This window comes from Periophthalmus magnuspinnatus, chromosome 4 (genome assembly GCF_009829125.3).
Source record: "Periophthalmus magnuspinnatus isolate fPerMag1 chromosome 4, fPerMag1.2.pri, whole genome shotgun sequence".
Lineage (NCBI taxonomy): Eukaryota > Metazoa > Chordata > Actinopteri > Gobiiformes > Gobiidae > Periophthalmus > Periophthalmus magnuspinnatus.
Window position 1 is genome coordinate 6540856 of NC_047129.1, and position 72089 is coordinate 6612944.

General features: G+C 40.3%; 2 protein-coding genes across 2 annotated transcripts; both read left to right on the plus strand.

The window, feature by feature from the left end:
- The first annotated feature begins 25509 nt into the window (after positions 1 to 25509).
- gsx2 (GS homeobox 2) lies at positions 25510 to 26585 on the plus strand. The gene is made up of 2 exons (XM_033965512.2): positions 25510 to 26011; positions 26233 to 26585. Exons 1-2 carry the CDS (start codon positions 25585 to 25587, stop codon positions 26583 to 26585), a joined length of 780 nt encoding a protein of 259 aa, XP_033821403.2. The 5' UTR covers positions 25510 to 25584.
- Positions 26586 to 31382: 4797 nt separating this feature from the next.
- Positions 31383 to 50756, plus strand: pdgfra (platelet-derived growth factor receptor, alpha polypeptide). Its single transcript, XM_033992027.2, is given in 32 exon segments — positions 31383 to 31570; positions 33249 to 33312; positions 33404 to 33679; positions 34034 to 34294; positions 35053 to 35192; positions 36050 to 36212; positions 36866 to 37058; positions 37328 to 37443; positions 37528 to 37824; positions 38159 to 38437; positions 38649 to 38779; positions 39509 to 39677; positions 40033 to 40222; positions 40362 to 40477; positions 40814 to 40940; positions 41020 to 41216; positions 42094 to 42188; positions 42660 to 42792; positions 43048 to 43083; positions 43086 to 43151; positions 43470 to 43580; positions 43699 to 43852; positions 44575 to 44735; positions 45166 to 45284; positions 46092 to 46175; positions 46177 to 46215; positions 46330 to 46441; positions 46817 to 46916; positions 47142 to 47247; positions 48503 to 48735; positions 49287 to 49333; positions 49336 to 50756. Coding segments are annotated over 31 exon segments (4395 nt in total). The 5' UTR covers positions 31383 to 31570; positions 33249 to 33266; the 3' UTR covers positions 49434 to 50756.
- Positions 50757 to 72089: the final 21333 nt, after the last annotated feature.

Here is a 72089-nt window from a genome sequence, read left to right on the forward strand (position 1 = left end):
GGGTTCATGTGAGCCTGACGTGTGCCATGTGTGAGCTGGGATTCCTGATGAGTTCTGCTTTGGGAGAGGTGCTCTCTGTGTCAGCTTATGCAATAAAACGGACCTCACTTCACTGGATGGGTAAAAGAGTTTAGAGGGAAAATACTTTAAATGCCGTACATCAGCTCTTAAAATGATTAGAATGACCCTCAAGGAAAATGTACTTAAAGTAATAGCAGTGGTTGTTGTTATTCATGGTTTATAGGAGCCATTTTGAGTACATTTCACCTTTTTAAACAATATAATATTTTGTTAATTAATACGGCAATGGAGTATTTTTAGTTTAAATAGAGGAGTGGTAAGAGAAGTATAGTATGTAAGGGTAGAAAGGACATTATCAGGAAGCAAATGTTTTCCTTTTGCTTTTTCCGGTAACAATAGTGAGTATCAGATGTGTTAAGTTCTCATACTGTAATGTCAAACAGGACAGATTAAAATAACTTTAACAAGCTTTTAACCACATTAGTTTGAATTGCATTGTTCAGTTCATTCATGCATGTTTGAGTAATCCTGTATGATCCTTTGAGAGCTCCCCCATATCCCTGCCCGAAAAAATCAGACTCTGGACTATGCAAATACCTGCTACAGTGGAAAAAAAAAACTGTAAGAGAGTCAGGGGCTTTAAGTTTTGCAGTTTTGAACCTGTAGCCAATGGATCTGTTTCAATTATGAATGCTTTTTGGATCAGTATTGTAATTTGCAATGAACAAAATGTAAAGTGATGATCTATGTATGCTACAGGTTAATACTGTACCATAATATATCTTCTTCAAGTTCACATTTTGAGTAGCTTCCGTATGCGCAATGAGTGGGATGGGGGGGGGGGGTCAGATCTGGTTGAGGGCATGCCCCGTCTTCAGCAGTAAACCATTTCAGAGTGTGTCCGTCAAATGCTCTGATGACTTCTGCAGACCTCCCCCTGTCGCCAACGGCAACAGCCATAAAACGCTGCATGTTTGGGATTCAGGCCTTCCAGATCTGTAACATGGATATCAGAAACAATACAAAAAAAACAAGGCCATAGGACATAACTCATTTACAGCATAGACGTCGTACTTGCACTTTCACATCTGTACAGGACATTACATTGGATTTATCTGACTGAGTTTGAAACTTCAACATTAAGACACACTTCTACATTTTAGTTGTTGGCATTAATATAAGTAATACTTTGAAACAACTGCATATTACAGTAGAACAAATAAACACTTTACTATATGCTTAGATAGCTTTAAAGAGTACAGTCCTAGTACCGTTTAAGTTCTTCCCACAGTAATTTCTGAACAGAAGTAGCAAATGTTAAAATGGTAAAAGGTCACAATTTTATACAGCGCTTTTCCACCTTTAAATCCCTCAAAACGCTTTACATCAAGGAACCACTCATCCATTCACGCACACATTCACACACCAGTGTACACAGACACTGAGGACGAGGTGGGTTAAGTGTCTTGCCCAAGTACACGATGACAGTAATCATCAGTAGGAGCTGGAATTGCACCGCCAACCTGTGGGGCAGTGTATCTGACCGCTCTATCAATGATGGGTTTTTTTTGTTTTTTTTTAGGTCAAGAGCGGGATCCGAACCAGCAACTTTCGGATCAGTGGACAAACACTCAACAAGCATCAACTGAGCTACTGACACTAATAGTAGCGGTTGCTGTAGAAGGTGGAGTAGTATAGTGATGGTTTTAGTAGTAATAATGTAGCTTCTGTGGTAGTAGTAGTAGTGATACTTGTTTGGATATAAGCAGTAATTATAATAGTAGCATCAGCAAAGTAGTTGTAGTAGTCGTTGTTATGGTAGTAGAATAGTAATAGTCGAATAAAGTTGGCACTAGTGAGGATAGTTCATACAGCAGAGACAGTGACAGTGTTGTTTACAGCAGGTCACATCAACAGACCCGTCCTCCTGACCTTTGAACTACGACCCCTGCAGGCTAAAGGAGGGGTTAGTTTACCGGGTCAGGACGTTCGAAGGTCTGTCCATCAGCAGCGGCTCATTTAACACGTGAGAACAAACAGTGAAAGTCATCAGGCACCAGCACGCCGCATGGGCCACACGCTTACATGTTTACAAGAGATCACATTTATTTATTTTTACCAACAACACAGTGATTCTTTCTTTTTTTTAAGACCAAAGAGGTAGATTTGAGTTGGGGAGAAGAACACTGGGTCTTAATGTACAGGATGTGCCCAAAGAAAATATTGAAAGCACTGAAAATGACATAAAGAAGCTTTTATTGTGCCATGGAGGAATTGTAACAGCAAAGAAAACACGGCATTAGAATAATAAAAGAAACAAGTGGCCATAATATAAAGATTTGAAGTACTATGAATCCATGCAGACTACAACAACAAAACAAAAACAAAAAAGTCATCTGAGCACCATAAAACTAATAAAGTATGGAATCTGTGAGAACTTTAATAACGACACCTTCATTTGCCTTAATTAAGCATGCAGAAAGTTACTGTCTTTCTAGCATGCTAACGTGCACTTCCTGATGATTGGACAATAATATGCTTTCCAATTAAATGCGGACAGCAAACAGTGGATTTATTTTTGCGTCAAGGGCTGCTTATGCAATATATGTGTACTGGGGAGAGATTCATTTTGCATAAAAACATGGGAAAAAATGGGAACAGGAGCTTTGACTGTCTCTGGACCTTCAAAACTAAGCCTAACCTTCTGATCTATATTATAATTCTTCATCAAAAGCATATCTGGAGTTGTGTTTTGTTTCATTCATGCATGCTGAATGCACAAAGCCTGCTGAGTTCACTCTGTTTCACCTTGTGATGTCATCATGTGGTAATACAGGAAGTGCTCCCCTGTGCTTTAAACTTCATACAGTTTCACTAGAATCATTTAGATTAAAATCTGTTTAACTAAAGATGAAAGAGTTTTAAAGATGTAGACAGACAAATAAAGTGTTACTCAAACATGTGTGAATGAAACAAAACTCAACTCCAGGTCTGTTTAAGTGGAGGGAATAACTTTATAATCTCACAAGAAGGACTTTTGTGTAATATAGGACCTTTAAGTAACTAACAATAAGTTATTTTTATTTTTTTTATTTTTTTTACTAAGGCTAATTAAGGTGTAGTTATTATGAAGTGCAGCTATATATTTTAACAGTTTACATTTTTCCCTATGCAAAATAATGACTCAAGTTGCACAAATTATTTCACAATTTCCTGGAAAACTCCCACAGTAAAGGGATAAAAAAGAATTTTACAGTTGACTTCTCTAATATTAAGTGGGCACTGTGCACTCCCCTGAAATTGCTCGTATAAATCAGGCAATTACAAGAAAATACCGTATTTAAAAAGGATAATGCAAATCAAATGGGAATAGTGGTAATCCTTTGTCAAAGCATTCCCTAGCATGAGTCCAGTAAAGTCTCTTATCTGGGCCAGCCCTCCCTCACACAGGGCTAAGCAGAGGAGAGGGGTTACCATAAACCCACCTCCCACCTGGGACCTGTGCACATGACTGTAACTGGCCAGAAATAACTTCAATCTATCCTGTCCAAACCTGTCATCGCAGGCCCACAACAGAAGGTGAAAAGTCATTACCTGGGCAGGATGGGGTTGTGGTGAAAGTCGTGTTTTTAATCTGAGGCCTCGTCAGCTTCATTGACAGAAACACGGGCCCGCGGGTCATTGAGATGTGTGGAGGTCCAGGTCCACTGTAAAGGTCACCCCTCTCCCCAGACGCTTCAGGCTGCACAGATGAGGATGGGATAAGACATGATGGGCTGTCACATGTTCAAATGAATATAATGGTTTAAGGAAAGAGGAGAGTCGGAGATAAACAAATGAAGGGACAGATGTGTGTGGTATGAAAATACACCTGAAAACTGCTTTTAAATTGACTATTTTTACTGCTCTCACTTCCTCTGATACTAGTATGCTGTTGGTATGGCTACTGTAGCGTACTGTAAGTATAAATACAATAACCTACCAGTACTACTACTACTACTCACCCCTTCTCAACATCTTTTAACAGCTTTTAAGTTGATTTCCATTCATTTTCTTCTGCTTATCTGGGGCCAGGTCGTGGGGGCAGGGACTCACAGACTACCCTCACCCCAGACACGTCCTCCAGCTCCTCCGGTGGGACCCCAAGTGTTTCCCTGGCCGTCCAAGAGACACAGTCCCTCCAACTAAGTTGATGTCATTTGATTTTTGACCGGGCAACTGTATGCCAGATGCCTTTCCTGGTAAAATGTGTTATTTATGATGTGTTCCATTCTGATATTATTTTGAAAGTCAGATCATCAGAAGTGTTGTGGCTAAAGCTAAATTTAAGCCCACTTCAAACCATCCAGATGTCAGTATGAAATTCCCACGGTGAATGTTTCAGACAAGATTTTGGAGGGGGAAGTTTGTCAACATGAATAAAGTTCTGCTCAGTCAGTCTGTAGCACATCCTCTTCTCACATCTGCTGGATTTGCTCCTCTTCCTCTGTCTGCTCGCTGGACATGTCAGATGGATTGTTTCCACAGAAATAAGCCCAAATATTTGTTTAGCTTAAGCCTAACTAATAAACCACAGTGTATGCAAGAGCGCACACGGCTGACACTGTTACTATGGACCTGTTTGTTTTGCATCAGCCCTGAGGTGGACCTGGTTTAAAATAATAACACTCACTCTGCATTGTCTTGACACCAGGATGTTATATTATCAGTGAGGGATAATTTTACGAATCAGTGATCACTCTCAAAAACACATATTTAAAATTTCAGGTCAGAAAATGGCAAAATAAAATTGAATGTGAAGTTTAAACAACACAAAAATCAGTCACTTTAGGCAAAAAAGATCACTGAATTTAAGTGAAATTTGAGCAGAATAGTAGGTGAATATGATGGGGGCTGCAATACCTGTGGTTCTAGATAGAGGGCAGTGTTTGTCTGACATTCCTACTCTGCTGTGACATGGGATTCAGAGGGATGGTAGCCACAGAGATTGACAATTCAAAACAAATGATTATATCTTTTGAATGGGCAAAAGTCCTCAAAATATCACCTATAAACATAAAACAATAATTTAAAAAAATCACTGAATTTGTTACAATTTATGCATCTATTCTACACAGTCAGTTAAATTCAGTTCAAGTGTATTTATATATCATATTTAAAAACAACTTCAACTGCCCAAAGTGCTTCACATAAAAGTCAACAAAAACAAAAATACAGAAAAGAAAAGAACAATACAGTAAAGCACCAAGATTTCCTGTGTAGTTAGTATTAAATGCCAAGAAGAAGAGGTGGGTTTTTAGTCTAGTCTTACACTGCATTAAAGACTGAGAGGATCTGACAGGCAGAGTCAGGCTGTCCCATAGTCTGGGCGCTGCCACAGAAAAGGCTATGTCACCTCTGGTCATGAGCCTGGCTTTGGGCACAGCAACAGGGGCTGACCTCAGGCCTCTGGGTGGAATATAGAGCTGCAGTAACTCAAATGGTCAAATAAAGAGAACCCATAGAGCGCCGGACATTCTGTAAGTGCTGCAGGGAGTCCTGGACGCGATTAACAAGATTGTTTTTTCTTTCATTTTTACTTAATAAATCACGTACATAATTTAGCCTACAGATTGTGCTAGCCCTAAGCACATCCAATTTGTCTGAGTATTTTGGGTCCAACAATCCCGCCAGTTGACAAGCACTCTGCAAAGTAAACTTTAAATTAAACAGTTCATGTATTAAGTTGAGCCTGTCAAACCCTGTCTGTCTAAACAGTGTCTCTGAGTGTATCCTCTCTCTCTCCATCTATCTTTATTGCACCACAGCACTTTGTTCACTTCACAATAAGACTTAGGCTAATGACAGCTCCTCCGCACTTTCGTCTGCAGTGAAGGATCCAGGAGGGTCTTAAGAACTCACTCTAGTCTCGTTTTTTTTTTTTTTTGTGTCCTCACTCGCCCCAGTTGGAGTGCGTCTCTAGTCTAGTCCATTGAAAACAGCCCTCCGTCTATACACTTTGATCTCCAAGTAACATAGGAAAACATAGGAAACAGCGGACTGGGACAAAGGTGGATGGTCCCACTTCAGAGGCAGGGACACTGACACTGTTGACATTAGCAGCTCCAAAATCAGACCAAGAGCGTTCATTTTGTGGAGACACTATTTACATAGTGGCCTCTACAAACAGTGCGTGTAATTATTGACATGCAGTGTTGACAATGGGGTGAGCAGCGTTTGTTTGTATGCACTGGTGAGGTAAAACTTTTGTCTCCAAGTTTCCATAGTTTGTTTCGTGCAACCAGTGACATCAGATAATGAGTTCGCCCCAAAAAAATGACCTCAAGTGTGTCCGAATAATGCTAACTGGACCTGGTTCAGACTGATATTTGAGAGTTTGGAGAGCGGGTGAAAATTGCCTCATGCCCCAGGACAGGAAGTGAAAATATTTTGTGAAAACATTGTGCGTGTGGTTGGAATAGTGAAATTTGGTGCAGAGATTTTCGAGTTTTTTATTCAGGGCCTTGCGTTTTTGTTACCGGTGCTCAAGTAGAAGTACAAAGCAGTGGTTCAGGAAATTACTCAAGTAAAAGTAAAAGTATATTTGGGAATCAGAATCAGAAGACTTTTGGTGATGAAGTGCAACATAAAAACACTGAATAAGTACAAATAAGGGCATGCATAAAGTTAAAAAGGAGCTTAAGCTTAAAAATAAAATAAAATACTTAGAGGTAGACCACTACTCAAGTAAGAGTAACTTAAAGAGTAACTTTCGGGACGTTACATAATATAATATGATTTGAAGAACAAAATATTAAGCACAAAATCTGGTATTTAAAAAAAGATGCAACATAAAAAGAAGAAAAACTTAATTATATCTGAAGGAGCTTTTGTCATTTGTACACTTGGAAAGAGTAACCAACTGCAATACTGCAATATGAGTACTGTTACTTTATCATTTTTTCTAGTAAATACAAGCATGCTGTTAGAAAAATAGTCTGTATGTAACATTTAGTATTCACTAAGTAAATGTAAGTGAGTCCGACACACCACTGGTTATATACATTTAATTTGGCAAGACAAATTTGGCTATAAAGTTGCTGACGTGTGGTGAAAGTGTGTACGTGCTGCTGCATTTTGTCATATATTTGAGCCGTGGTATGCTGGTTAAGTTGTTTAATGAATGTGAATGGGACACTCCCTGCATGGTGTCCTCAGCAGTGGACAGGGCGCTGTGCTGCTGGAGCTGCAGACTAAACAGTACACACACCTCCATCTAAACAAATACAGGCTCAGATTACCTCACTGTAAAAACACACTGACAAAAATCTGTATCTTGCATAAAAACAGAACTGAAAAACTTGGCTTGTTTCATTTTAGTTTGCTTTAAAAGTGCATACATTTGTCACTTAATTTTATTTACAAATTTCTTTACTGATAAATACTTCCTGAAGTCTATCCTCTCAAGTTAAAAATACAACACACTATATAATTACGCACAAATTCTTAGGGTAAAGTGCAACCTTTTGTGGTTGTTTTTGTGGGGGGAAAAAAAATATAACATTACTCAAGTCCTCAAATCCACTCCTTTCTTGAGAGCTTGGAGTAATTATAATTTGACTTCACATTTCATGCTTTTCTCTGTTATAAGTGCATGTAATTGTCTTTGTAGATCAATAGTTTGTCCTTTGAATAGATTTTTAAATATGCAAAAACACTCATAAAACATGTGGATGAAAATAATATAAATGAACGCGTCGTATTTCCATCTGAGAGTAAGTTTTGCGTGTCTCTTCTGCCAGCGTCTGTTATGGAGGCTGTGGTTTTGCCTGGAGCGCAGCAGCAGCCCACATGTTTGACTGGAGCTGTTGGTTTAGCCCTGTTCCCTGGAAGTCACACAGAGGGTAGAGCCTGACTGTTCTTTGTGTAGAGAGAAACGGAAATAGTTTGGTTTTCACTGTGGTGACTTCACAAAAGGATAAGATGCACTGCTTTATACCAGGGTTAAGATTAAAATGCAAAAGATATGTGAACCAGACGATAGTGGGATCCTCATGATATGTAGTTGATTAAATACATTTCTTATGCATCTGATATCTAATATAGGAGATGTTTATTTAAGATCTGCAAGGGACCCGGAGACTTAACACACTGTGGTGCTTCCATTGTAGGGAGTATTATACTAACCACAACAGTGTAATTTCGCTCTCAGTTAAATAATGAATTAAGGATCAGGATTTTTTTTTTACTCCACAAAAAAAACTTTCATTAACATATTTTTTGCTTATATCAGTGACAGTTTTGACATTTAAGCTCACACCGAAGAGTGAATCCTCCATGAATGTGTAACGAGACTTTATTAGCTCACTTCCAAACCATCATTTACATTAAAATACATTTTAGCCACATCCCAAAGATCACCAAGTTTCACTTTTGTCCCACAGACAGACAGACGTGTTGAATCAGGTGTCATCAGCTTATCCGCTCGTCCCGCTCGTCCCGCTCGGTCACGGTGTGGGGTGCCTCCCGCTGCACCCAAAGTGTTATGAATGTATGTGTCTTCATTCTGTCCCATGAAGTCTGTGGGTGGCAGCGTTAGGGTGGGCCCGACTTAAATGGAAACCGTGTCCTGTTAAACTGAGCTGCTCTAAGCCGATTTTTTAAGGTCATGTTGGCACCAATGGAGGATTAGCTTGGTTCAGATCAATGTCTGATTGGGATCTTTCTCTGTGCCATTGCCTCCCTGTGTCTCTCCAGAATACGGCCAAAGTCTTGCGATTTGTACTTGGGGAGAAGAAAGGCGCTCCCCTCCCAAAGTAGACAAAGACGCACATTAACTCAGTTTTGCTGTTTTTTTCGGCTGCTCCCGTCCCAAAGGATCAAACGTATGAAGAAGACATGAGCGTGGAGGACACCCAGTGCAGCTGCTGCCTCTGCTGGACCCTGCGGGCACACACTTGTCTAACAGGTGTCATGTATGCACTGGGGGCTGTAGACACCTTCACTTTAAAATGAAATACTGCGGCGCATTGGTGAGATGTTTCAGATGGTTCCCACAGGACTCAGACTATAACCTTCAGATTAACAAGTGTGACAGTCGGGACGAGACTGTCGATGAGAGTTTTATGAAATGAGGGAGCCAATAAATGATTCTTGTAGAACTCAAAACAAAACCAGAGATCAGATGTTCATTGAATTGATCATTTTTGTATATCTTCTAAAATAAAACTGTTGACTTGAACCTTGCACAAAGTTCACGGGGCACAACACATGTTTGGACACATGAAGGGAACCCCGCATTAAACAATAAAATAAAAAATAAATAAATAAATAAACATGTCTATTGTATTTTGAACTGATACAGATTTAAAAGATTTCATAATTTAATAAAAACATGGCCATTTTTTTACTCCATAATAAATTATACAATGCATCAGAGGCCAGTAATATGTAGCAAATGGAAATAAAATGTAGAAAAAAAATATATAGCAAAGCAGCACTGTGGTATGTCTCCATGACATGATTTAACAGCCCATAGAAACCCATACAGACTAGACATTGAATGATGATATATCTGCTCAAAGCCTTTTTGTTGAAGTGGGAGGTCACATCCTATCACAGTGAGCATAAGCATGCAGAGATAATCACTAGTGTACTCCAACATTAAAATGTTCCTTTGTTTCCCAAGTGTCTCTGCTGTGTTATCGTCCAATCAGCTCTGACCACTAAACAAACATGGATGCCCATAATTGATGATAAGGCTTTATGACAATCTACAATCATCCAGGACACACACCAACCCTTTAAACTCATCAAACAAACACTTTATAGACATTGAGAGCATCACATAATAGCACTGGGATACATAAAACTAGTTCCCAGATTTGACTAAAAATAGACTTTTGGAGAGGCCTATGATATAAAAGCCAATTGTGCGTGGAGATGGGGTAATTATTTGAGGACACAACGGTCTGGAGAGCGCCCCTTTAAGAGTGCAGTGCTCTGAGATAGAATGGGTCTCCTCCCCTTTAAGGCCGAGTCTATTGTTGAGCAGTGCAGCTGGGTTGTTTGTCTCCATGTATGTGGGAAGAGAAGCCATTCAAAAGTATTTACTCATGTGCAAAAAGTTTGTACGTGACTTAATGTTGTTACAAGTTTAATATTTTGATTGGTCTGTGGCATAATGCACAAACCTCCAGCTATGCATGAGGACTTTTGACATGATCCTCAGGGAGATCTGATCCGCACATAGATGATGCATTCAGGGCCTACCTAAAGCTGGGAGATTGAGCTTTTCAACTGGGAAAACCTCCACTGTTGTGAAGCTGCGTATTATAAAATATAAACAGTACGAATAATGTTATACAGAAAACAAAGAAGACTAAAAAATACTAAATATAAAAATACAAGCCCTGAATGCATAAGCGTAGATCAAATCTCTGTGAGGATTGTGTTACAAGTCCTTGTGTGTAGCTGGAGGTTTGTGCATGCATACCAATCTATGTGTGAAACCAGTGTTGTGTGTAAAAAAGTGTTGTGCATCTGTTATATAATTTTTTTTGCATACATTTTGAGTAGTTCACATGTATTTGATATTGATCATGTAATGGCTCTCTTGGTTTGTGCTTGACTACACTTAGTCACACACACATCAGGAATTTACGCATACAAATACTTAAAGTCACAGGCGAATAAAAAACAAAAAAAACGGATATGACTAATTATGTCACAGACAAATCAAAATATTACACAACTATTACACAATTATATTAGGTCACGCACAAAATGTTTTGCACAAGTGTAAATACTTCTCATACATGTATTGCACTGTGGAGGGTTACTTAAAATAGGCTCAAAGGTCAACCCCACCAGTTGTATTGAGTCAGGACTGGTGACGACTCAATTCAGATTATGGCATATTGCATCCAATGCACTATAAATGATTGTGTTTGCATTTGTTAAATCTATTTGTATGACCCATGTCATCAAACCTCGAACAATGAGACCTGCATTTATATAAAAATGTAAAGATGTAAAGATTATGTAAAGGTTTGTTTTTCCCATTACAAAATTCATGATTCAAACCTAGTAAAAGTATAACATTTCAACAATATCATAATAGATGAACAGATGACAACAAAAAACAAAGGATAAAACAAACACAGAGTTGTAATTGTGGAGCTGATGAGAAAACCATTAGTCTAAATTGTTCTTGAAATGAAGCCCAATCATACCTGTCTCTGCTGTGTAATAGTCCATGGACTCTTAGCACTTACTGTAATGAGCCAATCAGAGCAGAGCCTGTGCTACAAGCTACTAGACCAAGCAATACCTGACCCAATTATAGCATGTAGCTCAGCTGGGATGCAGTCAATTCTTTACTCAGGTACATTTACTTGTGTAATAAAATTGTCATTCCCTGAGTATTTTTAGAAACCCCAATTTGAGTTGAGTAATTCTACAATAACAGTGCTCTTACTTAGCTAAAATGTGTGGTTACTCCTCCCATTGTGCTCTAATGCAAGATTATAATATATTTTTACCTGTTATTTTCCTCTTTTTAGGATTGAAACGTGATAACACATATGGTTTTGAAACAGGTCCACTGACAACTTTTAAAAATGCCGAGAAGTGATTGACAAAAGGCTCTTGAGTGTAATAGACCAGGGTAACTTTGGTCTTAGTGTCATGAAATACAGCATCATGTAATTATTTGTATTAAATAATACTCTAAACCTTTAGACTGTATTTCTATACAATCTCACTGTACACGGAGCAGGACTGACAGCGGAATAACAAGCATCAGGCCACGTTTGACGACCTCATCATCATGAGACAGACTCCTACTTCACAGCCCCTCCCAACACCACTATCCCGGGACCACACTCAGGCCTAAGAACTCTTCATATGAACTCAATAAGAGCAGTTATCTCCTTATACCAGCTTTACGACGAGAGGGGCCTATGAGTACCCCGACTGGCCACTTAGTTTGGGACAGGTTTAACAGCACTCAAATGAAGGCTTTTCAGACAGAGGAAGATTAGGGAAGGAGTATAAGAACAAGGCTCATGTCCACGAGAGGGCTGGCTCCAGGAGGACTGGCACCAGCTCACTGCCACTCAAACCTGTGTTTTTACAGCTACATCAGCTGCCCCATGAACACCAAGTATTCACTGGAGTAATCGCTCACATTACGCTCATTCTATCTATTAGGGTTTCCATTCCAAACAATTCTTTCATATAAATGAAACAACATGTAAGTGTATATTTTTAATATTTGTTTCATTTATTTGTGAGTAATTGGTCCTTCAGTTTTCGGTGTGTTGTGAGTAATAAATTATCAGCAAGAGCAAATAATCATAAATATCAAAAGCTTCTTAAAGATATGAGAGATTTCCAAGGACAAACCAGGAGTGAGGGATTACAGATAAAGCCCATGTTTGTCAGAGTACAGCAGTAAAAGAGAGATGCTACTAACACTTTAAGTGTCCTCATTGAACCACTCACATGGCAGCTGTAATAACATAATCAGTCATTTAGATTGATCAATATTATCCACTTTACATTTTCTGAATTCCTTGAGAATTTGAAAATATTCACTGGTATATTTTTGGTTAGCAGTATTTCACTCTGCCTTTCAGTTGAAAATGACTATAATTTACAATGGAGCTCTGGTGTAGTCTGTACTCACTGTTTGTGGCACTAACCATTGTCCAGTAAGAAAACTGGTGTGGTTCTCCACTAGACCAGTGCTTTAGGTCATGACACGGTTCGTGAACAGAGATGCAAAGTGGACACATTTTAAATGAATACATCTGCCCAGAGCTCTAAAAATACAAGGCCAAAACCACAGACTTATAAGCCCAGCCTTGAATGTGTCGTTTCCAATGTTCCTCTGGCAGCAGAGCATGATTTGATTCATTTATGGAAAGAAAAACTATGTTTGTTTTACTCATGGCTCGGTGTTGATGAGTGAAAGGGAGAGATTGACAGTGCACCTGTGGACTGTTAGTGAAGGAGCGACCCACGAACCAACAAGGAGGCCAAGGAGGGAGGAGAAACCACTTCAGCTCTCACTTGAGTGCCTCTCTTTAGCCCCCCCCCCCCCCCCCCCCCCCACACACACACACACACACACTATCCCATCTTAAGACTGACATTCCTCCACTGCCCCCTCCTCTCCCCAGGCACACACCGAGCGGCATTCAAAACGTATTAACACCAAATCAATGGGAAACAGTGAAAAAGCAAAGAAAAAGAATAGAAAGGGGGTAAAAAAAATCTCCTTAGCAACATAATCTAGCCTGGTTAAAAGAGGAAGGGGCGAGAGGAGGTGCACATAAAGGCAGTGCACACGGACAGCAGCAAAATTGAGAATTAACACACAAGCAACTGTTCCTTTTTCACAGCAGCACAATCAGCGACATAAACCGTTAAAGCAGGCTCCACCTCTGAGGCCGCACTGAAATGTCCCCAACACAACATGACATTTATATGGTTTATCAACAAGAGAAATAAAAATACACTATAGGCCACGAATATACACGTTTAAAGGACATTCTAAGTAGAAGTAAGATTTGTCTTTATTTAAATTTTTTTTTTCTGCACATTAATGTTCTGGAATTTGTGTACATTACCCAGAAACTTACGAAATGTCCAGTAGTTTGTCTAAAGCCAAGATGTACCTGTTATGAACACAATTATACTGCACTTTTCTATCTCCATTGAGCAAATGATGAGGATTGCCCCCCTTTCATTATTTAGTTGTTCAGTTGTGGTGAGGATTGTTGTCAACTAATTTGTGTCCTATACTTGGTGACACAGTGCAGTATCTAGTGTTGAGTGTGTCAGTTGAACTCACAATAGCTTGACTTGACTGTTCTATTGAAGTTGTGGCAACCTCCTGTTCCGCTCACAGTCTGCTGGTAGTGAAGAGAAAAGTCAGAATACTTGTGTAAATCCTCTTACACATCGGCATGGGTTTAAGTCATGTCCTCAGCCTTTAGACAAACACTCAGAGAGACTTAGTGACCTGTGGGCCTGCTCTGGACAAAGACCTTGGACTGCACCAGGCCTGGAGCAAGTCTGGACCAAGTCTGGACAGTATGGCTCTGGTCATACTCCTGCACAGTTTCACAAGCTGTGGGAGCACTCTGCTTATGTCCTGTTAATTTGTGGATATTGAAAAGCAATTAGCGTAGAGCTGGAGCACGGTCACCAGCCCTGTAAATGACCCCTGACCCCTTCTACATGATCAGTCCATTCAGAGGAGACCTGCTTTAATTAGGAGGTCATTAAGAGCAGTTCGACAACCACGGGACAGCCCACTCCCACAGGCTTACAACTCCCACCACTCAAATACTTGCGGACTTTATAGGACCATAATGTCATAGGGTCAACTTTTATCACACTTTCAGTGGTCGCTTTCCACACTTGCGCACAATGGCTCTATTTGAAGAGTGCAGTATTAGACAATAATTACATTTAAACTGTTTATTGTTTGTAGGTTAGCTTTGGTGGAACTGACCTAAGGTAGCAGAGTTCAGGCTCTCCCCATGCTGCCTGATGAAATATAGTGAAGTGAAATGATTTGAGAGAGCAAAGTCCCACGCAGGATAAAGGTGCGCTGATGACAGGACGGAACGGTCCCAGGGCCTTTGATTCAAGCCCTGATTTCACACCCAGCTTTGGGACGTTTTCTCTTTCACTCGTCTTTCTTCTGACTTTATTCAGTCTTATTCTGAGACCGCAGCTCCTCTGCAGCAGAGAGGGAGAAGAGTCAGGCCTATTCACTACTTTATAAATCACCTCAGCATGTGCAGACCGTGGCCAATCGGCCAATTACACCCCCTGACACACGGGGCCGATAAAGACGGCCTGGGACAATGGGATCACAGGACAGATAAACGACCCTTTAATGAAGTAGCCCACAGAACAGGCCCAAACCGCGCGCCCCACTTACGTAGTCCATCACAGCACTGCCCTCACATTTCCTGTTGCTCCGCAGCTCACTGAGGCACTGGCAAAGTAGGAGAAAAATGACTCCTGTGCACCCCCCGCTCCGGCCCCTTTCAGACTTTTGGCCCAACAAAAGCATCTGTTGCCATACTGTGGCGCTCAGCCCCCCTCTCTCCTCTTTCTCCTCTCTCTTCTCTCCTCTCTCTCTCCTCTGCAGAGAAGAGCTCAGGCCGGACGGGCGGGACGGGTGCAGCTGAGGCGCTCACCTTGGGCCATGGCTCAATGAAACCTCCGCCCGAGCTGCTCCATCCATCTTTGTGTCCCACACAAACACTGAACGTTACTGTGACAGAGCTCTGCAGCTGCAGCCTCAATAGCAGCAGGACGAGGTGAGAGAGAGAGGGCCACTGCAGGGTGGTCCCACCTCCCAGACAAACAAGAGACAGTTCAAAATCACAAGCACTGTACCAGTACTCCGTCCACACAGATGGAGCTTCACATCTGTATATACGGAAGAAGTTAGTAATAGTTCCTTTAGATAATCTTTTTATGTGTTGTGTTATATCTGACATGTTTGATGTTGCCTTAGGCAGAATAATTATAAATGAACTCTTTTAAACCCATGAAAATGTCATTATTTAAGATTAAGATATGAAAAGAATGGACCCACCATGTACAGAACTGACTCTACCATAATTGGAATTCTCCTCACTTTTGTTGTGTGAACACAAAGAAATAGAATGAAAATCAGCAAATTGTCTATCAGCATCTGTCAATAATCACTTAATGCTGAAAATGGAAACACACAAGAAACAGACAAGTGTCCCCCTCAAGATTACATTTTGAAAGTGCTCTTTAGTTATGACCCGCTTATTTGTGAGGCTTTGTGACCTGAACATTTATGCCTAATTTGTACAAATAGCCCCAAAAATGACGTTTATCCAAAACTAGATGTAAACATGTAAATGAAGTTAATAACCTCACTTCTGTCTGCTGGCCTGTAGTGGCCTTTGGTGTAATTGCTGTGGCTGCAGGTGCAGTGTGTGTCACATGTGCAGGCCTCACCCCTCCCCTCTGTGTCAGACACACACACATTTGATTAACCAGAGAGTATCTAAAGTGCTCAACAGATTAAGTTTTCATTTTAATTGAGAATTTACAGATGCATTTCCAGTGACAACCCCCTGTCTTCAGTCGCCATAACTGGCTCTGGCCTTACCTTGTCATTCTTAGTAAACCTTCAGTATGTAGTCCTAGTCTTGCATTGAGCACTGAATACTGTGCCGTCTCTTATTTTTTTTAAGCTGACATTAGATTTGCCTGTTCTCACTCGGCACAAACACTACTCCTACACTTCAAGCACATTTACTCTGTGGGCCTTTGTCTGTGCTTTTCCATGGGACGTTTTTACGAGTGTGTTTAGCATTCAGCTTTAGTTATTCATTCCCCCTGTCCCGGCCAAGAAATCTTTGTCGGGGCGCTCCTCTTCAAACCCTGGAGTGTCAGGCAGGGTGGGGGCATCGATTTGATTCTAATCGGAGCATGAAAAGAACATGATCTAACTGCTTTGAGCCCAGAGTATATTTAGTCCCACCACGGCCCCCCTCCCCTCCATTTAAAATGCTTTGAAAGTGTCGTCAATGACTTTGTGAATACTGAAGGGAGCTGCAGATTTGGAGAGGGATGAGGTAAAAAAGGGGCTAAATTGAGGGAAAAAGAGGCCAGACATAAAAATTCCTGAAGTAGTTAAAAAGCGTGGGTGGGTGGGTGCATTTGCATGACAGGGGCGAGTGAAAGCGGGTGACCCTGAGGACCGCCCCAGCGCTCGCCTGGGACATTGGCTGAGGCTGAGGTGACCGTGCTCATTGACTCTGAATGGATACTGTGTCAAAGGGATGGGCATCTGTAGACAGGCTGGGCCGCGCAGGCACTTAGCGTGGTGTTAGCATGGTTTTAGCAACATTAACACGTATAGCACATCCACAAATACTGAGATAAACAAGGCACTGGGTTCATATGGCTCAGAGCAGCACAATACATGTTAAATGAACTGTTGATTTTGATTTTATTTTTAACCCCAGAGATTCCAGGATTAGGCTTGTTAAATATATTTTTACATTCTCCTTTTTAGTTATTTATAGGATTCAATTTTTCACATTTCCTTCAGAGTTTGCTTGAAATGTGAAATATTTATCCTCTCTGTGTCTTTTAATTGCCCGTCTGAGCCTGTGTTTCAGCTTTAAATAATTTGACAGTGCTCATTTCTTCTCGTATATTATCTGAGGTTCAATTTATTTATTTTTTTTTTTATCAATGTGGCAATTATGGGTCATGGCTACATTACATTTGTTTTTGTTTGTGAGCGAAATAGATTGTGGTTTATGTAGATGTGTCAATAATATAGAAATAGATATCATTTCAGTGTAATCTTTTATGAATTTAACTTGTTTTTGTAAATACTTTTGGATGCATATTAGTATCTCTGTGTTTTTAAACTGCAGTGGGGGAGTCAGACCTTGCACCCGTCTCTTATCAGTGAACCCCAGAGCAGAGAATGGACTAGACATGTATAGAAAGCACTTCATTATTCCTTCTTTAGCACTGTGTCCACACTCCCACATTGACTACGGCAGGTGCTCGGACACCCCGCGCACGTGCACCCGTCCACACGCTTCACTTATCCCACCATGATTTAGTGCAGCAGGCAGGTGAGCCTTATAGAGGGCTTTGGGAGGGGGTCCGGGCAGCGATGGACCGTGCATACAAATCTGACTGACCCCCCAGACTAAGTTGTGACTCTGAGCAAACACAATGAATAAACACACTCCGCTGTGGTTGGGGTTGTCCAGGATGGCCCACACACACACACACAAGCTCTTGGCCCTGACCCTCCCTGTCTGGCCGGACTCAAAAGGAGCGCACTTGGAGTTGCAGCGTTGGAGTAAACACTTGTGGAGTTTAAACAAATTCACTAAAAACAAAAGAGAGAGACAAGTAGGATGCTCCAGACAAAGAGCGCTTCATTTGGGATGCAGGCAGCGGGACGGTCCAGTGTGGAGAGGACACCCCAAACACTCCAACAAAACAGTTTACAAGTGAAAAATGCTCTTGGGAACTATCCAGCATTTTGGACAAATAGTGGCTATAATTCATTCAGTAAAAATCTAATAATCTAATAATAATAAAAGCATAATCTATTGATAATAAAAGCATCATTTTCATAAGGTATAATAAACTCAAATACAAAAATTGTGTTTTATTGTTTTTTTTGTTTGTTTTTTTTGTTTATTATTTTTATTTTATTTATTTTTCTTTGTTTTTTTTCATTATTAATTATACATGAAATATGATATATATAAAGGAATACAATTACAGTTTTGAACTTTTAGTGTATATAAATGTAATTAAATATTTTTCAACACAAATACAAATTACATGTTATGAGACAAAAGTAATTACACACACATTTTTAGATAATAATTGTAATACTGTTTTAAAAAAGTACATTGTTGAGCCACAAATAGCACATTCTGATCCCTATAATTTAACTCAGAATTCAGTTTTTGTCTCATGTTTTCCAGACCCCACTCACTCCATGTTATCCAGTAGCAGAGATATTTTTCTCTAATCGTCCTGTTAGCGACGAGGTTGAGCCCATTAAGGCGTATAAATCTGATAATCCGCACTAAGTGACAAAATGAGAGTCGTGCCCCAAGCCTCATCACGTCCTGCTCCTTCATGTGGACAACACCAGAGGGATTTCACTGAAAACACAGGAGCAGGCAGAAATACAACAGCGCCAGAGACAACATCGCCCAAATGAGTTCGCACAAACTTCACATGTTTTATAATAGAGGCCATTAAAGGGACAAGATGTGGGATAAACAGGACAGTGGAATTATTAGGAAATGTGGCTCAGAAAATAGTCCCACAGACCCAGAGCGGGACGGCAACCAAACTCACTGTGACACGAGGCAACAGCCAACTAAATAAGGATAATGATTCAACATGACAAAAAGATACTGCTAAAACTGTACTGGCAAAAAGAGGAATAAAATAGAGTCTAGAAGCAAGAGTGTGATGGAGGTGAAAAAGTTCTAGCTATGACCTTGTAATGAGCAGCGCTGATCCACTGTATAATCCAGTTTCCCAATAAAACTTGTTGCCTTATATGATGCTAAATTTGTGCTTATAGTGTAACTGTGAGTAATGCGCTACTTTGCTCAATAGCGTCTTTAGTAATACACTACCTAATACAATTGTGCTGCAGCGTTATACATTTAAATGTGTGGCTCCATAGGTTTACACACTAAAGCCCTTCATTAGCTGAACCAAAAGCTGCTGATTACAATGGATCCGATGCAGGTGCTTGTGATAGAGCTGATTGGATTAGAGGGACTCAGTGGCCAGTGGCATCGTTCATACAGGATGATTGACAGGCTGAAAGTGCTGCGAACATGTAAAAGAAAAAGTGGGTTTGTTTGCTCCTTCACAGAACTCAGGTCTATTCAGCCCTGGGACAGTGACAATGGGCCGGGCACAGACGCATTCCTGGGCTCTTCCGCTCCAGCTCACAGGCTCAATCCCAGCTCGGAGCTTTTTCACACAGGAGCAGGCCTACACTGTCCCCTCTGTCACATAAGAGCAGGCCTACACTGTCCCCTCTGTCACACAGGAGCAGGCCTACACTGTCCCCTCTGTCACGCAGGAGCAGGCCTACACTGTCCCCTCTGTCACATAAGAGCAGGCCTACACTGTCCCCTCTGTCACACAGGAGCAGGCCTACACTGTCCCCTCTGTCACACAGGAGCAGGCCTACACTGTCCCCTATGTCACACAGGAGCAGGCCTACACTGTCCCCTATGTCACAGAGAAGCAGGTCTACACTGTCCTCTCTGTCACATAGGAACAGGTCTACATTGTCCTCTCTCTCATGTAGGAGCAGGCATACACTGACCCCTCTGCCACACAGGAGCAGACCTACACTGTCCCCTCTATCACACAGGAGCAGGTCTACACTGTCCCCTATGTCACACAGGAGCAGGCCTACACTGTCCACTCTGTCACACAGGATCAGGCCTACACTGTCCCCTCTGTCACACAGGAGCAGGCCTACACTGTCCCCTCTGTCATACAGGAGCAGGCCTACACTGTCCCCTCTGTCGCACAGGAGCAGGTCTACACTGTCTCGTCTATCATACAGGAGCAGGCCTACACTGTCTCCTCTATCATACAGGAGCAGACCTACATTGTCTCCTTTATCATACAGGAGCAGGCCTACACTGTCTCCTCTAACATACAGGAGCAGGCCTACACTGTCCTCTCTATCATACAGGAGGCCTACATTTTCTCCTCTATCATACAGGAGCAGGCCTACATTTTCTCCTCTATCATACAGGAGCAGGCCTACACTGTCTCCTCTATCATACAGGAGCAAGCCTACACTGTCCCCTCTATCATACAGGAGCAGGCCTACACTGTCTCCTCTATCATACAGGAGCAGGCCTACACTGTCCCCCCGTCACACAGGAGCAGGCCTACACTGTCCCCTCTGTCACACAGGAGCAGGTCTACACTGTCCCCTCTGTCACACAGGAGCAGGTTTACACTGTCCACTCTGTCACACAAGACCAGGCCTACATTGTCCCCTATGTCACACAGGAGCAGGCCTACACTGTCCACTCTGCCAGACTGAGCTGCACAGGGAGACACTCATTCTTTCTTCAGACAGTGCATTTGTGTTTCCTCATTTAAAGCAAAGAGGAAGCGTGGAAGGAGGGGTCGGGGTCGTCAGCTGATTAGGGCGAGAACCTTAGTGTGTCTTTTGTTATAAGTTTTCGCACTCAGCACTTTGCACATTTTTAGGTGGACATTCTGAAGCCTTTTATTTTCCATGATGTTATTGTATTTCCTGGAAAGTTACACGAAATATGTATAAAACGTAGCAATTAAACTATACCTATAATTGAAAAAGAAGTAAAATAGATAGGGAGAGATCTGGAGTATATTTGGTAAACGCCTGATCATTAAAAGAGACACTGCAGCATCTTGATCCTCAGATTCACCAGTGGGACCCCGGTAATGAGTCGTCTTCCAAACCAAGACAGAAAAATCACCACTATTTGACAACTCAAGCAAGAAGTGATTGAAATAAGGGCTTTGCTGTGTTAGTCCTTAGTTAGCCTCTGTAATGGCATTTGTTCATTCTGTCGGAAACAACAGAGGAGGAGAGTTACACTGTCCCGTGAACAATGAGCGCCAACAAAGCACCCTTTTCTGGGACCCATAACCAGCATCACTATGTAGACCCTTAAATGTGTATTTTCCTTTTTTTTTTTTTTTTTTTTTTTTTTTTTTTTTGATATAAAGCGAAATTGTGATAGCTACTTAACATTTTTATCAAGGTAAAAGCCAGATTTTTTTGGTTTTACAGGAGAAATTTACAGAAACGCTAACCCCACACTATGTAATCTACAAATATATTACATACTTTACTACAAATTATACTGTGTGTGACATAAAAACAGGCATATATATGTTTTTTCATCATTGTTAATAGCAATAAACACGCAAAAAAAAAAAAAGCAATAGCACAGTTGCATTATAGCTGTATGTTTAGTTCATGTAGGATGTTGTAGCGTGGCCCGCTGTTGGACTCGAGGGCATGTGAGTGTTGGGGAGGGTACAAACAGGGCACAGACAGGGCACACTCCAGCCTGAGTGTGTGAGAAAGCTTTTGGCGTGTAATTAGAGCTGCGCAGTGCTGGAGGTGTGTACAGGCCACGCACAGAGCTCTCGGGGCTTTGTGCAGGAAAAATACTTCTCCTCTCAGACATCACTTCAGCCTCTATAGGACTGTGGCCACGCTGCCTCTTTGTCTGCCCACAATAACTCTTTGTACACCTAAAAAGTCGGTTTGATTTGGGCGTAATATTCTTTTAAGCAGCAGAAAATATCGACACTAAATATTGTTAACTGCTGCTACTTCATTAGCAGTAATAACACATTAGTAATTAGTAATTCAATTTAAATCAACTTTATACCAATTAAGTTTCGGTCAAGTTTTTTTTTTCTAGTGGATTTTCTTATGTATGCGTTTCAGAATGATGAGAAATTAGGACTGTTGCCATAGTATAACAAAATATTACATCATTTGAATGGGAAAAGTCCTTAAAATGTTGCATATAAGAGAAAGATGAAACCATGAATAGTCAGGCTTGTCTCAAAGAAAATCCCAACGATAAATACATTGTTTTTGTTCAGATTATTTTGCACAGATTACACAGATTTATCTACTTTAGTCAGTGGTTTGAACATATAATTTGTACAGGCCTATCAATTGTATTCATTTTATTAATCTGCACCATAGTCTGTTCGTTGTCCCATTGTAGAAAATAATTTTTACATTACATGCACTGAAATAATCTCTTAAATCTGTTAGAACAAAAGAAAAACATAGATATAAATATTAACAAAGTGCTGGTCAAATAATCTGATCTAATCTAGGTGCATTCTATAGATCTGGTAGTTCCTCATGCCCTTTTTATTCATTAAATAAGGATTTTTAGGTTTATTACACATTTGATAAGACTGCTGTGTTTGAAACAGATCAGTCCTGACAGATTTTCCGACTCACAAACAAAATAAAAATGACAATACATGTGGAGTAAATGCATGATGTGAAGAATGTTAAAGTTAGCAGAGGGCCTTCTCTCAGCGGTGAACACTGCCTTTGTTATTGATCTGGAGCAGTGACTTGGAAGAGCTTCTAAACTCCTGTTGCGCCACATTAGAAAGGCCTGCTTTTCTTTGTCTATGCCGCTAACTTGTCATGGTGTCTTAAGATGCAATTATTTCCAACTCATTTTTGCATAGAAACCTAATTATTCACTGTGATATAAATTAGATTCCACATTCAGAGTCCTCTCTCCTGCCGGCAGCTTTTCTGTGAGGTGGAGAGGAGCCGCTGCAGCTGCTATTCACTGCACACAGATAATTGTAAATGGGAAGTCAGTGCGTGGCATTATGTTGTCCACACATCATTGTTCATTTCCCCCATGGCCCATTGAAACCTGTGTGGACAACCAGAGAGTTTCCTTTGAGTTTTGGTATTCACAATGTGTTGCCTGGAGACTGATAAAGGCCCAAATCATGCACTGTATTGGCCAAGATGGGCCGCAGACTGGCCCACGGCAACAATGGACGGTTTGTAAAAAGGCGTTGATACAAGTTAATGACGCTTGTTCAACAAAACCTTAATGGACTTCTTCACGGTATAATATGGCATGGGATGCGCTCTGAATGAGGAGGGGGCTCCACTTTTACAACTTTGTGTGTGTTTTACCAATGGGAGGAGCTCACTACACTACACACACAAAACTTTGTAACTCGAGGTTCCACGGGGCACTTGAAATCAAAACACTCAATTTAATTTTTAAAAGATAAATGGTTAAATAAAAACATATTAAGATAAATATCGAATTTTTCCATCATTATTACATGGCTCAAAATATCAAATGAATGAACAGAGCACTCACCCAGCCTCCAGCACAGACAGTGTTGCTCTTCTGTGCAGCTCTGTTAAACAGCAGCAGCTCATCCTTCATCTGTGGACGGCCTGGAAGAGTAATTATCAAAATACTGTTCAACTGACTGATTCATCCAAAGTACTGTAGACACTACTGTAAAACTACTGTAGACAAGGCATTTATAATAGCCTAAATGAATCAATTGCAGAGCATATTGAAAACTATACATGCATATAAAAATAAATATCTGTACACCTATATCTATAGATCTACACATGTTTGGTGTATACTTAATATTTATTACTTTTATGTATATATGAATGTATTTTTACTTATTTAAAACAATGAATGTCATGATTAATTACACGTCCACATGAAGTGAACGGGGTGAAGTGAACAGAGGCCTGTGATATTAGCTCAAAGCGGAGGAGGTGGGGCCCTGGATGGGTGATTTATACATTTCTCAAATTCTTTTCCATTTAAACAGGAATGATACTCCACGAGGCCCCGGTTTTGTTGCACCGACTTCTTAACTTAAATCAAGCGGACGGAAAAACTGCAGCTCTCCCTGTCACCCCGGGCAGAAGAAAGGGAATCAAAGGATTTCTATTCCCTTAAATGGACTAATTTTCTCCTTGAATTATGAAAGTAATGGCTAGGTAACAGCCAGTGCTCAGTACCCACTGCTTAATGCTTCTTAAACCCTTCCACGTGGCCCCGCTAGTCCAGGCAATTAGGCCTCATTATAGCCTCATAAAGGATCTCGTTTGTGGGATTACGTCATAGACAATGAAATTTTTATTGTGCAGAATTATGGAAAATAATATCAGAGCTAGTGTGGTGTGATGACGGCGCGCGCCATGAATCATTCCGCTCCGATAAATCGCTCCAAGTGTGTGCGTCTGCGCAGGGTTATCTGCGCCATAACAACGTCTCCGCGTCGAAGCAGGATTCACTTTATTAGAGCAATTACTGCCTGGGTTACTGACAGACGTGTGCGCTTCTGTCACACTTTGGTTGGATTTTAAAGACTTTCTGATACACAGGTCGAGCCCTAGAGAGATCAGAGGTGTACAGGTTCCTGTTTTGCTCTCGGGGCCAGACAGTAGCCCAGTGTTTGTTGGAGCTTCTAAACTTTACGCGTCTGAGTGTTGGAGGCAGTAGGTGGCAGATGAAAGCAGAAGCTGAGCCCAGCGCTGACCCGAGAGTGGGGATCAAACTCGCTAATTATTGTCACAAGATGAAGGATTAGGGCATTTCTGAAATAACTGTGTGTTTACCCCGCACAGTGCGCCCTTTATAAACGCTTTATAATTGAATCATAATCGCCATCCAATAACCACCTGAGCGCGCAGCTCGCATCACTTTATAATTCTTTAATTGCCGCCACATGTGCTTTAGAGGCGCTCGCCAATCAGGCAGGACGCACAGGCAAGTTCAGTACAATTCATTTTTGTTGACAGAGGGTACCGCACCAGCACCAGAGTCCCGCTCTCGCCCACCCTGCGCACACGCCTGTCTGCGCACCCACGTTCAGTGTCACAGACCCGCGAAGGTACCACTGCCTGTCCATCGGTGTTCCAGCTTCATCACACCTGAAGCTTTGTACACGAGCAGAGTTACGCGAATGTGAGTCTATGAAACCACTACACAACTGTTTTCTGAAAAACATCATGTCCCACGATGTATGTAATTTATACATGTGGCACTCAACAAAAACGACAAAGAAAAAAATCTGCATTCAGTATAATAGTATTGAATTTGAAGTGTTTGTAAGAGTGAGCGGTCAGTAGCTGCCTGTGCAGGTGTCTGGATAACAGATCCTCATTATAAATGTACAGAGGAGGCATTAGTGGTTGATTTTATGGCAGCGAAGAGCGGTGTCTGTGAACTGGTGAAATGAGGCTAAAAACACTAAGTGTCCAAGATGTGATTGGAGGCCCGGGTAGACATCACGTGGTGCGGGGTCTCTAACTGCTCAAACCCCCCAGAAGCCGGGTGCGCACGTGGGTGACGCTGCAGGGCCAGCCCTCTTCTGGGCTCCCTTTTGTTGAAGCATCAAACATAAGCACCTTAGGACTCTCCCGAGGGGCTTCACATGAGAGACGTCTGTCCTTCTTCACTCTTGCTCCACGCACACACACGTACAGCCATGTCGCGCTCTTTCTATGTCGACTCTTTAATCATTAAGGATCCGGTGAGACCACAGCACCCCGCGCAGGACTTCCTCATCCCCATCAGCGCGATGCACTCTCCAGGCGTCATGACGGTCACATCCCCGATGTGTCCATCCAGGAAGAATGGCACCTTCTGCGTGTGTCCACTGTGCGTCACGTCGCACCTCAACTCCTCCCGCGGCGGGATCCCTGTGCTCAAGAGTCAGTTCCCAGGAGCCGAGACACAGTACTGCCAGAGGGTACCGCACCAGCACCAGAGTCCCGCTCTCGCCCACCCTGCGCACACGCCTGTCTGCGCACCCACGTTCAGTGTCACAGACCCGCGAAGGTACCACTGCCTGTCCATCGGTGAGTAACACCTGTGCGACTTAAACTACTTTATGCACGATGCTCCACCTGTTTGCCTTGCCGTATTAGAAGCAGCGAAAGATTAAAAAAAAAAAAAAAAAAAAAATAAAAAAAAAATAAAAAAAAAAAAAAAAATATAAAAAAAAAAGTAAAGAAACTTTGGGACAGGCACAGCTCAGGCAGTCGCCCTTAAAGACAAATACCTCTTTTTCTTCCCTCAGGCGCCTCAGACAGTTCACAGATCCAGAATGGAAAGAGGATGCGCACAGCCTTCACAAGCACACAGCTGTTGGAGCTGGAGCGGGAGTTCTCCTCAAACATGTACCTGTCCAGACTCCGGCGGATCGAGATCGCCACGTACTTGAACCTGTCCGAGAAACAGGTGAAGATCTGGTTTCAGAACCGCAGAGTCAAGCACAAGAAGGAGGGCAAGTCCACGCAAAGGAGCAGCAGCACGCACAACGGCTGCAAGTGCGCCACGGGACACCTGACACCGGACTATTCCAGGTCAGAGGACGAAGAGTCCATGTCCCCGGTGTCTGTGTCTGAAGACAAGGAGGTCTCCCCTATCTAACGTGCACGTCCCATCCTTCTGACCCTGTGGAGTCAGAACCCTCGTCCGTCCCGCACGAACTCTTACAGACTGTGAAAAGTTGAGTGTTGACGGGACATCCTGTTTCTCAGTGTTATGACACCTGCATGTTTCCACGAGCGCATGTGACGTCCACGTCAAGTCAAACCTGGATGATTTTGGAACAGTTTGTAAACTTTGTACATGTGTATTTATTGTAATAAATATAAGATTAATTGCAAACACTTCGTCATGATTTGAGTATAAAGACATCACATTTTACCTGTAATTATCTGTCCACACTCTGGGTGTTTGGTTTAATTATAGATCTACATTTATTTGTATTCATTTTCAGTCAGTTTAAAATAAGACGCGCTATAACCGAGACTGGTCAAGCTTTATGATGAATATTTTGTCCTGTTTGTAAAGCCACGTTTAAGGATCACTCTTTGAGTATGTTAATAATGTGTTCTAACACAGGCCTGCACAAGTCAAAAAGTCTCTAATCCCAAATGAAATAATTACAAAGATGTTACAAGATTTTCAAACTGACTTAAGTCTATGGACTTTTTACTCTTTGGGGCCCTCAGCTCATTTCATCCTATAGCAGCACCACACACCTGCCACTGACAGAAAAAACCTGTGGACAGAATGGTGTTTTGTTGTAGGATACAATCAAAGTAAATTGGAAATTAAGTCACAACTGAATGGTTCTGTCAAATTCATTTGTATTTGACCAAAAATAGTCTATAGGCTAAATATAAAAGCAAATAGGCAAGTGCATTTAAAGAGCCGCAGTGTGTTATTAAGCTGCTATTACCGCTCCTTTGAGTCCTGTCGCTGTGTATTTGGAGACACGTACAGCAGCGCATCATTTACATGATATAGGCCTTAGTTTGGAATAGATGGAGAGCACTATGAAGCTGTAATTTCTCCTTAGATCCGACCACAAAAGGGTACCCGATAACGCCCCGTGGGGAGCAGCCAATAGTCCCTTAATGCCTGCTTTTCAATGGATTTTTGCTTGTCCAAGTCCAGTTTAATTGCGTTTCGGGTCCCACGTCGGTCGGTTGATTATGCTGTTAACTGCGTGGAAGCGCGGAACAAGGATATATAGAAGTGACCAAAGGCTTTGACAGGTTAGATTGTCCTGCCTTGGGACTCTCATTTAGGCGCGGACCCCCTGACGGCTGCGTGCTCAGAGCGCTTTGAGAACCAGCTCCAGGGTTCCTCCTGCGACACACAACCATTTAGTCACTGTTTCATTAGGCACTATTTGAGGCTTTCACGCGGCGTTGAATCAAATGGAGCGGACTCACAGGGAGCAGGGATTATGGAGGAGGGCCCACTGGAAATTAGCAGACGCCTAATTTAACTCGTTTCTGTCCGAGTTTGGGATACATTCCTAATTGAGAGGGGAAGCAGGTGAAGTTGCGGTCCCACGCAGGCCCATTCAGAGCGCGAATCAATGGTCCCCTTTTCACGTCTAGCTGCTGATCATATATTATGAGGGCAAAGCCACCTAATGAATATATAAGATCCTATTAATCGAATTAGAGTGCCTCTGCAGGTGTGTGGAGTTCCTCTGCAGCATTTAGGGCCAATGACAATAGAAAAAACACTTTTCAATAATCCTTGGCGACGTGAACCAGGATCACAAGACCACCGTGGATAGATTGATCAGAGAAACACAGAGAGAGAGAGAGAGAGAGAGAGAGAGAGAGAGAGAGAGAGAGAGAGAGAGAGAGAGAGAGAGAGAGAGAGAGAGAGAGAGAGAGAGAGAGAGACATTTACGCATTAAAGTGCTCTATGCATTTTTTACTCTCTAACTGGTAGACTATTTGTTGTTTTGTGTTAATTTAATCGCACTATAACTCCACTCTAAAGACGTCAGCCCTCAACGACCTCTATTGACAAAAAGTGGCAATTACGCATGACAAAAGGTAATTAATAAGCGGCTTTGAGGCGCTGCAGCTGCTCGTGATGAAGAGACACAAGTAGAAGAAACTCAAGTGCCGTTGGAGAACTGTGTCTGTTTCCTATTGGCTGACGCACGCACGCCAGCATCCCTCTCAGTGCAGACACGAGGGAGCCTTGGATGTGGTGGTGAATAATAACAGACTCAAATCGAGATGATGATCTGATGGGACACGTTATTAATATGATTGTGTTTAGTAAAAATCATCCATTACACTGATATTATGTTTTAATTCTTTAAAAATAACATAAACATCACCCTTATTTGTCCCAAAATGGAGAAAACCCAATGTTGCAGTGCAATGTTCAGGAACAACAGGTGAAGTATGCATCAGTATGTATGCATCAGAAATCAAAATAAACATAGACTTAAATCTAACCGATGCCTAAAGAGAACATTAGAAATACTTCAGTAGTGTTAAGATACAAACAAATGTAAAGATAATAAAATACAACACTGTGTACAGTACAGTAAAAACATTAAGCTATAGACAAAACTATACAATAATGGTATAATAATGTTTCTGAAGCCAGCAGTTTCTTGCTGTTTCTTTTCGACCTAAATTATAGTTAAGTATATAAAACAGTTAAATGAATCTTATAATCCAAAGTTTTAAAGTGATAACGACATGAAATACGTGTTTTCTAAAAACGAAACAGTGCTCATTTAGCACAGCTGTCACAAGATTGCAAATACCTTTACTGTAATAACAATAGGTAGAAAAAAGTATTTGTACCATAAACTTAGATGTAAGAAGTCAAGAAGTAGCAGGGATTGCAGATGGAAAGTAGCAGTAGCTAAATCTGACACAGATAATCTTTTTTTGTCAGATGAATGCATTTGTACATGCTCCCTGACAAATAAAGAATTAACTAAATTAGGACTAAAGTTAATTTTCCATAAAGCATTATTCATGTGTTTATTCTAACATTAGTATTCTTTGGTTCCATATGTTCTGGTTCATCTGTTGATCGGTCAAAGTTGTTACAAGTCAAAACAGGAGCTTGGAGTCAACCAGACCGTGACAGACAGACGGTCACGTGTCTGAGGAAACAGCCCAGACCTTGACGTGACTCGTGACTTCAGCACTCCGGACAGCTCCCCCTGATTACGCACACAAGAGCCACAGTGCGCTCCTCTGTCTTAGATTTACAAATGAAGAGCCTAAATCTCTCATAACAGCAAAATAAAAATTCATCTGTCCTTCCACAGATATTTGTATTTGATTGGGCTGCGAGTTCCACAGTAAATGTGTCTATTATCTACTGGGATACTTCCACATATTCCCTAATGCTTATGTCAACTTCGTTTCTTCTTCTTCTTCTTTTTTATTTAGATTATATTTTTTATTTAGATTACTATTATTTTACTTGGGTCTCTACTAGGCTCCACTTGCGTGTTAAAAAATTTGCTATTTTTGCTTAAAAACTTTTTAAGGCCAACATCTGGACCAACATGATGAGATATTAATGGCATAAATATGTCTGTGGTTCTGATCAACTCATTTTCAGCAATAATTCTATATGAGATGTTCTTTGTTTGTTTTTCTGTTTAAGCTATGTCCCTTGTCTATTTGTATGAGTTCTTGTGTCTGTCCCCCTAGTGGATGCACAGAGGTAGGAGTGTATCATGTATTCCAGTCCACTGTCAAATCCTCACATTTTTTATGAACCATGCAGCGCTTAGGAGTTCTGTTCTGCCCATAAAGCAGAATGCAGAGTCACGCTAAACGCCCTCTGTCAGCAGCAGGAAACAGATATTTTTAGCTGAAAGAGGCAAACGTTAGAAGAGAGAGCTGAGCCGTGCATGAGGGGCTGCTCTGCTTTTGTCTGGAGAACAACGACACTGTTCTTGTGAGCAACATGTGGAAGTGATTGCGCTGAGCGGCTGGTGCGGGGAGGGGGCTCTCTGTCCCTGTCCGGGCACATAGGTGATTCATAGGGGGGCATTATCCCACTTTTAAACCCCACGGGCTTCTCCTCACCACTCAGCCCCGGGGCAAAGCCTCGTCCTGCAGCTGACGCGCGTGTGCCAAAGGTGCCATTAACAGCTATTTCCCATCAATGCAGATGAACAGATAAATGGTCCTTTCATGGTAAATTTGTTGCATTTAACATACAATGAAAACCATTGTAGCATATTTCTACCGCGCCATTGCTCTATAAAACTTTGAATACTGAGCTCTACTTACGCAAGTGTCTCAAACATATTTTTATTTGGTTGTATTTTTGTTATTTTAATGGATTCTCTTTGCCTTTGCTTGTGTCAATTACAGTAACCGGCAATAAAATTAAAGTCTTCTTTCCTTTTCCTTGTGCTGTTTTCTTTTTTAAGTGCAGACCAGCCTTTACATCCGCGCGTATTCATTTGCACACAGCTTCTCTAGTGGCCATACAGCTGTGTTGGAGCGCCCCCTAGGAGGTCCAGCGTTTATTTTCAACTCACTACCTCGGAGCTCAGTGAGGGACTGTAATGAACTCTTAATGAGTTTCAACTAAACGTCCATTAATTTTAAACATTAAGCAACGTTGGCGTGTATGTAACGTGAGATTTCCCCCCTAAAAATAGAAGAAAAAACGAAATAAAAGGAATTAAAAAACTAACACTCTGCAGTTCAGACAAATAACTTGATTTTACAACTAGTGAATGTTTTTTTTTTTTTTTTTTCTCAACGTGTCTTTCTCTCTAATTTCCTGAGCCTTATTTAGTTTGAGCCTGATGATACCTTCTTCTCTTTCTCTCTGCTGCTGCTGGTGGTGGTGCTGTTTTTCGGGGGGCGGGTGGACGCGGGGCCAGGGGGTGGACTGTAACACAGAATCAGTTACAGGTCGTTGTGGAGCTGGGGCGCATTCGTGAGGGCGGTCGCGAAAGGCGCACACCACAACGCAGACATATGGTCGCCCAGCGCAGGACCTCTGAAGGATTACCCCTCCACTGAAGGACCCTGACTGCGGACCATTCACTGTGGATATACTGACACCGGAGCGATAGAAAGAGGGGATTACTGAAGGTAAACGCGCGCTTTGTGGAAGTTTTTGCGACTAATTGGGAAGTTTTACGCACGAATACGTGACAGGAAAATTGGATTATATTGATTTGCATTCCATCTCTGCACACATTACATTTTATTTTCTATATTCTGTAGAATAGGCAAAACTTTTTAAAGGTTGAAAAGAGTCACATCCAAAGTTTTACATGGCCTTTACGCGTAGTAGCAAGTGCGTAATTTTCTGCACTTTGGTTTGGAGCATATGGCCCCGTGCTGGACGCAGAGCGGAGACATGTCGCTGACTCTGTGGGATGAAAGCGATGGGTCCGGGCCTCACAGCTGGAGGTGTCACTGAGGACTGAAGAGCCATTGTGGGACACTCACTCTGGCACTTAATGAGAAACACACGCACTGGAAATGTTGTACACGGCATTGTTTTCGCGAAAGAATCGGAGGAATTAAAAGCTGGAAAAACTTCAACGGTGGAGCAAAGGAGAGACGCTGGAGGCTGGTTGAAGAGAGTGTGGTTTTGGAGCGGCTGCGCATTCTTCTAAATGAGCCCTGCTGTGCTAAGGGGACTCTATCGAACCATTTGATATTCAGGATATAAATGTTTTTTTTTTCCCATTTTCACTTTGAATGTTCTGCAGCGCAAACTTCATGGGAATCAGCTGCTGACGCCAAGCGATAGTTTCACCAAACGACTATCAGCTGTCGCTGGGACATTTGTTGAGTTGCTCGGTTAGAAAAAGGGGAAGACTTAAACGCACAGTAAAACAAAACAAAACAAAAAAACCCATATCGTTTTGGATTCTTTAAGGCGAGGCGTGCGCACAAACACGTCAAATCCAATTAAAGCTCATTGACATGACTGCTGCGAAAATACACACTTTTGTGCAAAGTGGGACCAGTTGATTACAGAGTAAACCAAACCCAGGTTATCCAAGGATCATTAAGTCGTCTCAGACGCTCCACAGAGGGCAGCCGCGGGAAACTGCGCGGGCCAATAGTTTCATTCTACACAAATCTACAAGTGTTAACGACAAACCAATCTACAGTAGGGTCTGCAATCAAAAGTCTGTGTGCAGCAGAAACCCGCAATGTGGAGCACAGACGCGCTTTTACCAGACTGTGTGCTCTACCGCTGACCAGACTGTGTGGCCCCACTGAAAACCGGAATCCATCATTTAGACACACAGCTCAGACCTGGACTTTCAGACAATAGTTCACAAACAAAACAACAACCATCTGAACATAGTAGTAGTTTTTCTTAAAACAAAACTTTGAAAAATAATTTGGTGACACAGACCTATTTTTAAAGGGCTACTCAAATTATTATTATTAGTATTTTAAAGTACGTTATATATCTGCCATTTATCGTGCAGCTGAAAAACAGGGGCGTTTACAAAAAACTGAAGGGAAAATCAGGCGCGATGGGGGATAAGTGCAGCAAGGTCTGAAACAATGGACTGTGTCGCCCCCAAGTGGCGACTCATAAAATCAATTGCCGGTATTTTGCATTGCTGCTTAACTCTGTAGGACACTCACAGACACACAGTGAGGACGAGATATTCCTCAAGTCTAAACAAACTGTACACAAAAACACTGATTATCAGAAAACACCAGATCATAAGACAAACTGACCTGTTCTCATGAGTCACATTTATGCATTCAGTGGTGGTTTTTTCTCTCTCCTCAGGCCAAAACATCCATAATCATGGATGTGCTAAAGCCGTGCGTTGCGCTGGTGGCTCTTATCTCACGTAAGTTCATTAATGTGTCGTGTGGAGTGCACTTCTCACTTCCAACGATTCATTAGCGACACCTTCTAACATAGCACCTATTTATTTACAGTTACCTGGGGCTTGTCACCTCCCAGTATCATTTCCAACGAAGAGGAGTTTATCTTGCAGCCAGACTCTATGTTCAACATCAGCTGCACGGGGAAGAGGAGCGTGATTTGGGCCGAGCCTTTGCCTGATAACGCCTTTGCTTTACCTGGATTTTACACCTCCACGCTGTTTATTTACAATGCAACTGTGGAGAACACCGGGTACTACATGTGCACGTACGAGACGTTTGATGGAGAGCCAGAACAAAACGAGGCGGGGATATATGTCTTTGTACCAGGTAATTTAATAATGTTTAAGCCTTTATCCACAGTAACTTGCAATGACTTGCTGAGCTATAAGAAAGGTTAGGGCATGACATGTGTGCCTGTTCTGTGCCTATAGACTGAGCAAATTAGTTTAAATGATACACTGGCTCTTAGTTTAACCAGATCTAAGGGCCAGTGGAGTGTTTATCTGCTTGAACAATGATAGAGACCATTATCATACATGTAAACCACTGGATATTGACTATTTAGTGACTATTGATGATAACTTCAATGGTCTTCACTTTTTATCAACTGTAATTTCACCTACCCCTCATCCCTCTGCTAAAATGTATATTCACTTATGTTTTTCTCTCCCATACTCTCAGATCCTCTTGCACCATTCGTCCCAGAGCCTCGAGAGAACCTTATCGTGCCTATGGATCAAATCGGGGTGTCCATCTCCTGTCGAGTGTCTGACCCTCACTACCATGTCGTCCTGAAGAGCGTGGTCAGCGGAGAGGAGCGGTCTGTTTTTTATGACAACAAAATCGGCTTCTTTGGCGCTTTGTCTCCCGGCCAGTACTACTGTGAGACCACTGTGAACGGAGAGACCTTTCAGAGCGTTACCTACACTGTTGAGGATGAAAGTAAGTTCAGTTATTACATTTGGACATCAGAATTGTTTTATTTTAGTGATAAGGAAGATCATTTATTTAGAGTTGCAGAAGTGATTAGGTATAGGCAGAGAAACAGCTGGGAACACTCTTTTGTCTGGCGATGATCTCACTCCGTTATGTGGCATTATGTCATTATCACAGATGACTTCACCCTGACTCTTTACACACGTCAAAATGTTTTAGCGAGGTGAGAGAGATGCTGTTCCTTGAGTGCTTTGTTACTTTTGTTATGGTAAAAAGAAATCCTGAATGGTCTGTACTTAGACATAGATCTGTTATTTATTTTAAAGTGGATTCTGCCTTTTTTCTCTTGAGTGCTTTAGACCAATGGCTCTCAAACTTTTCACACCAAGTACCACCAGAAAAGAAAAGATTTGGCTTTCTGAGAACAACAGATCTAAATCAAATATATAACAGCACCATTCGAGGTCTAATCTAGATCTAAACCATGTCGTTCCAAACCGGAAATTATCTGAAGGAGGACAAAACTGACAAGAAAATTAAATGTAGATTGTAGATGGCTTAGTCTCGTAAGATATCAAGAGGACCAATAAAAAGAGCATTTAACACAAAACTGGAAGTCTTAGTTCAGCTATTTTATTCAGCTTTTTGGTTTTAGTTGGATTTTCGTTTCGAATACTGAGGTTTCTAAGTCATTATTTTGCAACATAATAATAGTTTTGTTTTTGATATATTCTTGTTTAATATGCATTTGTTGTTGGCTCTAGACACTGCAGTTTTGGATGACCTCAGGTTAGAAGTGAAGGCCAGTGATGAGACACTCACCGCGGGGCAGGCTCTGGACATCACCTGCACCGTTCAGAGTGGACCCTTTTTAAAGCAGCAGTGGCTTCACCCCAAGAAACAGGTCAGTTTTATTAAAAAAAAGTTGTTGTTTTTTGTGAAGAATGTCTTGAAATCATACTGCAGTGAATGAATGTGCCTGTTTATGTCTCTATTTGTTAGTACTGTGTCTAACTAATTGTTCTGTTGGCTATACTCCGCCTAAAGCCCAAAGTAGAATATCTTACAGTAATAAAGATTCAGTCTAGAGGATAGTATCGTATAGTATATATAGTACAGAAATATGTTAGTGTAGCAACTCCTATTTTTCATTTTTCATGTCCATTTCCTCCCAGCTTCTACAAAATCTTAAATTAGCAAATAATGGTTTTGGACTTAGCTGGGGCAAGCAGAATATAACTGCAAGGACAGCCCATAGCGGTTACTTGAGTATGTGTCGGGAAATAGAGCGACCAAATGTTGTGTCTTTATTATGAAGATGTCAGCCAAATAACACTGTGCAGACAGGGAAAATAAGACAGCAAAGGTCTAAGCAGCTTGTCTTAGGAAGTTGTTCTAAAGGCTTGACCTCAGTTGGATGAGTACATTTTTGCAGCTCTACCCACATCAGATTATGTTTGTTTGTATGCTCCTAATGCATTCAGTCTTTTTTTTTCCGACCTGGGATTCCCGTAATTCCTTTCCCAGATGCTCTAGGGACAAAAACATTAAGACCCCAATTCCTGTTTTTGGTCTTGGTCACAATTACAGACTTTAAAAGACCTTATGATCCTGATTTATCGCCTGTGCTCTAGCAAGTGTTTAAGCCATTAGCTTTTAGCTCCACGACGAACACATTCGGACGCTCTTACTGGAAAACGAAATGCTCTAAATATTCTTCCTGCTGGTTGCATGACCTTTGACCTATATGGGTTTTTGCAGGCTGTGGATGCTGTTCAGAAGAAAGACAGCTTTTCAGACCATGTCGTCTACACCCTGCACATCTCCAAAGCTTCTGCGCAAGACAGTGGCAATTATGAGTGCTCTGTTACGGATCAGATCACTGGAGAGGTCAAAACAGGGACTGTAGCAGTCACTGTATTTGGTAAGTTCGGTTAGATGTGCAAACCTGTGCAAAAGTCTAGATTTTAAGTAGAGAAAAAGGGGTCACAAATTGGCTTTTAAATTAAATAACTAATACATATACAGACTCCTTTTGTTGTATTTATTTGATCATGTTTTCGAGTGTTGCAAGTAGGTTCGTATTATTCGCCCTTTTACCATTGTGGACTAATAGAAGCATTAATAATTTAGTCCAAAATGAAGCGATCATTTCAAGATTGCCCCAGATTGCCAGTCAGAACCCACAAGTAACTTTTCTTACTTGTTGTCTTTAGTCTGTAATGTAAGTAAACATAAGATTTCTACGTTGAAATTGTTACTTTTCAAACTGTGCTTTCTGACATTCACATTGATATTCTGATGGACCTAAAATAGTTTTATTTATGTGCTTGAGGTGACCCAGTGGTTTGTGGAAGCCATTTGCTGCCATCCGATTGTAAAGCTTCACCTCTGCTTTTAACATCATCTCAGTGCTTTTTATTAGACGACCTGAGCAGATGTTTGACTTCCTTTTCCTCTGTGTTTCCCGTGTCCATACGAACCCTTGCCTTACTCTAATTCTAAACAAAATACCCCAAATTGTCTTTAATATAATGCCTAATTGCACATATTGTCTCTACTTTCATGTCATTTCAGAGGACAGCTCTTATGTCGCCCTGGACCACAGTGGGATTTTGCCCACAGAGTTTGTCAGCCTGTTGGAGGAGACTGAGTTTACTATCCTGATTGATGCCTACCCAGCTCCCAAAGTCTCATGGCAGAAAGATGGCAAGGACATCGAACAAAACTATTATGTCCTCACGACAACCAGTCATTTTGAGGGCAATCGGTAATAACTTTTAAACTTTTATTTAGTTACACGAATGAATGGGTGTTGTTGAGGTTATAGTCTGGTTTTCACCACACATAAGAAAGCCCAGATAGTTCAAATATTCTGCTATAAACTCGGTTAATCTGCTTGTCTTTTATCGACCAATCACTGTCACTGTTTGTATTTCTAACTTTCCATTGGTTAAATCAACAATTCTGTAAAGCCCAGCGAGGCGACTGCTGCTGCGATTTTGAGCCCTATCAAAATAAATCAAATATCTTTTCCAGCTATCAGAGCATTCTCAAACTTCGTCAACCTCTGGAGAAAGACAACGGGGAGTACACCATCACTGCCACCAGTGGTTCACGCAGTGCTCACTTTTCTTTCGACCTCAAAGTTAAAGGTAAAACACTTAGCGCATCTCTATAGTGTATATTCTTTACATATGGTGACTGTTATTGAATACTTATGTTCATCTTGTCTGCAGCTCCTTCTGCAGTCATGTTCCCACCATCCTCCATCCCGGTAGTACTCCCGCCAAATGAGGAGATGGTGGTGCCCCTTCACTCCCCTTTCACCCTCACCTGTCGGGGCAATGGCAGAGTTGTCTGGAAAACCCCGCTGGTCGTCCCGGAGCAGACGCAGGAAGACAGTAATGGTCTCTTTGTCAACACTGTTACCGTGGACAACGCCACAGCCATCCACACGGGCTACTACAGCTGCTCTTATAGTTCAAACAGCACGGCAGACATGGACGACAGCGCCATCTACGTCTATGTGCCAGGTGCAAGTTTATTCCGCTGTTTTTGCTCATATTTCAAAGGATTTTCTACGTACTTTCAACCAATGCCAAATATATGTACACCTAATAGCCATATTAATTAGTTATAATTCTCTCCTACTCTTTTTGCATGAGACCGAAAGAAAAAACCCTTCTCTGAATTGTTACTGTACAGATAAAAAAAAAAATGTAAATGGACACTATTGATCAATTGGCTGTACTATACATCTTTGGAAGGCAAAACTTAAATGTATGGGAAATGTGCATTACCATTCTTATTGATTATCATACACATACACACTGATGCTGACTGTACATCTTACCTTGTTACCTCCAGATCCTGACGTACCCTTTATCCCGTCCTTGGCCTCGTTTAGTAACCACGTCCTGTCCGGTCCTGATGAGATGATAGTCCCCTGTGTAGTGTCTGATCCCAGCGCTAACGTCACTCTGGTGAATGTGGACACACAGCAGCCCGTGCCCAGTGTGTACGACAGCAAAACGGGTGTGCTGGGGATCTTTCCCGGGGGGACATATGTGTGTAATGCTCTCATAAATGGACAGGAGTACCTAAGTGAGGAGTACATCATCCATGGATGGATAGGTGCTACTGTTGGTGAGTTGATTTTGATTATTCTTCTAATTTAGATGGTTCTGGGGTCCATAGTTTAAAGGTGTATTGCTTGTAAAGTATAAGTTGGGTTTGTGTGTACACAGGGCACATTTTAAGCAAAACATTGACTGGACTGTCCTTTAAATTCCGTTCTGAGTAGTTATTAAACTTTAATTTTTCCATAGAATGCTGATGTGGTCAATTGTGATTTCAGGTAGCGGCACTTTGCATGTTGAGTTGAATGCTAGGAGGACTGCCCTGTTGGTGGGGGAGACCATCACTGTGTCCTGCCTGGCAAAAGGATCACAAGTTTTGGAGGATCATTGGAAATATCCAGGAAAACTGGTAAGGTTAACTAAGACCAAATAAGCAATGTGATTTTTTTTTTTTTTTTATGTAATTAAGTTACCATTTATTGTATATTTTATATACTTTACTTTTATGGCAAAAGATGGAATTTAAATCTGTTAACTGGACAAATCGTTGTAGGAGTGAAGAAGCTATTTTTGTTTGGAAATACTATCCTTCCTTAAACAGGAATAGAGGCCTGAGACGTAATCTTTTACCAATCTGCAACTCCATCCTCAAACCCAAAACAAACAGGAACAAAGAGAACAATAGATGGCCATCACAGGTTGAATAGGGTCGTTAAGGCTGAAACTGGAGACAATAGCTGTTTACAGTTTCAGTGTAGTTAGCTCCTCCCTGCAGAAAGACATAAGGCAGTGTCCACCAGTAATCTGACCACAACTGAAGAAGCGGCTTGGATTAGCAGTAAAACGTCTTCACTCCTACAACGATTTGTCCAGTTGACAGATTTAAATTTGCTCTTTTGCCATGGATCAGACCTGGGCGACTGAGGGATTACACTGACATTTACTTTTAAGGGCACTCGTATTCATAGGTTTCAGATTCCTATTAGACTTTTTAACCATTCAAAAGATATAACATGCTGCTTTAAATTGTTAGTAGCTATGGCAACGGTCCTAATTTTTCATCATTCTGAAATCTATAGATCGCCTTACAATATTTTATGTAGGGAGTTGTTTAAAACTATCTCTCTTTTTTTGACAGTCCAACCGTGGCTTTAAAACAGTGAAAGAGGATCCGAGGAACCAGGAAATCCTGTACACACTGACCATTCCCCACGCCTCCACCAAAGACAGCGGCATCTACACCTGCTCCATCTCAGACGTCATGAGCAACGACAGCCAGACCAAAACACTTACTGTCACTGTATTTGGTAGGAAACATTTTACATATAATAAAAAAAATACATATAATCCGTTATTATTTTGTTGTAATATGAGGATGAAAGGAGTAGTGTCATGAGATGGTGCACAATAAGGCTCTCTTGTTTTGGGAAGTATGTGAACCTGGATTATTGTTATTTTGAATCATTTTATTTTAATTATTGTGTCATGAAAGATTAAGCTATTAAAACACACATTGCAAAATCGTGAAATTAATAAAATATTGTCAAACTCATCTAAGACATGAAAAACCTTCAATATAAGCCGTAAAAATGAAACAATATCTCAATTTACAACCAAGTAAATCATGTTGTTTTATTTAAATTTTCCTTTTTTCCATTTTAGCCAATGAGTTTCTGAATATCAAGCCTGAATTTAAGGCATTGGAGACGGCCGAGCTCGACAAAGTCCATGAGTTCCAGGCTGAAATTGATGCTTTGCCCAGCGCTCACGTCACCTGGCTCAAAGACGGACGTCCTCTTGCTGATGTTACCGCGGAGATCTCCACCTCCCTCCGGTCGCTTGGCGAGACCAGGTGAGTCCAGAGCAGTTATAACCCTCATAATGACAAGCCTAAAGTAAAGTTCCCAGAGTTCATCTTGTAATTAGTCTGTTAACGAGATAGTGACTTAATGACTAGGCGCTTATTGGAGGTTTCTCTTCTGTTTTTGCAGGTTTTTGAGTGTCCTAACCCTGATTCGGGCCAAAGAGGAGGACAGCGGGAACTACACAATGCAAGTCACAAGTGGAAACCAAAGTCGTGGGCTTAGCTTCATTCTGCAGGTCAAAGGTGAGGCAGTGGAAGCTTATTGTTGTCCATATGATTTGTTTAGTATTGCGAATTTTGGTAACTTGAAAATTCATAGGTTTTGGCAGACATTTTCAAATAAATCTAAGAACCTATAGTTTTGTTTGTACACCACATTGTTCTATTTTGTTCAAGGTTTGTGTATTTTTGTGGATTTAAACTTACTTGTGATGACAATAGTTGGATAAATAATAAAGTTAGTATATGATTGCAGAATAAAGTGCTTGTAGAAATCTGTTTTTGTATCACTACAGGTTTTAAGTTACTTTGCATACCTCCATTCTAATTTTAATTGTGTCCTTTCTTGTCTTGTCCCAGTGCCTGCTGTTATTGTAGACCTCATGGACATCCATCATGGCTCAGCCTCTGGTCAGGCTGTGGTCTGCATCGCTCGGGGCCAACCCACTCCTGAAGTTGAGTGGTTTGTCTGCAAAAACATCAAAAAGTAAGCCTTCTTTTTCCATCTAGATTTGTAAACATATTATTTTTCCAAGTAAAAGTAAATATATTGTGGGTCTGTTTAGTTGTGCCAATGATACTTCTTTGTGGGTGCCTCTCCCTGCCAACTCCACCGATGTTACCATGGACTCGCACATGGATGAGGAGAATAATCTTGAGAGCCAGGTTTTGTTTGGTCATCTGGAAAACACTTTGGCTGTCCGCTGTTTGGCTAAAAACGACATGGCCGCTGTGAGCAGGGAGGTCAAGCTGGTGTCTAATGGTAAGTAGGCTCCTCACATGCTTGTTTTCTCTTTTAGGAAACTAATAATGACAAAAAACTGGAACGTATTAGCTTATATACACGTTGACTTAAATCCCAACATTCTAACCTACCCAAAACTGAGCTGGAGGGCAGGTCAGGTGTCAGATGTTTGGACTTGGGTTTATGGGTAATATCTTTGTAGTTACTGGGCCTATGGATGTGTCAGCTGCAGGTCAGTCCAAATAAACGAAGGAGATGCCATTATTCAGTCCTGGAGACGTAATTGTTGTGTGTTGAAAGGACTTTAAGACATGAGATTAAAAGGTTCAACATTTTTGGCTCATAAGTTTGGATATTTCTTTTAAAAGCAGAAAAAATCCCATAGAGTTACATACAGTAGTAGTAATTAAGGTTCATTATATACTAAAATACTAAAACAGACAGAGTTTACTACTGATTTTTTCTGCCCTTCATTTCTATCACTTTTCTTTTCAGTGTTTTTCCTCATACCGTTACTTCCTTTGCATTACTTCCACTCTCAACCACCTTTTTCAGGAGCAAGTGTTTGGGCCCCACTTAGCGCTGTCAGTGTTGGGGCAGCTGTCAGACGATGCGCTATTGTATCCCCCCCCCCCCCCCCCCCCCCCCCCCCCCCCCCCCCCCCCCCCCCCCCCCCGCCTTGAACTACCCCTCCTCACTCACACACTCACCCTCTAATCTTAACAGCAAGTCCCAGGTCCCCCCCTCCTCCGCTTGTATCTTATCTTCCCAGCATACCTTCTGCTCTTGGCTGCTAAAAGCTGTCCTCCCCCTGTCCTCCTCGTCTGCTGCATTTTAAAGCACCATTTTACATATCATACAAGTGTGTTTGACCGCTCACTCTGCCCTCACACAGGCCCTCACCCCGAGCTGACGGTAGCGGCTGCTGTGCTGGTGCTGCTGGTCATTGTCATCATCTCACTCATTGTGTTGGTTGTCATATGGAAACAGGTACTTTTGCCACCTTCGAGCACTCATCTGTGTCATTCATCCACTGATTTCCTGAACATTTGATTACTTTACTTTATTGAAGCTGTTAAAATTGGGGTACAAACCGTGAAAGGAGGTAGTAGGTGTTTTATTTGTTACTAGGTCTCAGAAACACTTTGGCACATTGCTAGTATTCACATGCATGATTCTTTGGCCACTAGCACATCTTTACAGCAGCTTTTTAAACTGGAAAAGTGAAGGAGGGTGGACCAAACCTGCACAGCCAATCAGCTCTTATCCCAAAGCGTCATATAGTTTTTACAGTAGATAAGATGTTTTCTAATTACCGGTAGATAAAGGCATCAGGTAATTTATAAGAAAGTACTTCAGCGTCAGTGTTGCTACTAACTATTTAAATAGGCTCCAAAATCTTATGTTCATCTTCAGTGGGTTAAAATTGCAGATTTTCAAACATTCAAATGTGTCTTGCAGAAGCCCAGATATGAGATCCGCTGGAGGGTGATCGAGTCCGTGAGCCCGATGGTCAATGAATACATCTATGTGGACCCTATGCAGCTTCCCTATGACTCCAGATGGGAGTTCCCTCGTGATAGGCTGGTTCTGGGTGAGATATTTCTACCAACGCAATTCAAACGTGCCATTATTTATTGAACCTCGGTGCCATTCCCGCTGAGTAGCTGTGGCCTCTGCCTTTGAAGGGATGCAGTGATAAGCTAATCTACTTTGCCTGGCAGCTTGTTGGGCAATAGAGGACAAATGCAGCCTCTTGGAGTCACACATGAGAAAACACAGGCAGAAATGTGTTTGTGTAAATGCTTCACTCTCTTACTCAGGTCTTTCATGTTTGTGTGATTGACAGGTCGTATACTCGGCTCTGGAGCATTTGGGAAGGTGGTAGAGGCACGGCCTACGGACTCAGTCGCTCTCAGCCTGTTATGAAGGTAGCAGTGAAAATGCTCAAACGTAAGTACAGAAGAATAACTGAACTAAGACTTTACTTTACTATGTTTTATCCTATAATAATGCCACAATTTTGTCTGAGTTGTATTAAATATCAACTAGCATGCACAATATTTTGAATAGTCCATATGCAGTCATTGTATTTTACTTTAAACTCTTACACGTTATAACATTGTTTTTAAGTTTCAATCTCTGTAGCTACAATAGTCTACTTACACTTTGTTCCAATTCCAAGCCTGAATAACAATAAAAAAATAATATTCTTGTGTTCATTTAACGAGAACATTTTGCTTTAATTGAACTGCACTCATTCTTCTCCAGCCACTGCCCGCTCCAGTGAGAAACAGGCTCTTATGTCCGAACTGAAGATCATGACCCATCTTGGACCACATCTGAACATTGTCAACCTTCTGGGGGCATGCACCAAGTCAGGTAAATGTAGGCCATTCACTTAAGTTTTGGATGATACATACAGGTTTTAATGGACATTTTGTTATCTGCACGTTGTGGATAAGATTAGCCCTGTAAGTGACTCTGGTGCATTCCTTAGGCCCTATCTACATTATCACTGAGTACTGCTTCTATGGAGATCTGGTCAACTATCTGCACAAGAACAGAGAGAGCTTCCTGAGTTTGAACACAGAGAAGGCCAAGAAGGACCTGGACATCTTTGGGATCAATCCAGCAGACGAGAGCAGCAGGAGGTAAAATCATCCATGCATTTATACAAATATGACGCCAATAATTATGAATGGTGTGTGTCACGGTGTCCTGACTTTATTTGTGAATATAACCTCTATAATCCTCTAAAAAGTTGAGTTTGTGAAGTAAATTTTTAAATTATTTTGATGTTGTGAAATACAGTACAATAACATATGGATTAGCAATTGCCCGAACAGTTTTGTCTACAGGATAAAGTGTCTGAAGATGGATTACCTCATATCCCCGTAACCAAATTTTAACATTACATCCACTGAAACAATTTGGGCCCCCTCTCTCTCAAACATGCCCCTATTATCTGTAACTCTATCGCCAACCAAGCAATCGTCTGGCATCTTCAGCTAATCAAATACTGGTCTGGAGTAGCCTCAGATTTCAGCCTAATTTCATTGTGTTGGAGTTACCTGTTAATTGGCTCCACTCAGAGGAGCTACAGTGAACCTACAGCCCTCTCCCTCTCTCCCTCTCTCCCTCTTGCGCTACAGCTGGGTGAATAAAACTATGACTCACAGCGACCACAACCTCAAAATGTCCAGGATAAAATTGAATTAGGGTTACCATGTTAGACACAAACCATACCAGGTCCAGGCTAGAGAAAGTAAGAATTTCACTACAAAAATGTCACTATTCAGGGTTCATAACACTGAAATCTTGTTACTTTTACATAATTCATTTCATTGTTCATTCTCCTTGTCTCTCCACACAGCTACGTGATCCTTTCTTTTGAGAGTAAAGGTGATTACATGGACATGAAACAGGCCGATAACACTCAATATGTCCCAATGCTGGAGATGAGCAACTCCTCCAAATACTCCGACATCCTGACCTCCAACTACGACCACCCCCCATCCCAGAAGTCTTCCACTGGTGAGGGAACATTTAACCTTTTTTTTTTTTTTTGCTTTCACAGTTGTTTGGGCACATTTAACACATTTTCAGTCGTCTCTAGATCCCATGGTTTGGAAAATTGGAAAGAAATGATTACTTATTTATAATAGGACAACCCAAATACAAACATATGATTAATCAATATGAGAATAGTGTTATATTGCTCAGCCCTAGTTTTTTTTATGTGTTTTCTTGGCTGTTAACTGTGTCTTTTTGTTACTTTGGGTTGACTATGATGGATACACCCTTCTCAGAATTTAGACCTGGTAGTGCCCTCTAATTACATAGGCAGGATAATTGCAGCACATGCATAATAATGCCCAGTTTCTCCTTGCCATTAGTAAAATCCAGGTTTGTGCCAACTCTATATTTACTGTACCTAAACATGTGTCTGTGTGTGTTTTAAAAGGGGAAAGTGAGATCGACATCCTGCTTACGGATGATTTGAATGAAGGCCTAACCACCACGGATCTGCTGAGCTTCACGTATCAAGTGGCAAAAGGCATGGAGTTCTTGGCGTCCAAAAATGTGAGTCAAACCCTAAAGTGAAGGAAATGCTTATGAATGAATGTGGACATTGTGGGAACGCGGGTCACATGCCGCATAGGACTTGTGGCTTGGTGACGGTCTGCCTGTGCGAATGTGCCCTGCATGATGACAGCTGCGCCTGCCAAAAGGACAGAAGAAGCCCAGCGGGGGTGTGATAAAAGTGTGGCCAGAGACTCAATATAGCGGCACATGCAAACTACAGCCAGAAGCTCCATACTTATTATACTTAAATACACACTGGTCACATCCTCTAGCCGACGTGTTTACACAAAGACTGGCTTTATACGGAAGAACTGACAACGGATAGAAAATAAAGTGGCTTTAGGGGACTTCAAATGGATGCGCTCACTTGGCTTCACAAACTATAGATCTGTGTTGTCACTTTGATTTGATACGGAAGAAAGGCCAAATACTTTTCCACCGATTTTGATATTACTTAAATTCTTTTTAGACATTAGAATGTAATTTTCAACACTAGACCTTTTAAAACTATTAAGCAAAGGTCCTATTGTGTCCCATTTATGTGATTTTTTTTTTCCAGTATCAATGCTTTTTCAAATAAGTATATATATATTTTTAATGTTGCTTAGTTACTCAGTACTTTTGACAACCCTACTGTACGTACAAAAGTAAGAACGTCTAAGATTCACTGATGCACTATGAATATAAGTCAAGGCAAGGCTAATTTTTCAGTTGAGCACAATTTGTCCACAAGTAATTCAGATAAATGCAGTAGGATGTCATGGATGAATATGTGCTAATAAAATGCACTTCCTTTTTCTCCAGTGTGTGCACCGAGACCTGGCTGCCAGAAATGTGCTCCTGTCCCAGGGTAAGATAGTGAAGATCTGTGACTTTGGACTGGCTCGGGGACATCATGCATGACAACAACTATGTCTCCAAAGGAAGCGTAAGTCTTCAGTGTTTTTATACTTCAAATGTGAATGAAATGTGCACCGTTTTTGCATACTTTTTGCAGCAGTGTCCATAAGTGTAGTTACTATTCTTTATCTTTTCTACACAGACCTTTCTCCCAGTGAAGTGGATGGCCCCAGAGAGCATCTTTGATAATATGTACACCACTCTGAGTGACGTCTGGTCCTATGGTATCCTGCTTTGGGAGATCTTTTCTTTAGGTAAGCTTGGTGTTTTTGAAATGAATTTACAAGCGTTTCAATTAGGCAAAGTCTTTAAAGATGCGCTATGTAACTTTTCTTATGGAGAGATGTTGTCTGTGTGCATTGCCTGGAATGTTCTGCAGTATTGCATCAAACCCAGACCAAGATGCAGCCCATATTTATGTAGGGACGAGCATGCTGACAGGAAGAATGGATGTTTTTCAATGTACTGTAATAAATGCAAAATGGATACTGCAAAACATTTCAGGCAAAGCAATAATATCTCAATGGCGATGAGCAAATGGCAGACCTCTGTTCATATTTTCATAGCGAACATTCAACTTACGATGAAAGAAATATAGACAGTAACAATAACTCGTTTATAACATGCAGGGGGCACTCCATATCCAGGGATGGTGGTGGACTCCAGCTTCTACAACAAGATCAAGAGCGGATACAGGATGTCGAAACCAGAGCACGCTCCTCATGATGTGTATGTGATCAGCCTCATGATGCATTTTAACAACAAGTGCTATTGTTTATCTTTACATAAAGCCTCCTCTCACATATGTTTAATGGAAACGCTCGCAGCATGGACTTGTAATGGAGCAGTGCTATACTGTGCAGTGTGTTTGCCGTGCGTCACAGCCCAATCACCAGGCACAGGTTGTTCTGTTCTTGCTCTAATGTTGTTGTTTTTTTTGTTTTATTTTTGCAGGTATGAGGTGATGATGAAATGCTGGAACAGTGAACCGGAAAAGAGGCCGTCCTTCCTGGGTCTGAGTGAAACTGTTGCTACGCTGCTCCCCTCCAGCTACAAGAGAGTGAGTGCTCCTGTCACCTCAAATGACCACACATGCTTTCAGCTTTACATTTGTTTGTTCTTTCTTTGTAGCCAAGCTTTTTTTTTTTATCATTACTCACTGCAATTCAAACCCACTCCAGTACAGAGGTGGTTCATCCCCTGTGTGTGTTTAGAGTGATCCTGTAAATGTACTTTCTTATAATGAGTTTCAGTAAAAATGATTTATTTATTTTCTTAAGGAGGACATTTTCCATTTTTTTTTACATTTTGGGGGAATAGTTTTTTTATTATCATTGTGGTATTGAACTCTATATCAAGTTTTCCAAGTTTGAAATGTTATTATTGTGAGAAATAGTATGCAATGTGTATGTCTAAGTACCAGGAAGGATATTACAAATGAAGCAGGTATGCAGGGAATATGATGGAAGTCAAAATCACCCCTGCTTTTTTCTGTCTAAAAGAAACCTGCTGAATTGGCTTCACCATGTGCAGGTTGAAAATAAACAGATCAGACTTCTCCACTTCCTGCTTTAGTTGCATTGGAGCGCTTTAGTGGTTTAGCAGGTCTATATTTCCGTAAAACACAAACCTTAAAGTGCAGCTGTGTGTCAGAGTGGCCAGCCTTAGTGTAGGTAATGACGCAGCCCAGTTGTGTCCTCACCCTCCCAAACCTAAACGAGCCCATTAAAAGCACACATGGCACTCGAAAACAGCCATCCAGAGCAGCACCCGCTCTTATTTTAGCACCTCAGGCGGGACGCATGTGTGATTTCCAGGTTAAATCACAGTCTGAGGCGGACAGGAGAACGCCTCAAGTGCCACAACTTAAAAAGAGTGAATTCTAGGCATATACTTCCCACATTTACAACCATCACTTTACAATTTCAGTTTGATTTCATTTGTGCAACCTACTATGCTATACATTTATTGATTGTTTGTATAACTTCTGGTCATATTTTAGAATGAATGAACTTTGCTACTCTTTGCCAAACGATTAGTCTGCTCCTTAAAAGCATCTGTAATGTATTTTATCATTTAGATTTTTAGATAATCTGTTTAAAAGAGATATACTAAGGCACTAAATTTGGAAATATATGCCGGTATATTAATTTTATGCTGTGCTGTGGAAGATTAGAGCCAAAGAAACAACACAAAAACAGAAAACATTAAGTATCAGTACAGAAAAGGATTACATACGTTTATTAGGGTCAAGATTAAAGCCTAGAGGTTGAGTCAGATCACGTTTAATAATGTTTTCTTTTGTGGTCTTGCAGCATTATGAAAGAGTCAACCATGAGTTCTTGAAGAGTGACCATCCAGCCGTGACCCGTGTGTGCGCAGAGAATGACGACTACATCGGCATCACGAACAAAAACCAGGGCAAACTGAAGGACCGGGAGAGCGGCTTCGACGAGCAGCGCCTGAGCTCGGACAGCGGCTACATCATCCCCCTCCCTGACCTAGACCCCATCTCTGACGACGAGTATGGCAAGAGGAACAGGCACAGGTAAAAAGACCATGCAGAAGTATGTGCAGCACCAAGAGTATAACAGGATTAGAAGGACTGGGTTTAAATCAATATTGCCCACCGCTACTTTAAAGCATTTCTTGTTGGTTTTCTTATCATTGTTGGGTCAGGGTCACTTGATGTTATTAGTTAGTTCAGTTTATGTCCTTGATACATTAGTTTAGTAACCTCAGTCAATACATGTTTTCATAAATTTGTTTAGACGATAGATAGAAACATGGCACTAAATTATTATTTGGTTAATGAAAATGTCAGAAATGTATTGCTCTAGTAGTGTGTTAATTGTGTATATTTCAGATTTAGGGTTGATAAATCCAGTCAGAATCATTGTATCCAGCTAAATGATAAATTAAAAAGCATCATTAGTAAACATCTATTCCATATCTGTATGAAACTACATGTCATAGTTTGCTTCTGACAACTCTGATAATGTTTTATTTGTTGAAGTAGTAGTAGTAGTAGTAGTAGAGGTTATTGTGGTGTTTTCTTGTTCAATAGTGATTTTAACCTTTATTTTGGGTTTGTTGCAGTTCACAAACATCCGAAGAAAGCGCCATTGAAACAGGCTCCAGCAGTTCGACTTTAGCAAGCGCGAGGGTGAGACTTTGGAGGACATCACACTATTGGACGAAATGTGTCTAGACTGTAGCGACCTGGTGGAGGATAGCTTCCTGTGACAAGAGCCTATGGGACAACCAAAGACTCCCAATAATTGTCTTCCTTCTATGGACTTACTCTGAGGACAATTCAAACCACTTCACTGTCTGAAAAGGCTGTGATGGCTAGTAGCGCTCCTCACAGCTCCCTGGACACTGCCCCCTGCTGGGCGTGGAGATGTGAACGTGCAACAATGAGACAACAGACTCAAATCTGAGAATCTGACAACAACTTCAGATATGAGGGAAAACACATTGACTTTTGTATGGTAGAGCTTTACTATATTGGGCATTTCTTAACAGCGAAATAAGCAAAAAAAAAAGGGATGATGAAACGTGCCACGAGAAGATCTGACTCAGCCACAGAAAACCACTACAGATGCACTATGGAAGCAATATTAGCATTAGCAGGTTCAAACACTTCCCACAGCAACCTGCCTTTGAATCACAAAGATGCTGGCACAATCAGTGGAGTAGAATCACAAGCACAACATGTGTACTGTGCATTTTTGTATAATGTCTTTAGTAGCTACAAAGTGCAGTATTTCAAGTTTATTTTTATACTTCATTATGTATTACTGAGTAGATTTGACCATAGTTGTTGAAATAGAAGGTACTGTTATGAAATACCTTTGTAAGCTTCTTGCATTGTGTCTCCACCATTTTTGCTCCGATGTTTTGCCCCAATAGGTTGATGTCAACGTACGGACCTTCCCAAATGAAATGTGATTGTATTGTAAATAGATCCAGAGTTTCTTTATATGATGAGTATTGGGATTACACTCAAGTATTTTGTATAGCACATATCAAACCCTCTGCACCCGGTAAACATCCAATTTATTCCAGCTTTAATGGGCCATTCAAAAGGGAACATTGTATTTGACTATGATAACAAACTAATCATATCAGAGTTTTGAAGGACCAAAGCTTGCTAATTGTTTCATAAAGATTAGCCGTATTAATCATTTGAAGGTACTTGCAATGACCTGGTGTCACTATTTTGTACCCTCTTTGTAGTAGAGCAGCTACTGTACCAGCTATGCCACTGCCTCTCACCATCAGTCAATGTAATGATGTAATCTGCAATCAACTCTTGCACTTTTTATTTTCTTCCATTCTGATTTTGATGTTGCCAAATAGTATTAGACAGAGGGCTTTAAGAGCTTAAGCTGTAGAAGACCCCTTTGTGTAAAAAGTGGATGTGAATGTCTGGTGTGTGTGATGTTTACGGTTCAGTGTTTATAATTGTAGTACTCGCCCAATACAGTGTTTTACTACTATGCTTCAGTATTTTACCACATGTACATTCAGATGATTTATATTTCAATAAAAGTTTATAATGAGGACGTGTTTCTTTCCAGCATGAATATGAACACTAACATGAAGAAATGATAAAAATGAGTTGTTAGATAAATAATCTTACAATAAACAGCCTACTTTTTTTTCTCTATTTTTAAAGATATATAGTGTTGACTATAGTTAAAGTAGTTGAGTAGATCTCATTTATGGAGATAAACTAAGACACATTTACATTTACCACAAAGAAAATGCTGTGTTATTATTCAAACTGTGCACATTGTGGGGAATAATAACACAACGCCACCACCACAACACCACAACAATAAAACTTCAGTGACATCATTTAATAAAAAAATATTGTAGTGATCTAGTGTAAGGAAACACGCTGAATTCTGCTGGTTGTGTATTTTCTGAACACAAGGGCTACTTTAGGCTGTAACCCGCACCAAAATGAGAAAAACAACAGCAGACCCAATGCACTCTAGTCTCCAAAACAGACCAGGAACTGACCAATAGAAACTTCACATAGCATCAACTTGTCGGCATGGCAACTGAGTGTCGCATACAAAAGCAGTCACATTAACAACAACACACAACAACACACAACAACACACAAGAACAACAAAATATGTCAACTATGAACTGAACACAAAATGTCAGATCATTGCAATACTGTACATTAAATTTAAAAATCACACAAGATACATTTAATTACTAATTACTATTATTGATTTAATTAACTACATATGACATTTAATCATTGGGATTTTTTGTATATTTGTGTTCAGTAACATGTGTTGTCCCTTTTAATTAAATAAATAAATGTAGGCTCAATTTAAGTGGACTAAATGTTGTACCATGTCAGTCCACATGATGGCAATACAGTATCAAAAACAGTCAAAGCACGGGACAGGTAAAAGGACAGTACTACAGCACGTCCTGTGGAAAAAAGATACAATGGCCCCAGCACAGACCCAGGTAAACAAACAGGTTTTTATATTTTAATTTATCTTTATAACTTCTTTGAACAGTTCTTGGAATTGCTGTGTACTAATTTTACATAACGTATTTAGAACATTTGGAACTGATAGGCTAAAGATAAAAAGAGACAACACAGCATAACTGTTTTTGGAAACAAAATAAGGGTGAATATACGTCTTTGTGTGGTTAAAACCTGCTCCTGTGGGGTACAAATTGTTGTTCTGCGGTGTAGCCTACTTCTGCGCATCTCAGTGTGTTCCTGGAGGCGAGCGGTGAAAACACATTTATCAGTGAGTTCCTCTTGTGTTTCTGTTTGGGGCCTAACGGCGGCACGAACACTCGAGCTTATAACATTAAACTACTGACAAACACTGGAGATTATAACACTAAACCACTGAGAACTGTCCTCCTGGCGTCCTGACGTCAATATGTTTTTGTTATGATTCAGTGAGACTGCAGGTTGTAAGATACACTGCCTGGCCAAAAAAAAAAAAAAAAAAAAAAAAGTCACCACCTGGATTTAACTAAGCAAATAGGTCCAAGCCTCCTGCAGTCGGTTAGGTCTAGGTTCAGCAACAGTCTGCACTCAAAGAATGAGGTCAGCTGACACCTGAATATACTGAATGACCAAGTTATTTCATCAATGGATTTTTTCTTCCCTGATGGCACGGGCATATTCCAAGATGACAATGCCAGGATTTATCAGGCTCAAATTGTGAAAGAGTGGTTCAGGAGCATGAGACATCATTTTCACACATGGATTGTCCACCACAGAGTCCAGACCTTAACCCCATTGATAATCTTTGGGATGTGCTGGAGAAGGCTTTGTGCAGCGGTCAGACTCGACCATCATCAATGCAACATCTTGGTGAAAAATTAATGTAACACTGGATAGAAATCTTGTGACACTGAAGAAGCGAAATCGAAGCAATTCTACAGCGAATGTGTGCTGTAATGAAAAAAAAAAGGCTGTCAAGTGTGTGAACTTTTTTGTTTTTTGTTTTTTTGGTGGCAACTTCTTTTTGTCCAGGCAGTATTTGTATATTTATGTACACATAAGTAACCACCAGGTATTTTATATTGCAACACAAAGCCAGCGATATACCAGAAATGCTAAGGAAACAATAAGCATCAAGTACAACCAATACTGATTTGTTTTATTTATAATTGAGTGGCTCTTGGCTATTTAGTTTTTATACGACGGACGGGGGAGACACCGGGTATTTTTCGTTGACCACTTCATTTAGCTTGTTACCATACAGTTTTTGTGTAAACCTACAATTCACCATCTGTGTGTGTAACCTGATTAACCACTGTCTGACTAAACCACCAGAAAACGCACTACGCGAGTCAATCTATTTCTTACAAACAGCAGCACGTCAGACCAAGGTACTGGACCCGGACTCCACTCTAAGCAACAAAGGCTCAGGGTCGTTACACATATCTATCATAGGTTTATTTATCAGGATTGAATGATTAATTGTCTCGAATGTTTTTTGTCTTTTTTTTTTCCTTCAGATCAATAAAGATACCAACAGCATGCTTTTTTTCATCTATCATATATTATTTGATGTTTGTCAACAAACTTTTCTAGCTGAGAAATAAATAATTTTTCTAGAATTTTTGAAAACTGAGGCAGCAGTGAGATAGGTCTATAATTTGTGAAAACTATTTATTTCCATTTTTGAATAGCGGCGTCACTTTTGCAATTTTCATTTTGCTTGGGAAACAGCCGGACTGAAGAGATAAATTACAAATATGAGTTAGATGACTATAATGACTATAACATTTATTTTAATATTTTTAACATATTTGACCTCTTCTCGATTAGTGAGAGAAGGGGTCCTACGATTTTTACGATCTTTTTGACTGGACACTATTTATTATACAGAGATGCAAATGTGTTCAAAAGCCATAGTCAAATGAATCATATAATATCAAAGGCAGGACTCTTCACTTCTTCCTGTTTTTTGTGTAATTATTGATGCAGATGGTTGTATTTTATTTATTTATTTTTGTCATTTTTGGGACTTTTATTGGGCCTTGAGGAATAATGTTGTTCTTTTGACTTTAATCTTCCACATTAATGCACAATGATAACCTTACACATGTTTTGCGATACCTTTTGAGATTTGTGATTTCATAAACTCATGAGAATCCATCTTGACATATCCCCGCGGTTAGGTTCAAATTCTCCCAGCTGCTGGTGGACCAATCACAGGGCAACACTGACGCTCATGTGGAAGCCGAAGGCAAAGCACCCGAACAAACTGAAACAAACATGGCATAGTTGAAAGATGTGTTTCAGCCTACTTTAGCTAAAATATGGACTATTTTGTTTGTGAAAAACGTGCAGAAGGTAAGCGGTTTGTGCATTTGTGGACAGGGAAGATATCTGTGCTTTTCTCTCAACTAGATTTAACAACAGTTTGATTTTTCAGCTTGTTTCGCTGTTGTGATGCTTCGACCAATCAGATTCAAGTAATCGTCATGACGTTTTGCATTTACATGTTATCAGAGGCAACGGTTCAAAGTATGGTTTTAACTTTCCATTTCTTTCTTTATCCTGCCTGTTCTGGCTCTGACAGTTTGGCCTGTTCTTCAAGTGAAAAGAAAGGTAAACGTTGAGATTTTTTTTGGGACACAAAACCTATAGTGTATCTTTTCAGTCAATGTTTCTCAGACTTCATATGTTTGGAGCATTTAAGTTTCAGTATAAAATCAACTTTAATCAACTCTAAAAACTGGAAAGAAAGTTTTTGGATTGTTTTGTGTACAGGTGTTTGGTTAGTAGCATTTTTTGATCAATAAAATAGTGAAGCTGTTGAGGATGATAAGGGAAATGATCATTTATGTGAGGTCCACAAACACCTGGGATTACTCCAGCCAAAACACAAAATAATGACTGCTCATAATCAGTTGTGAATGTGCAGGAGGATTAGATGTCCTTTTATTTGTTGTAAACAAACCAACTCGACCGCTTCAATTAAATTAAACCTATAAAAATGTTCTTTTCCACTTGTCACTAATAGTCTCTTTTTATGGCTCGATTCCTGTTTTTTGTGTAATTATTGATGCAGATGGTTGTATTTTTATTTATTTATTTATTTTTGTCATTTTTGGGAAGCTTATTATTTTACTTCCTTGTTGGACATGGTCAGCAGATATGACACATGTAGAGTTAACTCCATAACTGTTTCCTCGCCAACATATGGTTAACAAGGGCCAAAACTGCACAATACTTATGATAAAATGAATACAAATAAACAACACCTTTAATCTGTTAAATGTGTTAGGAAAACGTGTTCCTTGTGCGTAAATTCTCTCTGCATTTTGGATTTAATCTTCTGTGTTGATAAAATACGTTGAGATATTCCATTTCAGAACTCACCACTACTTCCTGTATTTTTGTACTTTTCTATTCATTTTTTTGATTCCACAAACTGCCACTAACTGATCTTAAACTTCTGAACAATATTTACCACACATTTACTATCGACCAACTCAAGTAATGATTAGAAAACCGTGAAAATCTTAGAGGCCTGTGTCACAATAGTTTACGATTGAAGTTTATGGAGAACTATACTCTACTTTATCTGCAGTCCTGTCGTCACAATGTGTTTGATGACAAGGAACCAACAATTATTTATCAAACACGACCCATTTTTTTCTCATAAGGACTCCTCTTGTCTTCTAAAAGTGCACTATGTAACCTTCAAAGTGAAAGATCTGCCACTAGCTTCTCTCCATGGAAATAGTATCGCTTTACTTGAAATGTTCTTCTGTATAATATAAAAGTTATTAATCTTCACGGAGACAAGCAGGGCCCAAAATTTTGTCCTACGCTCATTTGTATCTTGATCTCACGAGATCTCATGCCAAAGAAAGTCACACAATGTTCTGAATTGCAATAATTATATGATTTGCTGGCAGAGTGTGAGAATACTACTAAGACTAATAGAACATTTGTAGTGTTTTATGGTTCACAAAACACAGAGAATTTTAGTTTTGCCTTCAAGCCTAATGCAGAAGGCAGTGCTGACAGAGTAACTGCGGGACGTGGATGTGCCCTGATTTACTATTGCAATGTCAGACGTGTAGTGGGAAGCTCATTAATCCTGTCTCACATTTGCAAAAGTAATACAGAGCTAATACTCCAATCACAGGGGTGTTTTGACTTATAAATGCATCACCAGACGAAGAGGAAGAAGTTGTAATGCATTTGCACGTGTTTCAGTTCACATATGTTGTCCATCTCTTGCCTGGCCAGTCAAGAGCACACTTCTACAAAACTTTACAAAGCAAGTAGTCTGGGCACTTGTCTTATCTCCTCGAGTTTAGATAAGAGTGACTTACAAGTGAATTAGCGAATCAGGAACATGCACAGCTATATCCAAACAAACATGGCTGCTTACAAGGCTGCTCAATCAAGAAGTGGAGGTCTAAACAGTAATAATCTGAGATGAGAGAATTTAGATTTTGTTCTAAATTATATATGACCAATGAGCTCTTGCCTGGTCAGCCAAAAATAACATGCTTTTGCAGTACTTTATAAAGACGTTTCAATCTGGAACTATATCCCGTTTTCCCAATTTGTGACCAGGCCTTGAGCTCTTCTGTGTTGAATATTCAGAGAGAACAAGTCTAGATCCCAAGCTACCACTGTACGTCAGAATGTGGTGGTTTACAAAGCTCACAACTGGTCATTTTCACCTTCTTGTCTCCATGGAGATAGAAGTTTAGATCCATACCCTGGAACATTACAGAGAAAGCATTACAATCTCCATAGAGTAAAAACAGGTGGCAGGTCCTCCACCAGAAATGTTTCAAAGTGCACCTTTAATGTTCCACCTATATCTGTCACAGTAATGACTTTTGGGTTTGTCCTAGGTCTGAATTCAAAAAACAACTTTACCATGTTTTTTTATTCAGAAAGTTGTTTCAAACTGTATTGAAGTCCATGACCCACTTTTGGATCCTTGAAGTACTTTTTGGACTTAAAGAAGAATACCTCGCAGATGCTTCAAGCTGCTTTGTTTGGCCTGATTTGTAGCTTTTTGCCCTTAATTAACATCTGATTACTTCCCTGCCTTGGCCCTCTTGTCATTATGTGGAATGATTCTCGCTGACTTTGGTATGACAATGATCGTAATGATAATGAAGGCCTAGACGGGAACGGTCTGAAGTGGTTTTCAGATTGAAGTGAGGACAGAATAAATGTGTGTTACAGCCCCTCGAGCTACAGTCCTGACAAAAAGATTCTGAGGATTTTACTTCAGCAAAAAGCAAAAAACAAACAAACTCCAGAGCAGAAGAAGATGGATTATTTTTGGGAGCAGTGTCGTAAAGATGATGAAGATATCAAGCCGACAGTGCTGGAATGGGTAGAATTTGTGGATAATTAATTTTCTGAGAGACAGAAGAACATACTTTAAAACAGTGGGTAGTGTGTTTTTATGCTTTCAAACTATTTTGCAGTATCACATTTTTTTGTTTAAGACAGGGCTAACACAGCATGGACTTTAGCAGAGGGATAAAGAATGACATTATTGTCAGAAGACTTTACTAAAGCAGAATTGAAAAAATGAAACATGAAACAAGGACCTAATCACGACTAAAACAGCATGAAAATCAGGACCAAGCAACAGCAACATCTGGGATGAATCGGTCTAAACCAGGACTAAAAAGCATGAATTCTGTGAAATGCACTGCAAGAAAATTCTGCACATTACTAGAAAAGGACCATGCTCCAATATTTGAACTTAAACCACAGTTTTGGTGGAAAAATGTGTGATGGATGCGAGAATAATTTGTTAGGACATAAATAAATAAAAGAGGACACAAAAACATGAAGAAGAGAGGCTGTTCAAATAAGCTGAAAGGGTACGTGTGGTCCTCTGTGCAAACTGCCAACGCTGTGTTAACTTAATATTTTAAAATAGTTTAAATATGCTTGCTTAAGAATAATCATTTGATTCTAACTCTACTCTACACAATGTTATAATGGGCCTTCATCAAATACATATATCAGTAATTCTTTTCTTTCTTCTTTCCCTCCAGTGAGGTGCGGTGAGGTTCGTGGCTGGTGAGGCACTGATGTCGTCACAATCAGATTGTGATGAAATAGCTCTAATAGTATGAAATAAAAAGCAAGCGGGTTTTGTTTTGTTTTTTATTCTTATTTTGGTTCCCCAATTTTCAATGGATTGACATCATTAAATTTACCATTACCATTTTGTGCAGCTCTGTTTCGTCCCGTAGTCTGGAGCAAACCCTTTAGCTCTGGCGTTGGTCTTCCTTTAATTATAACCTCCTGCTTCGACCGAAAGTTCAGTTTAGAAAACTGCTTGAGCTTTAATATGTAATCTTCCTCCTTTTAAAAAGTAGGGCCAGACAAGAAGAAAAAAGTGAACAGATTGCTAAATTTGACTTGCTAACTCTAAGTCTCTTGTAGCTTGCTGTCACTATTCTGCTGTCCCAGGAGTTGCAAGAATCCCTGTGCTCACGAGTGCCCCCTGCCATGAGGCCAGGTAACTACAGCCTCACCCGGGGCCTTTTCACAGCCGCTTAAAGCAGCTGTCACTGCTGAGCACAACACAGTCAGTCCATGGCACGAACGACTGGTGCCTCACCATATGTCTGTTCTCAGTATGTGAATGGTCAAAGTAAAAATTCTGCGATTTTGAATAAAAAAGAATTAAAATTACAAAGTTAAATAGAAAAGAACTTTATTGTAAATCATTTAATAAGTATAACCATTTTTCTCTGTGATGACAGGTGAAGCACGGCCTCACCTGCCTCCCCTGACTGCACATCACTGTTTCCCTCCTAGTATTAAACATAGAGCCTTCACTGGTATATTTCATCATGTGGTACTCCATGAAGCTTGTGTTATAAACCTGACTTGTTTTTTCTGTGTCAGTGCAAACTGCCTCTACTGTGAGCAGAGTCTATAGAGAGTCATCCCTGATTTACTGCTACCACATTATCAGACATCTGCACTTGTAGATGAAAGGTTTAACACCACTCATACATATTTGCTTATCCTACTTTTTAACATATTTTAGCTTCTCCTTGTAACTTTAGTAATTGTAACCTTTGTATGATAATAATAATAATAATAATACATTTTATTTATAATTAACTTCACATTTGAACAACAAATCTCAAAGTGCTACAGTGCAAAAAAGACATTAAAAACAGAAGACAATTAACATTAAAAAACAGAAGACAATTAGTGTAAAAGCAATAAAACAATAGCCGGTGTTTATCTGTAGGCCAAGGTAAAAAGGTAAGTTTTTAGTCCTCTTTTAAAAGCATCCACCGTCTGTGGAGCCCTGAGATGGTCTGGGAGGGTGTTCCACAGATGGGGAGCAGCCACTGAGAAGGCTCTGTCGCCCATGGTCTTGAGCCGTGTCCTGGGCATGACCAGACGGTGCTGTTGGCCTGACCGAGTCTTAGTGGAGGTGTGTGGTGTGAGCAGTTCTTTGAGGTAAGTGGGGGCCGCACCGTGGAGACAGTAATGGGTGTGCAAGAGGACTTTGTATTGAATGCGGAAGTGAATGGGGAGCCAGTGCAGAGAGTGAAGAATGGGGTAATGTGCTCGTGTTGACGCACCCTCATCAGGGACCCTGGCGGTGCTGTTTTGGGAAAAAGGATGTGGAGCATCATCATTAAAACCACACTGGAGGAATATTTGTCACTGATGTCAGGAACTTCTACAAAGACAGGTACTGGAATTTCATCACAGTGAGCTACAGGACGACGTGCTGATTCATGGTCAGGATACGTGAGGCTGCTTCGGTTCTTTCTGTTGATCCCAGTCCACATCAATAGCCCAGAAGTAGCTATTGATGTCAGCTCCCTCCAAACCATGGGAATTCCAAACTTCAGACAACTCTTCTTGCCTTTAGTCCACTGACGCAGATACTCGGTGCATGACTTGCATGCCATGTGTGGCGCCCAAGCTTCATCTTGGTCACCAAGTTTAATACCAAAATAAGCATGGTAAGCACGCTTTATGAAACTTGTGACTTGATTCCTGTTAGGAACATTGATGTATTCACCGCAGATGTAGCAGAATATGTCAGGCTTATTTTTGCAAGATCTTCTAGTCAAAGCCATTTCATTCACTTGTAATATAAAAAAAAAAAAAAAAAAAAAATTGTCATAAGTTGGCACATGCAAAATTTTCAGAATTGTTTATAGCGAGAAATATAACAGAATTTTGCATCATATGACGTGAAAATACTCATACATGTAAACAAAATCATCCAAAAACAAATATGTAGCTTAGTTCCAGAACGTGACCTGATTGAGCAAAACCAGTGTGATTTTTTGGATCAGCACATCAAAATTATCCTAAATCAGCTAAAAAATCTTAGACAATAAATTTAGTGTTGACCAGTTTTATAACTATATAGAAGACACAAGGACAACAGGTCTTTGATACTGCAGTGGTGAAAAAAAACAAAAACTTTCCTCCACCCTCTCCTCCCATGCAGGTAGCTTTAATGACCTCCTAAAGACTGTATAAAAGATACTAATAAAAAATGAGTCATGATCAAATTTAAACCATGATTTGTCTCTTAAGAAAATCATGATATGAATTTTTTGGAATATCGCCCACCTATAATTGGATGTATGGTGAATGGATCGTTGTATAAAACCTGAAATTTATCAGATTTAAAAGAGGCAACCTCTTAAACATTTCAGAAAGTTTTTGGTCTTTCTCTTACTCTCATTTGTTTGTGTTTCTAATTGAGTCAGAGCAGGCTGTCCCCATAGAAGTGTAACAGAAGAGAAGGATCTTCCTGGACAAGGCGGGGCTTGGATAAAGACACGGGTCTGGACAGTGTAAACACTTGTTTATTTATGAAGCTGGAAACACTTCACGCTTTTCGCCTAATTTAAATATGCCCCATCTGCTCTGGGGCAGCCTGAGCCTTATTTGTTTAGACCTTTGGATAAGTCAGGACAAAAGACCCCCTAACATCTTGTCCCCTATGCAACAAACAACTGTTAATGATTATTAGTTTTCAATTTTTAAGTCATAAAGTTATGTTTGAATGATTTTTAATGCAAGTTTTATTTGCCTCTATTTTTATTTATTTATTTATTTTTACAAATTCTGGCTATATTATGACTACTTCTCCAACAACAAAGGCTCTTGTAAGCTTTATACGTCTGACCAGTTGCCAGACATTTCAATATGAAAAAAAAGCTTTAAGAAACCAAATAGGGTCCAATTGAATTTGGAATGACAAGTAAGATCTCTTTTAACAATACAGAAAGACTGGCTGAGACCCTCGCAGATGATAAGTCATGAAATCTATTGAGGGAAATTTGATTTGATCGTGTTTTACTTTGCCAGAGTGAGAGGCAATCTAATTTTGATATATTCGTCGGCCCGAGTGAGTGTGGGACAATTGCATTAAGCATCTCTTTGGTTTTGTTTGATATGTAACATCAGTCTCTGTGGTGAAATGTGATGCCTTGTTGCCGTGTGGTCTGCAAAGCCTCATGGGGAGTTGGGGTCCAGGACTGTAGCCGTCTGGACATGTGTTTCTGGAAAAAGGGTTTTGTCTCTATCCTCAGAATAGGTGTCCCGTTTCAGTGTTTTCTGGGAGGTTCCCCTGTGCCTTCGGTAAACATGAACCTCATGTCGCAGATTAAACGCTGGACATATCACCGCCATTTCATGGACTGTAGTAGCACACAAACTCACTTCCCTAAAACTTTGATCTAGGTGATTATTATTTTAAAACTTGACCCCAGAAAGTAATGTAATATAATCTGTGACATTTGTGTGTTCACTTTAGACTTTTGTCTCTGGTGGTTGATCATATTTAAAACCAAGTCTGTGCGATCTCACAAAAAAAATAAAAAATAAAATAAAAAATAAAAAATCACACATTTTTCCCCCTCAAATTGATGGGTTATGATTTTTAAATTTTATTTTATCTTTAACCCAGCACCCAAAAAAAGGATATAAAATGGTTCAATATTAATTTCATTATAAAAACATAAAAAATGCAGACTTTTAATAATTACCATTTAGCATGAAAATATTTTTTCGATTTCTTCCTGAACTCTGCTCCATATCACATGCTTTCACTGACAGAGGATGGCCTTTGCCCTAAAGCCTTATTGTGCTTGTGTCTGCTGTAAAGTTATAATCTATGACACCGTGGACAGGGCTGGCCCTAGCCTTTAGTGGGTCCTAAGCAGAATTTGCCTTGGGGGCCCTCACCACATCAGCAACACCAACCGAGCTCAACTATTAATGGCACAAATCCAAATCAGGCTGTATAAATAAGATTGCGGTCACAAGGTTTTGTATAGACATCAAGTAGACTCAAGTAGTCCCTGGGACAATGGATGGAAATGAGCCTTTGGCTATAATGCAATGTGTTTACATTCATGTTGTATCATGTCTGTTCATTAGCATGCATTGTCCCAATCAAATGAATACATAAAATAAATAAACAAGAATCTTAAGTCAGACACAGTAACGGTATCAAAATAGGTGGTCCATTAGCTCCGTTAGCTTGTCACATTAACAATTGCACTAACCTCTTTGTAAGATTCACTCAACATTACTAGGGCCTCAAAACCAACAAAGGTCCAAGGAGGAAGACGAGCGGGGCATGGAATCAGGGAATAGAGGAGCTGGTGATAGCATCCACCGATCCAGACCAGACCTCTGGACTATCTGAAAATGTGGACCACACCTTTCTAACGCTTGAGGAGTTGGAGAGAGAGCAGCTAGGGCCTCAAAACTATGAAATATCTGCTGCAAGAAGTCGAAGACCTCAGGGAACTTTGAGAAAGAGACAGAGAACAGCACCAGGAGGAGAAGTTAAAGCTACTGAAGAAAATGAAGATGATTATTCTCGCTCATAACACTCAGATGGAGAGAAAGGACAGAGCAGCCCAAGAGCTCCAGACTGAGCTGGACAAAGTGAAAGAGGAGAATGGACTTTTACTGAGAGAGTGTGAGGAACTAAAGCGTACAATTCAGCTCAAAGATGGACCAATAAACTAGCTGTTGGAAAAGCATGAGGAGGACAAGTTAAGGGTCCTGAGGAAAACAAAGCTGATTATTGAAGTTCAAAACACTGAAAATGAGAGAAAGGACAGAACAGTCCAAGAACTCTAAACTGAACTGGACCAAGTAAAGGAGGAGAGAGGAGCACTTAGAGACCAGACAGATGAGCTGAAACACCAGCTTCACTCCAAAGACGGCGATGTTGAGGTACTGCAGAAACAGGTTGCGGAAATTAAAGAAATGTTAGAGCAAATTCGAGAAGATTCCTAACAGAAATCCAAAGAGTGGGAGACAGAAAAGCAAAGTTTCTTCAAGGACACTGCTCATCTGAAATCCAAACTGCAGGAAAAATCTTTGGAGAATACACAGTTGATGGAGCAGTACTCTCAACTGGAGCGTGCTCTGTCCAACCTTAAAAGTGACATATCTGATCTGGTACAGCACTCTAATGAACAGGAGGTAAAACAACAGGAGGAGGCTGTGCAAAAGGTCCAGATGCTCCAACAAATCCAAGACAAAAAGGCACAGGTCAGAAAACATGGAGGAGAAGCACGCCATTTGGAAGACCTGTGAGGAGCTGAAGGAAGTGCTAAAGAAGTCACAAGTAGAGTGTTCCCTGCTGCTGGAGTGATCCAGTGCATTAGACCAGGAGCTGAGGAGGACAGAAGAACAGCGCTCCCTGCTGGAGGCTCCTGCATGTCTAGACCCTCTCTCAACCCCCCGCACTGTTCTGCACATGAACAATAAAGCATTGCAAAAAAAAGTTGTATTACAATGTTTGAGTTTTTGTTTAATTTACACAGAACTCTATTCATGTTTTTGTTCTGTTTTGGGTTAATCATTATTAATTACCTATGGTAGACCATCCCACCATCCCCTCTCCCCTACAGGCAGCACAGGAACAGAACACAACTGTTACAAACACAAATACATTAAGATTAACACATTCCTATTATACATTCATCCTCACACACACACACATACCCACACACACATCAGGTACAGCTCACAAAAAGACACACTCAAGTGTATACAAGCAGACAAACATGTGTATACAAGTGTATTGGCTCATCTCTACTGAACAAAAGGTACTTGAAACTTGAACTTGAAAACCACTTCATGACATCACAAGGTGGAACAGAGAATTTTGAGCTTTAGAGATGTAGACAGATGAATAATAAAGAGTTATCCAAACATCTAAAACAATGTCATCATAACAAAGAGCCCTGTAGCTGTCGCCCCTCCTATGGATAGCTGCAGATCACGCTAGCAAGTAGCAGATTTTTAATTTTTTTCATTTGTACCAAAATGACTTTGCAACACTGCCGAATGCTATGTTTATCACCGATTAAGAAAATAAAATTGAAGAACGAAGCAAGTTTAGAGCCGTGGACGTATGGAGGTGACGATGAAAATGGGGACTGATCAGCAATATGGCGTTTTGAAAATACACCTTTGACAAAATACTCCAAAAACAACTTTGAGAGTGTAAATGAGAAGAGAAACAACTATAGCATGGTTAAAAGCTCTGAAATGTCAATTTTTCCTAATAGGTTTGATTTAACACTCCTTGTTTAAAAAGACCCAAGTGTATCATTGATGATAAGAAATGACAGAATTTTGATCTTGATAAAAAATTTGATTAAGTGCACAGCCCTTCTTAAGCTAACAGACAAACAAATGAGCAGCCACACTTCAGTCCCATCACAGTGAGCACAGGCCGGTGCTGTTTACTCTGCTAATGTGATTGTGCAGCTCCAGCTCCAGCCAATAAAACAAAATCTGCAAACGACACCACAGTGTTGGCTGTATTCACTTACAGAAGGGGACATAGCTGCTTGGAATTTTTGTATTCACTCCTCTCTTGGTGATGAAAAGCAGAAATCTTGACTTAGGCTCAAATAAAATTGTAATATGAATTGTTTGACATATCGCCCGCCCCCAGTTTCCACTTATTTCAGTGGGTGTGGGGGAGTCCAATGGTGCCCCATCATTTTGTTTCCTGACCAGACAGTGCCTTCTACATTCTGTATCTGTACCTCAGACCAGAGCTTGCATCTCTGTTTGATTAATACACCTGTCAGTCACACCCTTTGGATTCAGGTAGACAGGATACGGTTTCAGGCCCACTTTGTAAACTTGTGTCAAAGCATGTGGGTCTGGCTGAGGAGGTAAATCATTTTGAATAAAATCACATTTACACAGTTTAGTGCCTTGCTCATTTATTATTTATTAATATTTATTCCTGTCTTTTTTCCTCGTAAGCAGCCATATTTGACCATGGGTGTCCCTGATTGGCTAATCCATCTGTCAATCACACCCATCTGAACTCAGGGAGATTAAACGGTGACCAGACTCACATCTATTGGAGAAGAGTTTGAGAATGGATGTCAGATTCAAGCTGGAATTTTGAAAATGTGTGAGCTAATGTTTCATCCAGGAGCTATACACTGGTGTTGAATGCTGCCCATGGCATCAGGCTTGGCCAATATCCTAAGTCCTCAGGTTTACTGGGATCACATAAGGATAGTTGTGAACATGGGACAGTTTATGCCTTCTTCCAGAAGATGTGCAAATCCCACAGCATCACAGGGAACGTAAGTTGATTTAACAGCATTACGGTCATATCATAACAGGATGCTATTCATTAGGCTTTTATGAAACAGTAAATAAAATCTCCCTATACATTTTCTAATATGAATGTACATTCTTAATTTATGTCTAACACCAGTTTGATTCGCCCTCAGCAAGTTTTTGGGTTGACTGCAACCAAAACTCCATTGATGTTCCTATATAATTTATAGCTTCACTAGAGCATTTGGGTCTTTCTTGTTGTTGGGAACTTGCTTTGAGCCAAGAAAACATGCTAACTCATGACCAAGAAGAAAGTTGGCTTTGAGAAATCATATGAGATCGCTGCAGGCTGGGACAGTACAACCGTCCACACAACCCCTCTAAAAAAACTGCTTTTCTAACTACGTCTACTGGGATAACTTCAAATTAAAAATATGTTATACAGATTTGAGATATTTTGGAGTATGGCATAAATATGCAGCCAGGTAATTAGAGTTGGGTAGAGTAGCCAAAACAAGTATCTACAGTACCTTTACTTCATAATGTCACTGAAGTAGTGCAAAAGAGTAGTCCAATAAATTAAAAAAGTAAAAAAGTAATTGGGAAACTACTACTCAACTAAGGGAATAGAGTAACTGTCTTCACACATTTCTATTATAATTTAAAGTTCAAGTATTTGTAAGGACAGAATCTGAAAGTGAGAATGAGAAAATGAGAATCAAAGGGGACCAGACTGTAATTTCAGTCTGGATTCCAGACTAGATTTATGACGGTGTGTTTTTGCTGTTCAGATCCAGCAGATACTAATATACACTGCACAAATACTCAAGCAAATATTGGGAAAAAATTCTATATGACATCACGTTTGACTGAGACTCGGCTTATTTCTTGTTTTCTAACATGAAATGAAGATGTAATAATATAGCACTTTTTCATGTGCAGAATAAGGACAGTGTTTTTCTCCATTGAGCTTCACAGAATCAGTCAAACCATGTTGATCAGTGATTTAGCATGATTTTCATACCAGATGCCTTACCTGTCGAAACCAGCCACGTTACTTTTACTTTCAGTGTCCTATAAACAATAGGATTTTCTCTGGGACTGACACCGACAGTTACATTTTGAGTCAGTATTTAGCCCTAATGCAAAGAAGACTTTGTCTCTCCAAAATCCAGCAAAGATTTATTAAGTCATTTTTCAAGTGGGACAAAAGAAGAAAAACAACTTATTTTTTTTAATTAATTTTGTTTATCTCATATCTCAGTGAAGGTTGAAGGTCAGCCCCAACTTAGGCCAATCACGAACACTGCACAGTCTGTCTTTTGTGCATTAAATACATTTGTCATGTCATAAATCGCACTCACACGAGGTCCAGCTTGATTAATTATGTGGTTATTCAAAAGCTCTCATAACAGTTGTACTTTGAGAAACTGCATTTGTTCAAAGTTAGTCCAATAAATAAAGCATCTCAAAATTGGACCTTACATTTGAAGTGGATTGCATTAATTTAGCTAGTCTTCCTTGTGCCTGGGTGGGTTTCCTCCAGTTAATCCTCCAGGCTCCAGCGAGGTAATCATGCTCTATGCCCAGTCTCCACACCAACATACAGTGATGGTCTGATATTTTCTGTTTAGCTCAGAGTTGACACCTTTTGTTGTTCATGTAACTGTTTATTCTTAATGTAACGTGACTCTTAGTTGCTATATGGACAAGTTGATATGAAGGTTCTGTTGGTCAGTTACTGGTCTGTTTTGGAGACTGGCTCTAGAGCACTGAGACTGCTGTTGTTTTGTTCTTGTTTTGGGGTGGGCTACGGTCTACAGTAGCCCTTGTGTTCAGAAAATAAACAACCAGAAGAAATTTGGTGTGTTTCCTTACATCACAACGCTACAATACATTGAAGACCGATCCTAGTAAATTCACTATACATGTTTGTAAACTTGTGACAGACAGGATGATGGTTTTACCCCTTGTCTATCTATGTGTGATCATAACATAGATATTTCTAGTCTAATAGTCTAGTCTAATAGAAATAGAGCACATAGAGTATTTATTCTCTATTGTTGCAGCAGCTCATGCAAGTTTTCTTAGCGCTAACCACACATTAAACATTATGTGACCAAACTGTTATTCAACAATATTCATAATTTTCCTCCGACCGCACAAACTGTATACTGTTGAGCTTACGGCGACTCTGTGTGACTATCACATTGCCTCAGGAGCCTGGCAGACACAGGCCTCTCTCTTTCCTCTGTATCGGGACTTGTTTTGCCCAACTGCATGTCCACTCTGCCCCAGGGCAACTGAATACAGACGACAAGCGCTGGCCACAACCTAGACACGAGCAACACTATCCCATAACCCCGCTCCCTACACGCACATTTTTATGCACTTAAATTGACTGTGTAAGAAAGTTACATTTGTTTTGCCAAACCTGTTTTCAATTATTTTGTGCTTTACAGCTTTTTTGCCTAAACACTGGCTTTTTGTTGGCGCTGACCTGGATACAATAATTGCCCTCAGTAATTGCCCTCATAGGTGGGTTTTCTTCATTTGAGCTCCAGCCTATGATGTCCTTTATACTGTTTCTGGTGTGTGTGGATACATGCGTGCTGAGAGTCAAATGTAGTAGTCATGTGCTTGTTGACTTGTGGTATTGGCCTGAGGATGACACTCTCTGGTTCATGTGATCAGCGGCAGTGGGCTGCACAGGGGCCCCAGGCTCAGAGTGGGGAGAAGATATGCGTCTTTTATGTCTCAGACCGACAGAAATAAACCCAAGTTTCCAAAATCGTACTCTATATCCTGATTTGCACAAAGATTTGGACTTAATGGCTTGTGCTTAGTAACAGCCCATGAACAAAAAGTGCTTCATTTGCACTTCGCTTTTCAGTTCAGTAAAAATGTGGCATTAGCACGGTAACTGAGATAATGAGGAATAACTGCATTTATAAGCCCTGTGTCCACATTATGACCAAGAAACTACTGATCATGTTTCAAGAAATAAATTAGAACCCCATGTGTCCTTTTTCCATAAATAATTACAATGGAATAACCATAACCACGCCATTAGTCGTCCTGTAGTGTGGCCAAACCTTCCTGTCAAAACTGGATCTTGTCCAGTATCAGAAGTTAAGCAGCGCTGGACCAGTTTAATACTGGGATGGGAGACCTGGTGCAACGGGTTAACGCCAGTGGCAAAACTGCTGTTGTGTTCTTAGGTAAGACACTTCACCCACATTGCCTAATACAAATGTGGTGTGTGAGTGAGTATTGGTGCTGGTCGGAGGGGCCGGTGGTGCAGATTGGCAGCCTCGCTTCCTTCAGTCTATCCCAGGGCAGCTGTGATTATAACAGTAGCGTAGCACCACTGAGTGTGGAGTGAATGAATTGTGAAGTGACTTTGAGCATCTGGATATGTGCTTTATAAGACTAATGCATTCTTATTATTATTCCTTGAAATCCCATTACCACGCTATTTTACTGTGTGTAAAGTTAAATGCTACCAGTTGCTCTTGTCTATGTACTCATTGGCCGACTCTATTTATAGTCTCTTATTATATATATATATATATATATATATATATATATATATATATATATATATATATATATATATATATATATATATATATATATATATATATATATATATATATATATATATATATATATATATATATATATATATTTTTTTTTTTTTATTTATGTATTTTTTTCTTAATAAACCGCATTTATATAGCTTATGTTAAGTGTGTCCTACAAACATGTTTTGGTGTGCACTGAGGTTGGTTAGTGAAAGGTATTAAGACTCTGCCTAATGTGCTAATAGAGGCACAGGAAGATAATATGGAAGTAAGTTAAATGTTACAGAGTTTAATCTTGTAAAACCAAAACAGAATCTTTTTCACTGGCATTCATTTTTCACTATTTTTCATTTTTCTTGACTGTCCTGTCATGGCCATTTAAGTCACAATAATTATGGTTTTCATTTAACTGAAACGTAATAAACTCTTGAGGAAATGGATGAATCTGCCCTGCTTGGTCAGACACGTCTTGTCTTTCATCAACAGATGACATCTTCTGTCATTAGATGCACTTTATCACTTCAAAGTGTCTCTCAAATCACCCTGACTGAACAAAGAGTTTCTCATGAATAAAAGTTATTATGACAATTAAAATCAAGCTTGAATAATTCTGGTTGTAATTTCAGAACAAATTGCTATTAGGTGATTAATTGTAATATTGCAATATGAGATAGTGGTTTGACTTTAAATAAATGCAGCAATCTTTTTCCAGGTACTTTTAATTAAGATGACAAATTACGTAACATTTTATTTTAATGTCAAAAGCCTTTGCTTTTTTTGTCAATCCCTGAATCACTCATCTGTCCTCAGCCCCACCCACTTTGGACCAGTTAGTCCAGTCCAGTCTGTGGAGGAGGTCCACATCCGTGCACACATGCCTCTACTGTACCGTAACACAATGTAACTAAGCTTCTCTTAATTGCACATAATTGATTTCTTTAAATTGGTTTGGACTGTGGGAAACATACTGTGCTGGACATGGGGACATTTATCGTATTTTCCTGCTAGTGTCAATGATAAACTGTTAGTCTTATAATGTAATCGGATTGAAATGTGTATTTTAATGTGTGTTCACCTTTCCAGAGACTGCACATGGAAAAGAGCAGTAGCTAAATCTGGTACAAATCATCTCTTCTTTTGCTGGATTAATGAATTTGTACATGGTCCCTGACAAATAAAGAATAAAAAAAAACAAAGGATTCTACATTTCTCAATGAAAAACACTCAGGTCCTGCTAACTTTTCAAATGTTCTCAATAATGTATTTCATTATGAAGGTTGGATGGGTGGCTTCAGAGATTGTGGGTAATTTGTACCATACGATCATTTAAGATGCAAAACATTAGTTAAATTATACCAAGTCATAACATCATTTCCATGTGTGTGAAGGACTGTGAATGCTGGCTGCACCGAGGAGTTTGATGGTTTGATTCCAACTAAGTCCAACTCTCTGAGCCTGTTTTACTCATATGTCTGTAACTATCTCTATGTGACAGACAGGCACATGGTCAGTGAATTTAACAGGGGTAACAAACTAATGTATACTAACAGTCAGTTCCTGCGTTCCTGCAAAATATTCCTGATGGAGCAGAGGATTCATTTGTAAAAAAGAAAAAAAAAATAGAACAAATTGAACTGCCTTGTAAATGTACTTAAGGCCCATACTTTCAGGCATATACGGTTAAGACGTTGAGTGGAAGATTGATAGTTTGCAAAGTGCTGACTCATTTCCATAGGCCCACTGTTCTGCAGCAGCTAAAGCATTCCTAATGCTTCTGTTACATGAAAAGTCCATGAAATGGCTTAGACCTCTGTGTTATGACTTTCACTTAGCAGCAGATACGCTCTGTCACAAGCCACACTTCACTCAAGAGCTCATCTTACACATAATACACTGTGATTCTCAAACATGTACACTATGTAACTCCACAGAAAATATCTCCTCATGACCTTTTAATCAACAGAATGTAGTGTTTTTGCTTTTCTTTTACTAACAGGTCAAAGTAAAGCAGGATTAAAACAGAAAGACAAGCTTCAAAGATGGTCACTTATTAAGACCTAAATGGCAATTAGAAGAAGCCTTCATACTATTTGTAGTGTTCCAGTACATGTGTCAGAACTGAACCATTATCCTAATGCCAGAATCCAAATTCAAACAGTCAATCATAATGTCAAGAAGTGCAATGTAATCCATTCATAAATCGAAAATAAATACCACCAGGATCCTGGAAAACCATTTGAATAATTAGCTTTATCTGACATATTTGACAGTGTTAAAATTATTAGACAGTTTTAAAATATGTCTTCTTGGCTGCTCAAACATATGTAATTGTTTTCCGAAGCAAACACACAGACTCTCACTTTGTTTCAATACCATTCCAGTAACACAAAGCAATGCATTCAGTCACATTTGTTATAGTTTTTCATGCTCTATTATGAGTCCCCCGTAAACACTGACTATGACACCACAAGAAATAGCTTCCAAATGTATCAAATCATAATGTACTGTTCAAATGCTGTTTTGTTCTAGTATTCAATTTGTTTACATCCCTCTACTACTGTTTATGAGAGTAAAAGCAGTGGGTGTTACACTGCGCATATATTGGCTCTGTCAATATTGGCACAAGCAGATGAAGCATGTATTTAGAGCTAGCAAAAACACAAAGGTATTGTTGTACAGCTATTAATTGAGGCTGTAGTGAAAGTTTGTTAAAACAAAAAGTTCAGTTGTTGCAACTAAAGGGTAAAGTGTGATAGTATTTCCAAAAATAAATATTACTTAAGACAAAAAAGTCTGGGGAAAAAACACAACTGGCAGCTTTCTTCACTCTTTCTGTTCTCAAAACAGTAAGATACAGAAAGGTAGGCTTGCCCTTACATTCCTTGTAAATCTAAAGCTGAACCTAGTGCTGGTCCCTGGGAAACTCTATTTCATGTGTACAATGTGGAGTGTGACTGACAGCTGGGACTCCCCATGGTCCCAAGGCCCACAATATAATACAGGCCAGATCTGCTTCCTCCACTGTATGACTCTCACAGCTTCTCTCCATAGCATTGCGGTGATAGTTTTATGGCTCATGACAAACAAAGCTTTTTATATGTTTGAAAATGGGCCTCCAAATGCCCTTAATGGGTGTGTAAAATAGAAGGAAGTTGGCAATTTGGTGATAAATGTACTTCTCATTTA

Excerpts from the sequence above, each read along its gene's own strand:
- gsx2 (XM_033965512.2), top strand. The coding sequence starts at position 25,585 with ATGAGAGACGTCTGTCCTTCTTCACTCTTGCTCCACGCACACACACGT. Across the intron at positions 26,012-26,232 it reads GTACCACTGCCTGTCCATCG|GCGCCTCAGACAGTTCACAG; the intron begins GTGAGTAACACC and ends TTCTTCCCTCAG.